Raw genomic sequence first — 72,089 nt, 5'->3', positions numbered from 1 at the left:
TATAATTTTAAGTTTTTGGATCTAAAGTGGTGGTGGTGGTGGCGGTGGTGGTGGTGGTGATGGTGGTGGTGGTGGTGGTGGTGGTGGTGGTGATGGTGATGATGATGGAGGGTGGGTGTGCGTGCGTACGTGCGTGCGTGCATGTGTGACTAAATGGCTGAATAAGTGAAAATAAGAATGTTAATTTCTTGTTACTCAATATTTTGAAATATGTGCTTTTAGAGCCAAATAGTACATATTACTTTCTCCATCTATTCCCCTCCCATACATAAATACACACACATACAGACAAAAATACATACATACATAGAAAATATTCTCATGTATATGTCGTAGGCAAGTAGTTATTTTAAGCAAATAGCATCTGACTAGAGAAATAGCATTTAAACACAAAAATAAACGGGCGTAAACTATTTGATAAGGCAGATAGCATTTGCCTAGTCGGATACTATTTTCCTAAAATAACTATTTGCCTACGACATATATATCGTATACATTTTCATCTATAGTCTCTTCATATATTACAAAAGTTAATTTGGATCATTAATAAAATAGTCATGTGATACAACACTTTAAACGTCTGTAACAAAAAACTAGTTATTTTAAAGCTTTTTTCATATAAAAACTTTTGATCAGCAAGTCAAGTACTACAACATACAAAGTTTTAGCGAATTCCAAAAACCTATGGTTTTATCCATTATTGCTGCAATTGACATATTTTCATTCATATCGATTATTACTATGATCATTTATTAATCTTATATTAATCTTATATCTTTTATTGTGATAAAATTTGGTAGTATGTTTTAGAAAACTTGATAGATTTTATAAAAATATCGATTTAATCTTTATAATTACAAAATTGTGTATACACAATAAATGTAAAATATTATACAAAAAGTCTTTTATGAAAAAATTCAATATAAAATTGCATAATTGCTTATCAATTATATAAATTGATCAAAAATTAATGTCAATTGTACCTGTTTTTTTTATGTGTTGTTAGCATGCACAAAACAATAGATGTAGTTTATTAAACTTTTATCGGTATTAATCATTTATCATTTATTTTATTTATTTTTGTTGCTAGTTGTTGTTTACATGAAGTAAAAATATAAAACAGATGAGATGCAATTGAGACATTAATTCATCAATTTTGTTATATATTGTAGTACACTTCGAGCCATTCAACTTTCATTCAGATCATTTTTTTTCTATCTCTTATAACTTCAACGATATCTCTTGTAATTTTGCTTAAAAAAAAAGTACCAATTTTCTTTAAAAAGGTATTTTACTAAAAGTGAAAACGAGCATGTATAAAAAAAGTACGTGTTCCTTATTTTGATCCGTATTACAACATACTAAAAGCTCGTTAAAATTGGAGGATAATACTTACGTACCTTTTCTTGTTAGATACGTTAAAGTTACACAAACGAAAAACTAACTATTAAAATTTACAAAATAAGATTAAATTAATTTAAGTTACATTAAAAGTTAATTTTTAAAAGCATTATTCATATTAAATTAAAAATTCGTAATTTTTTAAAATCAAATTACTCAAAACAATTATCTATAATATAAATTATCAAATAAATTTATTTTATTTGGGTAGTAATTATTAGTTAACAAGTTAAAAGTTAAATAACAAAAATTAAAAAATTAATAATTTTTTAATTTTATTAGGTAATATTTAACTTTTTAACTAATTATTACCCAACCCTAACAAAAATCAATAACCATTTTTATAAAAGTTTAATCTTAATTGCTTCAATATTTTTCTCTAAAAAAAATCTAAAAAAATTGACTTTTTTTAAAGCTAATAAAATAGGATATCCTCTTAAAATGTATTTAGACTAAATTCAAACTGGTACTGATATCAGTATTATGATTGGCTAATCGTATTACACAATATTTCACAACAAAAAAATTTATATTTTATGACAAAAAAGTAACTTGTATAATTTTTAGCGAATTTACTGTTATAAAAATACACTGTAAACATACAATCTTGTACAATATTTGCGATTTATTTTGCTTTTCTTGCTTCACATACGATTCTTTTACATTCTTTAATAAGGAAACACCTTAAAATTACCATATTATAACAGGGTTGGCATGATTTAAACCAAATGGTTTAAACCACGATTTAAACCACGGTTTAAATTACGTAGTTTTTTAAAATCAAAACCCTGGTTTTCCCATTATTTTGTTTCTTTTTTAAATTGCATTTTTAAATATATAAAACCTTCTAGAGAAGTTCTGCGCCAAAATGAATGAAATGTGTGAAGTCCTCATTTCTATAATAATAATAATTTAAAACCGCGAAAATTTAAAAATTGAAAAATATTTGCAGCTTTCACAAAAAGTCTTCAATTTCTTTTTGTTATTTGAAAAAAAAATCACCTAAACTAAGAGTAAAAAAACATCTTAATATTATATAATAAAAACTGATACACAACTTTTTATATGTAATTAAAATTACAATTTACAAATAAATTTTTATTAGTTCCTACTATATAATGGTTGAACCTATTTTATTTAGCAGTTTAAAATAATGTACAATATCGTTTCATTCCATTTTGTTTCAATGTCAAAAAGATAAAAGTTAAAAAATAAAATAAATCATTAAAAAACACACATATGCAGGGATTTCTTATAATCCAAATAAAAATGTACATATATTATATTTTTAGAATATTGTTAATTGTGTATGTAGCAAAAACATTTGTCTATGTTTTAAAATTCTTATATAAATATTAAAATAGCTTTAACATTAAATATTAAAAGTGCTAAATATTATATTATATATTGTAATTAAAAATATTAAAATTGCATTAACATATAAAACAAGTTTTAAAATAAAAAAACCCAAAAAACCAGGTTTAAACCAAAAAAACCTGTTTTTTACCCAACCCTGTTATTGCAAGATAAGAGCTTTGCACTTTAATAATGACGACTGAACATAAAAATCACTTTTACGTAACATTAAAGTCTGAGAACTCATCAAAATATAGTAGTAATAAAAATTTGTATAAAAGTCAAAGTTTTAAATTATACAAGATACAGTATTTCACATGCTCAGTTAAATTGATAGTTATTTTCGCGCCAAATCCGACGTATCCACAGAGTCCGTATTCGATATGAGGAAAGATCTCATGAAACTGTTCGCGGAAACGAGCACGCGATATACTGCGATCAGTATTGCCGATTATATCTGGCGTAGCCAGTCGATGACAAAAGACAAGGTGAAAGCAATCGGCAATACCGAGTCGTCGGCGTAGTCAATGTATAATGATACAGCACGTGAAAGAACCTGGCATCAATTACGCGCGCCTGTTGTCACATGTTCTATCAATGAAAACAATCTAGATGTAAGGTAACCGTCATCGTTGGTGACAATGACGATGACGAAAACGATTGTGGAAAGGAGACGGGCATTCGAATATCAAACGCGAAATTATATGCGAATGATGACCGGTCATTCGTGAAGCTCGCTGTCATGCCAATGGAATGCGCGATTGCGCGCAGTCAATCTGCGCCCATTGACCGATATGCCTGCCACGTGACTCAGAGCGTTTTAAATCACAAGGCGCGCGCGCACGAGAAAAGCGCCTCTCCCACCATTTGCCGCTCATACCTATCGACGACATAGTGTATGACGTCACAACCAGCTGACTGCGCTCTAGTGCCGGCTCACTGCCACGCGCACGTTGCACTGTGTTTCTGGCCACTCATTCACTTTGTATTTCGACTCTGCGTTTTGCGAATATATCTATAAGCGTTTATCGTCAGCCTCTTCTATTTCCATTATATTTTGTTTCTGGACATGTTGGACGTGATCGAAATCATTGAGTGATACATTATTTAGAATGGTAATTCTTCAGAAACAAAAGGGCAGAGGAACCGTAATCAATATAATCTCGATAAATTTATAATTTCCCCTATATATATATGTATATATATATATATATATATATATATATATATATATATGTATATATATATGACAAGATTTGTAAGTTTATTATAAATTATCGTGATCATAAAATATGATTCAATTAAAATTCCATTTTTATTTTTGTTTGTGATTTATTGCAATTAATTAAATCATATTTTCGTAATATGTACTCAATTCATTATCTTCATAAACAGTTTTTTTATTGTTAAATTAAGACATTTAATTTGAGGATGTCAAAACCATAAAATAGTGTACTTTAAAACTTGTAAAAGGATTTTTTCTATTTTAAAAATAAAAAAAAATCATTTCACAAGCTCTAATGAGGTAATGACTCATTTAAACATGTAAAACGCTGCTAAAATCGACTTTAAACTCGAAATTTAATTATTTTTGGAATTAATCAGGATGTGTTTCTTAAGATGTATATCGTAGAGCTAAATAAATGACTGACGTATTCAACGATCAAAAAACCATAAAACCATATTTAAAACCTCGGATTATGCCTCGGAAACCATTTTTATACATATATTTTAAAAAATCTAAAAAATTGATTTAAAAATTTTTCACTAGTAATCTCTAAATCTTAATAACTTTTAACAAAAATTTAGGAGTGTATTTTTGGCATGAAATGGAAGCTTTTGAGCCAAGAAATTAAGAAAAAATAAAAACTTTTTTCTTTGACAGCTAATGCACACACACAAATATATGATGAGATATTTTACCGCCCTCTATGCGGATAATTCGAAAAATACGCAAAATATGAAAAAAATGTTTCAGACAAAAGTTGTATGATTTAAATATCTATTTACTGATTTTATTAGTTTCATTATGGATTGCGTTACCAAGGTCAGAACAAGATTACTTCAAGATTTTTTAACAAAAAGCCCAATTTTTTTAAGAACATATTTTATTAGCTAAAATCGAAACGTTTTTAAAACATTATAATAAAATATTTTTTCATTAAGTTCTTTTCAAGTTACAAAACTTGAAAGTTATAATACCGCTGGCATTAGGGTTATCCAAGATTACCACGTGGTGATTTATAACTGTATAATAAAATAAAATCCAATTGTATACGCCGTTTTCATGAATTTTATTCAATTATGAAATTATTATAAACAAAGTTTACTTTATTCATACATATATCTAATTATATATTTTTATTTAAATTTAGTAAGTAATACATAAACTTCCTATCTGCTTTGTATTTCAATAAATTTTGTTTAAAATAAAAAATTTTGTAATAAAATGTATTTAAAAAGAAATTAATTAAGAAAGCAAGACAAATCACATTATATATTATTTTGAAATTATTTTAATATTGTAAATTAATAATATTCCTAACTAAAATAATATACCTAATTTAATAAACGTTCATATGCATGTAACTTAATATAACTAAATTTGTTTGTATTAGATAGATTAGATGAGTACATACAGCTTTATATGAATATTACATATCCATTCAAAATTCGCTTATCCTTTCAATTACTATGCACAATGGAGTACTCACCAGAATCAAAGTCAGCACCTCCAGCATCCAATCCGCCTGGATTCCCATATTCTATCAAGACAAACAAGGTGATTACTTAACAGAATAATAGAAATATTAATGCGCTTAAACTAGCAATAAAATTTTATTTTTCACAAAACAAATTTTATAAATAAAAATTATGCTGTGTGATAAAAATAAAGGATAAAAGTTCGCTTTTTAGACTTAATTATTCGAGACAAATAATTATTCAAGTTTACCTAGTTGAAAAATATGTTTAATAAAAAATTAATTATATTAAATAGCAATCTTTTATATTATGAAAACAGACCGTGAGGTATATCTGGGATGGTGAAATATCATGATATCTTGTATATTCAAGTTGAATTCTAGAGTAACTGTTCAAATTATTTCGTTACAATTTATTTAGACATTGTAGGATAATTACTGGTCATTAGTGTCCGCTCCGTTTTTATAAAAGCTGAATTTCAGTTTCTCATTTAGCAGACATTTTTAGCGTGTACGAAATTACTATCTCATTTAAAAAAAATAAACATTTTATTCAGAGTTCCATTTGCATTTACTATAGTTCTACAGTTTCTGATAGATTAGAACAACAGTTCTGTCAATTTAAACAAAAAAAAAATAATTTTAAAAATATGAGGTGCTAACTTCCTGTAGCAGCCCAAATTATGAAAAAAATAAATTAAATCACAAAATTTTATAGTTCTCGAAGAGTTCTATATAGTTCTTAATCAATTTTAAGAATAGTTCCGCATATTTACTATTTTTAAACAATTTTTTAATCTGACTGCTGGCACTCCATCTTTTGTAAAATGTGGTGCTGACAATTCCGATCAACATGTTGGCAATTCTCGATAGTTCCCGCATACTTCCGACCATTTCGAAAAGAATTCTATGAGTTTTTTATTTCTAAACAATTTTTAAACACAAACATTGGCACCTCATCACAAGAGTAAAGTACCATTTTATTGCGAGTTCTGGACGGCTCCTTGGCATTTTCCGGTAGTTTTGCAATAATTCTAAAGCTTTCTATAGATTTCGTAAAATGCCCCGACTTTTAAACATTTTTAAATAATTTTTAACTAGTGCATTAGCAGGTGCTAAAATTATTTTAAAATGTTTAAAAGCCGCAACTTTTGATAAAACCTATAGAAAGATTTTAGAACTATCGAAAAATGTCTAGAACTCGTCCAGAACTCGCATTAAGGTGATCCTTAAACTTTTATGTGGGGTGCCAACTTGTGGGTTCAAAAATTATTAAAAAGTGGTTAAAGCCGGAACTCGGAACTCTTGGCGAAACCTATAGAAAGCTTTAAAACTGCCAACAAATTGACCGGAACTGTCAGCACCGCATGAGAGGCAAACCGCTGAGGGCATTTGGTGTACAGATTTGAGGCATTATTGGGCATTACTTAAGAATTAGTAGACATTAGTGAGCATTGGTAGGCATTAGTGAGTATTGGTAGGCATCAATGAGCATTGGTGGGCATTAGTGGATATTACTATGTATTATTGGATGGACATTGGTAAATATTATTATGTATTATTGAGTTTTATTAGGTATTAATTAATATTATCATCATTTTTAAAGAAATTAAATACAAATTTCAGTTTATAATGATACTTTCCCTTTATTTCATCATGCCGTGCGCCAAATATCGCAATACTGACTTAACATGTCGAGTCCTAACCTAAATTGCGCTATTCACGATCATGTTTTTAACTGTCTCTTCGGTCGCTTGTTACGATTAGATTACATTCTGTCACGGATACGAGATTTACATTCAACTATTATAGAGTCCGTTTAGAGTGCAAACTCTATAATCCTTGTTGTGTGCGAACGTGTTTGTCCGTTACAAAAATTTGTGCAGGATTGCTGATGCAATCATCAGACTTTACGCATTACTAGATTTTTGATTCCGATTTTATACTTTTAATTCCACTATTATTTAAATACTGGTCGCAATATTGGTTGCTATCGCACACAAAAAGATTCGTATTTTCAGAACATTAGAACTTGCAGTGTTATATGTTAAATGCAATTAAATAGTTTCATTTTCTAACCAAAAATGTAATCTCACATATTTCTTTATAATTTTATGCAGTTATGCTTTTTTATCACATCTATTAGAATTCAATCTTCATTCAGTAGTAAATAAACTATTTTTTTTAATTTACGTTTATAAATTTTCTTCTAGTGTCACAACTTACCAATTGACATACAAAGCAATCAAAGAAGCAACTTGTTAAAATTATTTTTAACAATATATTTAAGAACATAGTGATATATTATTATAATTAGCAAACTATAGTCTAGGATTAAGGTATCATTTTTACTATTAAAATAAAATAAATGTGTATGTAAGCATATGTATATGTACATAAATTTTACTAAACTATTATTTTAAAAATGTATATTTTATAGATGACAAATACCAACAAAGATTTTGAAAAAGAACCTAAGGATTTGCAGCACTCGACTTGTTTAGAAGATTCCTTTACAAAAGCTCAAACAACTTTAAATTTAAAAATTCCTTCAACTTTAAAAAATTTATTAATTAACGGATTAAAAAATGGGACCGTTATAGCTAATATAAATAATACTGACTTAACAAAATTCAAATCATTTGCGAGAAATAAGTTATATAATATCATAGACAAAAAGGATTTGCTAGAATATTATGGCCTGTACTGGAAAAATCCTTCATTGTTTCAATTTGTGCCCGGGCATAAAAATATAATAACTTTATCTATCTAAATACTATAAGAAAAAATTATTAAATAAAAACAGTTTAGAAAGTATGTATAAAATTGAAAAAAAAAGAACTGAAAGAGGAACTAAAAAAAAAGCAGGGATTAATTCGATCAAATTTAAATTTAATTGAAGCAAGTATTTCTCAATCATTTTCTACCGTAAATAATATAATAGAAAATAATTTATTGTTACCTCTCTCTGATGAATTATTGCAAACTATACTGTTAGAAGAAAATGAAACAATAAGAAAAGCTATTATTTCTAGGACGCAAGGTAAAATAAACTAAGCTGAATAGAAAGTTTTGCGAAATTTACTTGATCAAATAATTATAACAAGTATGGAAAGAAATGAATTGAAATGTTTTATAACATGTTTTTGTGGATCGAATTATAGTATATCTAAATTTCAAAAAAAAAACTCAAATTTAAAACGTTAGATTTATGCTAATTTTCAGACATTTGTTAAAAAAGCATATTCAAAATAGAGATATAGTAACTACTAAATTTATAAGTAAAAACACTTGGATTACTAATTATATTCGGATTACTAATTAAAAATGTATCACCAAAATCTCCAAACACAAAGTTATGTCAAAATATCGAATCTGAAAATAAGTATAAATAATGCTGAAAGTATAAATAAAACTAGTCAATGTAAAGATATTACAAAAATAAATATTTTTACAAATGTAGAAAATATGGATATAATTTCAGTAAATAATTTGCTAAATGTTCAAGAACAGTATGAAATCTATTATTCTAGTCTTGATTCTATTTCAATTATTGATCTTGAAACGACTTTCAATACTATTGATCTCAATACTGCTTCTGATTCTATCTCACAATCAGTTATTAATCTTAATATTGATTCAAATAATCAAACAAAAGGAGATGATATTAGAAATATTCCTTCAAGTTCTAAAGCAGATATTCAATATGAAGAGATACCTAAATTTCAAAGTGTTAAATATCAAAGATCTGACAGGTTAAAGAAAGCCCCCCAAAAAATTAGAGCCTAATAAAACTTTAATAACAGATTATTTCGTTTTACCTGAAAAAGTTGCAAAAATTTTTAATGATAACATTAAAGTAACTAAAACTTTTTACCTAAAATAAAACAATTAGAGATAAATTCTAATATAGAAGATAATGAATTAGTTTTATATAGCTTTAAAGAAATTTTTAAATATGTCATTAATAAATTCGAAGCATCCAACGAATAAAAACTCTTATGATAAAGCTACGAAAAAATTTGCAACTTATCTTTATTATACAAGAGGAAGATTGTTATATATGAAACATTGTATGTAAATTTACCAAACATATTACCTTCAATAACTACACTAAACAGATATTCGTTTATTAATTGTAAGCATACCGAAGAAGGTGATTGATTTTATTGGTTTAGTGCAATATTTAAATGAGAGAAATGTTCCAAAAATTATTTAGATAGCCAAAGATGCTACACACATTACAAGAAAAATCGAGTATGATTCGCGTTCAAATAAAGTTCTCGGATTTGCTTTGTCTCTAAAAAACGGCTTATCTGAACAAAATGAGTACATCGCCACATCTGCAGAAGCTATACAAAATATTTTTAAGATTGCTAACAAAGCTAAATACGCATATGTAATAATGGCTCAACCTTTCTCTCGTGATGTCCTCTCACCTTTGTTTAGTGCGGATAATAAATTTGATACAAATGATGTCTTTGAACAGTGGAATTTTATAGTTTATGAAGAAAGAGACAAAAAAATATGGAATCATTATTGCAGGTTTTTCAGCTGTTGGAGATAGTCGTTTGTTAAAAGCAATGCGTCTTAATTTTTTACCAATTAAAAATGAAATATTTCCATGGAATTCAACATGGCCTTGGTTTCAAATAAATATAGATAAAGTAGAGAAATGTTACATTCAAGATACAACACATATCATTACTAAAATGCGGACAAGCTTTTTAAAAGAAGAAATAACACTTCCAATAGAAATTATTTTGCTACTGTTGACCATCTTCATTACTTAGTAAAAAATGTTTCAAAAGATAAACATCTTCTGTCATCTTGGGACTTAAAAGGAGAAGATAAAATGAATTATCTCGCAGGAGCAAAACTGTGTTCTTCATCTATAATCAATCATTTAAAGCAAGTTACCAATAGTAATGATATAATTGCATATTTAAATATAATGAGTTTTTTCAGAGGGGAAATAGGTATATAAATGCAAATCAGCATCAATTATTATATTAAATTAATTAATTAAATAAAAATCGTGATATTACTAATTCTTATTCAACATGCTGTGTTACGATCGGAAAAAATTCGGCGCACATTCTGGTTGAATTCGAAGAAGTATATAAAATCATATGAATAAATATAGGCACTAAGATCTAGCTACGACCAAAGAAGGCTTTCTTATTATCATTGTGTTGTTACACTATCAATTCAAAAACATATCTCTACATTAAATATAACGAATTTTATATTATCTTTTTTAGATGAATCAACAGTTTTAAGTATTCGAGTTTATTACATATGGTATTACATTCTTTTTTCCTACGAATATAAAAACCATGGATTAAGAAAAATAAGACTTATACAACAAAAGATTACTTTTTAACTAATAATTGTTATCTTTGTATAGAACTGAATCAGGGTTGGCAGGAAAAGTCCAGTAAGTGGACTAAATCCATGGTAAATTCCAGATTTTACCGTCCCGGACTTTATACCATAAACTGGCAAATTGGAATGAACTGGCAAGAACTAAAAAAGTGACTATTAAATAAAATATATTTATATGCAAAAGAAATATTTTTGCTGTAATCTTATAATGAATCTTATATATATATAATCTTATATATATTAATGAATTTTATATAAACCAATAAAATAAACTAATAAAATCTTTCTAAATTAATATATGTAATTAAATGCAAAATAGTATTATATGTAATAGTAAGTAATAGTATTAATTAATAGTAATAATAGTAACAGTAGAAATAATTAAATAGTAAAATTTTATGTTTACCAATGTTTACCAATCATTAACGTCTTTGCGTTCGCCATTTAACATTTTATAACAAAAAACTAATTTATTTGTTACGTCGATTCCTAATCTATTACGAATTTTGTTTTGGATGAAACTTAAATTGGAGAATACTCTCTCTATTGACGCTGAACTCGCTGGACAATTATGTAAATGCATGACAAAATTAACAAAATCTTCGGGCAAATTATATTTAAAATTAAAAAAATTATATTAAATTATATTGAAATTGTATTTAATTATATTAAATTATATTTATTATTATTTTTGCCAATTTTTTTCCAGAAAATACCATTTTCTCCCGGAAAATACCGAGTTTTTGCTACTGGCATGGACTTTATCAAAAAAATGTGGAATTTTGCCAACCCTGAACTGAATGCACATAATTTGATAAAACTAATTAATTTATTTAAAAATAATAACCAATTTTTTAAGCCCGAAATGTTTTATTCTATAAAATTTAGTAGCCAAACGTGTGAAAAGTTTTTTCGGTTAGCTCAATCAATGACTTCTACATATTTAACTATTATTAACTTTAGCATTAAAGATCTAATATATCGTGTTAATAGATTAAAGCAAATGAATACTATAACAAATAAACTTTCAGGAATATTTTTATTTCCTAGAAAAGATAAGAAAAAATGTAATACTCAAAATGTTCCTACATATGAAGATATACAGAATTTGAATATCAAAGAAATAGTTGCAAATGCACAGAAAGACGTCATTGAAGAAACTAAACAGCTAGGTATAAAAATCGAAAATGATGAAGATTGGAAATTTATAGATATTTCTTTCCAAAAAATAAAAAGTGAGTTTAAATACAATGACGATAAACATAAAATTGACAATAATTATATTATAAATAGTACAATGATATAGATACAAATATTGAAAACATTGATAACACTATTTTATTTGATAATCATAATGCTGATTTAGAATTGAAAAGTTTACAATTAAAAGATTTTTCAAAACAAGTTCCACTAGAATCAATAACAGAAAATTCATCGTTTATAAAAATTCAAATTGATGACAAAACAATGGTTATTAAGAAGTCTTCATATTGTTGGCTTTTTGACAATTGTAAAGGCAAAATTAGTGCAGATAAATTTATTAATGACAAAACATCAACAAAAAACAGTATTCAAATTGCATCTAAAAAAAAAAAAAAAATATTCTCAATTTTCCAGTTCTAAAAATAAAGAAATACAGTATCCTAATTTAGAAGACAAAAGTGAATATTTTCTTGAAAATGAGTCAAAGATATTATTAGAAAACTATTATGCTGTTTTTTATGATAATAAATGTTATATTGGTCGAGTTATTGAATACAATAAAAACAATGTAAAAATAAAATTTTTTAAATCAGAACTTGATTCTTTCGTTTGGTCATGTGATGAAGATATAACAGTTGTTAAAACAAAATTTATTTTTTATGACCCAATAGAATTAATGGGAAATGGACCTTTTACATTCAAACATATCAATTATAAGTAAAAAATACAAGTTTATGAAAAGTAAATTACAAAATGATTAACTTTTTATATATGTACAAGATATTAATGTTATATCAGTATCAGCAAACATAAAACGCTATAAGTAATTAAATTTAACATCCAGAGAAAAAATTTCTTCAAACCGAAGAAATTTCTTTAACCATATAACAATGCACAAATTTCTTTGATTGAAACGAATTCTTTTTACTTAAAGAAATTTTTCTTTAAATAAAGATTACATTAAAGCGTTTATATTTAAGTAAATCTATTAAAGATGTTATTTTATAAAGATATATTTTAATTTTATACAGTATATAAAGAAAAAATATAGATTTTGTTCATTATTATATAAAAAACATTTTTATTTTATAATAATTTATCATTTTGTAATCATAATTGTGATTGAAACATTATTTATAAAACAAATAATAAAAAAAACTAATAATAAAAAGATATGTTATATTTTTGAAACCTAATATGTTTGGTTCAATTTAATTTACTTTTTTATTTTTTTATAGCTTTATTGTTATATAATAAGAAACGAGGTATTATTATGCATTACTGGGGCAATGTAAAGCATTACTAAAGCATCAATGGATATTACTAGGACATTAGTGGGCATTGCATAAAAAATTCAACAGTAATGCCCAATAATTGGGCATTAGTAAGCATTAGTGTGCACGATTTGTTCAGCGGTTTTCCTCTCGGCACCGCATTCCACGAAGAATGGAGTGCCAGCGTTCAGATTTAAAAAAAATTGTTTAAAAGTAGTAAATATGTGGAACTATTCTTAAAATTGATCAAAAAGTATAGAATTCTTCGAGAACTATAAAATTTGATGATTTATTTTTTTCGTAATTTGGGGTGCAACAGAAAGTTGGTACCATATATTTTTAAAATTAAATTTTTTTTGTTCAAATCGACAGAACTATTGTGAGTGCAAATGGAACTCTGAATAAAATGTTTATTTTTTAAAAATAAAGTGCCAAATCCACACCGGTATATTTTACAGATGTAAACTCTCTACATAATTTTAAGAGTATGTTTATGTTGAGAAATTAACACCACAAAAACTCGGAACGGCAACTACACTAAAATTAAGTTTTTTATATGCTAATTATGTACAGTATTTTCAATTTTTGTGCTCGAGCGGTTTAGCAGAAAATCACTTTATAAAATAAACAATTTTTTATTTTATAAATAATTACAGAAAGTAGGAGTGCTGGCTAACGTTAAGCCAGCATCTACTTATTGTAATTATTTATAAAATAAAAAAATTAATACACTGAAATTAAGTGTTTTTATGTACTTTTGAAATATGCACAACGAGATTTTCGTACTCATCCCTTTCGACCGACCACCCTCGAAGACCGCCCCCCCCCATCCTTTCTGATACAAGAGTGCCAGTAAAAAAAGTAAATATCAAATTGGCCGAAAAACCACCTCCAATATGAACACGCACAAATATACTGCTGCTTTTTTGGTTAAAAGAATAAAGTGAATAAACGCAACAATTTTATTGTGCATATTTCAAAAGTATATAAAAAGCGTTTAATTCTACTGTATTAATTTTTTAACTTTATAAATAATTACAATAAATAGGTGCTGACTTAACTTTAAGCCAGTATCCCCACTTTCAATCGTGATTTTCTGTTGAACCGTTCGAGTTTTAAACCTGAAAATACAGTATATTATAATTAGCATATAAAAAGTACTTAATTTAAACATAGGTGCTGTTCCAAGTTTTTGTAATAATAACTTCACAGACATAGTATGTTACATATTTTTTAACTTTAATCTAAATTAAAACCCTTGAATGTGTGAATTTCAAATAATATACTGAACTTAATGTGTGTCGTAATGTGTGTATAAATTCTGCAAATAGTCATGTTATATGTGGTTGTGGAATATGGTTGTCCGCTATGTGCATCTCTCTTGCAATTTTACAATCTTACATGTATTATAGATGCTGTATAGTATTCATTAAAAACAAAGAAATTATTTTAAAAAGTTCAAGTTTTATTTTTTTTTTAATTTTATTTTAATAGCATATATTTTAAGAAATGTTCGTAGACTTTGATTTCTGGTGCTTAATTATGTGTAAAGTCTACGAAAGATCATTAATTTGTTTTTTATAAATAAAAATGCCTTTCATGATATTAGTTGTTAGTATTCCACGATCCTCCTGCTTCCACAAACGCATCCTTTTTTTTCCTTTTCAGTAAATTGTAAATTACGTTTATTCTATATATCTGATAAATTTCTACCTATAGTGATTCAGAGAACTCTTTAATGTATTCTGTTGTCGATAATGAGATCAAAAATAGAATTTCCTCGATTATGTTTCTCATGATCTAATATTTTGTGAGAAATTACTGCATTCTATAAGTATCAAATAATAGTTATTTATTAATGTCCACAGTTTCATTATTGTAACACTATATTCATACTTTCTATACAACGCTGTATTTAATTTATATTTTCGTTATAACGTCTTGCTTATAAACAAATTAAAAAAAAAACTCTTTTTGGATAGAACCAATATAACTTATATCAATAATAAGTATATATACATCAATTGTAATGTTTTTTCGGCACTTTTATTATTTCAGATAATAAATCCACGTTTACTTACTAATGAAAATTATTAACAGATGTTGTAATATTCGATTGCTTCTGATATTTTAGAGGGGAATATGTCGTGCTGGCTTGTGAAGTTAGAATGATATATTAATTTTCGATTTAAAATTAATTATTCAAATTTTTTTCTAAAACTTTATATAAATAGTAGTAGCTATCTTAGAACTATCAGATACTTTTAACAGATATCGTAATATTTGATATTACGGTACTTTAAAGGAAAATGTGCTGGAATGTACGTGAAGTCAGCACGCCATTTTTTATGTTTCTAGAATTAAAAATGCGGAACTTTTTTAAATTTTTATCAGGAACTATCAAAAGTGCTACTGGAACTATCAATGTTTATTTTTTTTTTTTTAATTAATAAAACGTATTAACTTCACAGACACACAGATATTTTTCTTTAAAATTTCATATTTTCTATCCTAAATCTATTAGTGTACGGTATTCCTATTAGTGTATTTCTATTAGTATATTTTCTATCCTATATCTATTAGTATTAATTAGAAATTTGGAAACTTAAAGTTATAATTCTTTGCATTGCTTTTTCCTTATTACAAAAACAGTTGAGAATATGCGTTAAATAAAACTTGATAAAACTATCAAAACTATGCCAAGGTCACAAATAATAATATACGTAAATACTCATTAGCTTTGAAGCACTAATTGTAAGTCTAATTTGATTGAATAAAGAACAAAATGAGATAGAGAAAAGACAGATAGTGTAAATGTCACATTGGTGACCTCGAAAAAGCTAGCATCTCCATCATTTAAAGAAATTGAAAATATGACATAATTAACTGCTCATTTCTAATTTATTGTCGTAATCTCGAATTTAGTGCGCTTATCCGTTCACTGGAAATGAAAATCAAAAGAAGGGATAGACTTAACATTACGTTAAAATCCCCACTTCGGATAAATACGTATAGAGTATAAACAAACAAAAAAAACAAAAAAAAACACACTAAAATTTTTGCTAATTAATTAAATACTGTAAAGAGATGTTATAGACATTGATTTTTAATTTACTCAATATCAATTACAATAATGCATAATAGCTAATGATCAAAAAACGAGTTTATAACATAAAATTAATTCTGATTTATTTGTCGAATTGAAAATAAACAAAATAATTTCTTTTGAGATTTATTGTTTACAAAACAAGTTTAAAAATAATAAAAACTGCATAAAATACAAAAGTACACTGAAAAAATGTTTTTTTCTGTGTCAGATTTACTCCATTAATTTAAGATATAAAACATTTAAGTTATAAACTAAAATATAAAGGAAATTTAAAACATTAGTGTTAAGTTTGAAATATTTTAAAAAATATGATATAACAGTCGAATCTGTATACTCATAAAAAATAGGAAATGTCTAAAAACAAATAAAATTTTTAAAGGATAAATAATCAAAAGGTTAGGTTCGCGCGATACTCATTATCAGTGCGCAAGTTTCTTGTTCAAATCAACGTTGTTTGAAATCTAAATTTTTATAACGATACCACAAGCGTACGATTAACTCAATATTAGCGTATTAGGCTATCGTTCCAAAATGTCAGATTCGAATCCCGCCAATGCGTTTTCAAAAATTTGTAAAACAATACGTAATTGTAATTAGAAATTGAATATATACGAAACAATGAAAACAGATTGAGTTATAAGAATAATAAAATTAATTATAAGCTAAAGAAAACATTTTTATTTAAATATTAGTTTAAGAAATATAATTCAAAGAATATTGTATAATGTAATATTCATTGTTACAATAAATTCTGGTAATAGTTTAATAACTCAAATTACGCTTTTAATAAAACTTCTAAATCACTATGATAATAAAATTCATCATTGGACCAATTTTAATTTTTTATTAGTACAGTGAATACTTTTATTACATTTATGTACAATTTTCGTTCAGTGAATAAATTTGAGTAATAAATTAATAACGCAAATTATCTTTTTATATAACCTAAATCATTATAATAATAAAATACATCATTAGACCAATTTTAATAAATTTTTCACTAGTTCAATGAACACTTATTGCATTCACGTACATTTGGTACAGAGTCAATACAAATATATGAAATAAATTAATTGCCGTGATGATTTCGATATTAAAATGTTTCATAAATTTATTGTTTTTGAAATAACCTGATCTCAAATTTATTGCTCATGGTTTAAGTTAATAAAGTCGATAGACATTAGCGGTGCCAAAACTGCGTACAAGAGTAAAGTATATTAAACTACGAGCAATAAATTTGGGACCGAGTTATTTTAAAAACAATAAACAGAAAACATTTTAATACCAAAATCATCACGATAATTAATTTATTTCATGTACTTTTGTATTTTACAAATTTTTCATCATTTTTAAACTTGTTTTATGAATAATAAATCTCCAAAGAAGTTATTCCGCGTATTTTTAATTCAAAAAGCATGTCAGTATTGTTATAAACTTATTTTCTGGCCGTTTGACTCTTATACGTTTCTGTTATCGATATTGGATAAATCCATTATCAATCAATACTTTCAATCTCTTTGCAGTATTTTAGTGTAATAATTAGCAAAAAAATTTTAACGTACTTACTCGTTTTTTGTTTACAATACTTTATACGTGTTTTTCCAAAGTAGGAGTACTAGTGTTAAGTCAAGAAGCTCACTTTTAATTTTAAGTTTTAACAATTTTATTATATAAGAGTAATAAATTCGAAACTAGAGCAATAAATTAGAAATAAAAGAAAATATTAATGTTGTCATATTTCTAATTTTTTTTTAATGGTGAGGGTGCTAGCTTCACAGAGATGCATCGGCTATATGAGACATGGAAAAAGAGATCAAGAGCATAAAAAAAAACGTACACATATAGTACGTAAATCGAAGAGAAGAGAGCAAAAGAAAGAGAGAGCAAAAGCTTCGAATTTTAAACACGCGAAAAAGACAAGATCGTAACAGATCTATTCGAGATATTCTTTTCATAATCCTATCATTTTGAGGTCAAAAGACATCACGTTATGCGATACGGAAAGAAACACAAAAAAAAAAAATAAAAAAAACAGAAAAGAGAGAGACACTGCGAGTATGATTTGTATGACAAGCGAATTTTTTTTCTTCGATTGATCAATCGCATTCTGTACAAATACAACTTTGCTCTGCAAAAGCTGTATTTTCGCATAATGTGTTTAATCGATCAATGAATTAAAAAACTTGCTTTACGTGTATAAAATTTATACGATTAATTCAAACAATCAATTGCATTGTTTGCATATTCTCACGTATATACGCGTCGTTGTCTACTGATAGGTAATTATAGAAATTAAATTACATTATATTTGCGCTCTTTCGTGGTTGAGATGACTCTTAATCAGAATCCAAAATTAGATCATAAAACATATAAAGTGTTTTAAAGATGACTTATAATCCGATTTTGGATTTTGTGTTATCTGGATACAATCGCAACAAAATTTTGGTTTGGCTCGTTACCGGCTCGTAAAAGAAAAACGAGCTTGCACCGCATAGAGAACCGGCATTGCGACGCAGGATAATGTTGAAAATTACAAATATCGACACATGAGAGCAATAGAGAAAATACTCGTTCACGCTCGCACGCATGTATATGTACAATTCCGTATTAAGAAATAGACTTGAGTGGACTATATGTTTAGAATGGCAATTTTTAATTTTATTTTTTTGTTTAATTAAGCATTGTAAAATATTTGAAAAATTGAAAACAGTGAAAAAAATTGTGTATCCCCCAGGAAATTAAACTCGATGTAAATAAAGGTTTTCTTAAAACGACATCTCAAAGAAATTAATTTTTAAAATTGTGAATTTTGTAAAATTTTAATGAGCACTTGCGTAATAAAAAGTTAGGGTTATAAAATAATATAATGATTTTAATAATTTTTAATGTTCTAATATCTCTTGAGAAAATTGTTACTCAAAATAATTCAGTGTATGGGTGCAAAACAGGTTAATGCGGCACTGTATACGTGTGTGCCTATGTGCGCGCATGCATGCGCGCGTCGTAAAAAGCGAAGAGGAAGGGAGAGGCTCGCGACCAAAGGAGTGAGAGAGCGGAGCATGTAGGGGACGAAAGGGGCTCTTCTCGACCGACATGCAGCCGGCCATCTTGAATCTTGGGTGCTGTTGAAAAATAGCGATTCCTTTTGCGCGGCGCTTGACAAAACCGGCGCAAAGATGCGAGAGACGATGCTCGCGGCATGCATGCTGATGCAATGAGTTTCGTTGCTGATCGCGTTTTCGCGATTGGAATACGTCGTTCTCCGGAGTTCTCGCAGACGAACGGAGCGAAAGCGCGGAGGTTTGTCATTCGTTAAACTCCAAGATGAGCGTTTGTTCGTTCTCCTTCGAGTTTAATATGCACACGAACAGGCCGTGCCACGCAAGAAGCACCAAATACACAGACAAAGATGATATAGAGAAAAAGAAAGAGAGAGAGAGAGAGAGAGAAATGTCGGTTAACAGAGCGATCTATGCTCCGTTTTCATTCATTCGACGCGACGTTGCCAGGGCACTGCGGCCGAACGACTGCCCGAGATGGCAAAGAGAACAGCAGGGCAAAAGAAAAAAAGAAAAAGCAATATGATATATGGAGAAGGTTTAGTCATAGCGCTTCGTCCGGCTGTTCTTACTTTGCGGCTGATCGTCCAGGCTCTCTCGGTCGGACATTGCGCTTTTCGTGACACGTTCCTCTTTTGGTTATATTTCCACGCGTCGTTGTCGTCTCTTGACGTCTTCCGCTTGACGATAGGTCCCCGGCGATCAAAATGAGAAAAAAGGAAATATACTATTCACGGGAAAAAATAGGAAATGCCTCGATACTCCAGTCCGTGTAGGCGCGCGCGAGACCCTTTAGATATGACGGCGATGACGATAATCCTCCCTTTTCAGACCGCCGAGATAAACTCCACACAAAAACCCAACTATCTTCTTTCACACCGTAGCCAGCACAGTGCACCGTAAATTTTGCACTTCCTACTCCGTTTTTTCCTTCCGTTCTTGTACACAATCACAGTCCGACCGCCAACCAACCGACCGACCGACCGAACGACCGACCGAACGAACGACCGACCGACCGACCGACCGTCCGTCCGTCCGTCCGTCTACGGCACCAGTCGTCAACCACCACCACCGCACACGCTCGCCTAGCTCGTCGCTCGCTCGCTCGCTCACTCTACGCCGACACACACTGCCACTCTTCCGCACGTCCGCGCTGCTTTCCGACTTGCCCTTGCTTGTCGCCCGTCTTTCGCTCTCGCTCTTCCACCTTCTCTTCAATCCCCTCTCCCTTTTCATATATGAGTGAGAGGATAAAAGAGAGAATCAAAAGAGAGATAACTGCACGCGCGTGTGTAAAGCCATGCCAGCTTTAACCAAGCATGCATATATGTGTGCATGCATGCATACACGCACGTATATATTAAGTATTATCCAGCTTTGTAAATTTGCCGAACATATAGACGTGTATAGGCTTGTTTTCTATTCCTGCACTAGACTGCACTGGAACGTTCCTTCTTGCTTTCGCTAACTTTGAAACATCTATCTATTTCATTTTAAGTGTACACTTATTTAGAGAGTTCAGGAACAGAAAACAAACGGTATATAAACTATCAAAGTCATGACATTATGTATGTACTTATATGCCTACGCGATATACTTTTCTCTTTCCCTATTTATGAATGTTTGTCTTTTTGCACTTGTGAATTCGCCACAATACTCTCAAGATAAGCAATAATATTTTTAATATTATTTTCCATCATATCGAATACACATACACACACACACACACACACACACACACACACACACACACACACACACACACACACATTTTATTTATATATATATATATATATATAATAGATTTACTTGAAATAGCAATACAGCTATTGTATGTACATACAATTTTGGTGATTTAATATTAAACCAAATTCGCACATTGATAATTGCATATTAACCTACAAAATTGATTATAAAAAATGTAATAAGTATACAAGCATATTTTCTACCGTAAGCAATATAGAAGAAACTTTTATATTTTTCGACTTGAAATTTGTTTTCTTCGATCGCATTACATTTAGATATCCACACATCCAGCGTGTTTGATTCTGTCCGTGGAGAAATTTTCCAAACTGAGAAGTTACCACTTTCTACATACTCGCAGTTTATGATTAAAGTAACGATTAAAGGGCCTCGCACATGAAATGCATAACATTACATAAGCACAACATAAAACCAATGGACCAATGAGCATCCAGCGTAAAGTCGCCATATTGACTTACATAAGATTCCCACTGGTCCAGAGGCCTTAAGGCTATAACACACACCTTCTATAACCGTAACCATCCGTTTGTTTTCTGTTCCTGAACTCCCTGAATTATTGTGCACTTAAAATGAAATAGATATATATTTGAAAGTTAGTGAAAGCAAGAAGAAACGTTCTAGTGCAGTCTAGTGCAGGAATAGAAAACAAACCTCATAAGACGTATATACCGTAAAAATTAACTAATCACAGTCGAGAATTCAGATTTTTATTTCTTAATTCTCGATTGGGATTAGATAATTCTTACGGTACGTTTTATGGTTACGGCTATGGCTCAATGCACACAGGACGCGTCAACGCGTTACGCGTGGCGAATAGCCAATCGTTCTTTTGCTTTCTTATTTCTTGTCATAAAAACGAAAAAATGATTGGCTATTCGCCACGCGTAACGCGTTGACGCGTCCTGTGTGCATTGAGCCTATGGAAGGTGTGTGTTATAGCCTAAAGGGCCTCGCACATGAAATGCATAACATAACATAAGCACAACATAAGACTAACGGAGTAATGAAAATGTTAGGTAAATCAATATGGCGACTTTATGCTGGATGCTCATTGGCCCATAGGTCTTATGTTATGCTTATGTTATGTTATGCGTTTCATGTGCGAGGCCCTTTAAAGGGTATAACACACTTTCCATAACCGTAACCATAAGACGTACCGTAAGAATTAGCCAATCACAGTCGAGAATTTAGAAATAAGAATTTGAATTCTCGACTGTAATTGGCTAATTCTTACGGTACATCTTATGGTTACGGTTATGGAAAGTGTGTGTGATAGCCTTAAAGCCTGTTCTACAATAGCATAAACACAAGACCGTAAGATTGTAAGGCGTGGTTTAAAGAGCTCGTAAGCGAATGAAAAATTTTCATTTCTTACGTTACAACCTTACGCTCTTGTGTTTACTGCTATTGTAGAACAGGCATAAGAGTCTTGCAGATAAAATGCATAACATAACATAAGCACAACAGAAGACCGATGGACCAATGAGCATCCAGCATAAAGTCGCCATATTAATTTACATAAGATTCCTATTGGTCCAGAGGCCTTACGCTACGCTTATGCTCTTTTATGCATTTCATGTGCAAGACCCTTTAAAGGGCCTCGCACATAAAATACATAACATAACATAAGCACTATGACCTAATTTACATCGTGCACTTGATACGCGTATTAAGCACTATATTCGTATCAACGTATAAGCACTAAATTCGTACTAAATTTTTAGTACTCACGATGTAAACGCTGCCGGATCAAATTGGTACGAACGTATTAAGCAAGAGTATCGTACCAAACTGATACGCGTACCAAATGATACAAATGACGATGTAAACACTGAAACGTATTTTGTAGCGGATTAGGCCTATTGAATATAACCTTAATTGACCGGTCTTATGATAAGTAATCTTATTTGGTCTCTCTGAAACGATAACATATTAAAAAATGTCGTGTAAGAAACATTTAGTACGTTCACTGTAAACGAGCCTGTATTACAGCATTGGTGCGCACCAAACTTAATACGAGTACCAAAGTATTAACGATGTAAACTAGGTCAATATAAGACCAATGGACCAATGAAAATGTTATGCAAATCAATATGGCGACTTTATGCTAGATGCTTATTGGTCCATCCGTCTTATGTTGTGCATATGATATGTTATGCATTTCATGTGCGAGGCCCTTAATAGACTTTCTACAATTGACCTTGTTTACACCGAGCACTTGATACGCGTACTAACTAGTAATTTTCTATTAAATTGTCTTGATTTCGGCAATAAATTAAAAAAATAATATATTAAGTTGGTACAATATGAATCAAATTAATTAAATATATGTATTATGTATACACGCATTGTCGACAGTAAGATAAATTAATAGAAAGTTACGAGTTAGTACGCGTATTAAGTGCTCGGTGTAAACTAGGGCATTAAGCTATTAATCGGTATCATAAGTCATAAGCCATAAGGATTGATCAATCACAGTCGAATATTCTTTTCACATTTGACTGTGATTGGTCAATTTTTATGGCTTATGACTTATGATACCGACTAAAGGGCCTCGCACATGAAATGCATAACAGAGCATAAGCGTAGCATAAGGCCTCTGGACCAATGGGAATCTTATGTAAATCAATATGGCGACTTTATACTGGATACTCATTGGTCTATCGGTCTTATGTTGTGCTTATGTTATGTTATGTATTTCATGTGCGAGGCCCTTTAATAGTTTAAAATGCCACATGAAATGCGTAACATAACATAAGCACAACATAAAACCGATGGACCAATGAGCATCCAACATAAAGTCGCAATCATGGTGGAAGTAGACATGGGCTGCGTTCCGATATACACTGCAAGTACTGAAAATCTATAGTTCACGTTACGTATACTATAGATTTTCAGTACTGGCAGTGAATTTCGGAACGCAGCCATGGTGTGCGCAGTTTGCAAGCGTCTCTCTCTAATTCTTTGCCCTCTCACTTATTTTTTGACCGTAAGTCCCCATGTGTACCAACCTTGTTTAACTCCGTAAAGTTGTTACAACTGAATGTGTTTGTTTTCGTTGCACGCACGTCATTTAGTATTCTTTCGGTCTCTTTTTATCATATACGTGCGTGAATGTCGTATGATTGCACTTATCGTATAATTATAATAAAATGTACATTAAATTCGATATAAAAAACGTATGGAAGATGTCGATAATTTTGAAAAGAAAATCTTAAGATTCATCTCCACAATGCTAAAACTCGGTGCAACTTTTCGAGCTGAGAACTGTGTGATCAATTAGCTTGTCACTTTTCCGTAAAAGCTAAACATTGATTGGTTACAAACTTTTCGATCTGAGAACTCGGACCGATTTCTAGCCATTTCTAGCATCGCGGGCTTTTATAAATAAACTTTTCCATAGTAATCAAAGAATATCGTAATATTATTACAATTTCTAAGAGCTGGTTTTAAAATCTCCTGTTTGTGACCAGTTCAGTACCAATTGTAATTGATTCCCACATAGAAATTGACCTCCAATGGATGTCCATTGCCCTTCCATAGCTCCATAGGACGTCTATCTCCATGGTGGAAGTCAGATGGACGTCCATTAGAAGTCCATGAAACCTCCATAGCTCCATGGGATTTTACTTCCATCATGGAAGTCAGATGGACATCCATTAGAAGTCCATAAAATCTCCATAGCTCTATGGGATTTTACTTCCATCATGGAAGTCAGATAGATCTCCATTAGACATCCATCCAACGTCCATAGCTTCATGGGATATTATTTCCATCATAGAAGTCAGATAGACATCCATTAGAAGTCCATTAAACCTCTATAACTTCATAGGATTTTACTTCCATCGTGGAAGTCAGATGGACGTCCATTAGAAGTCCATAAAATTTCTATAGCTTCATGAGATTTTACTTTTATCATAGAAGTCAGGTAGATTCCGTAAAGCGTATAATGCGCATGACGTTATCCTTGTTGATCACCAGAAGTTAAACAAGGATAAATTACGTACATCATGCGCTCTCTTTACGGAATTTGATTATTATCTCTTTATCAAAACAATTATGCAACTAATTGTTTATAACAATTATAACAACTATGACAATTAAAAAAGCGTCATATATATTTTTTTAGTAATTTTTCTCGGTGAATCGATTGGCGCAATCAGTTCTCCTCTACAGTCAGTTTTTGACAATTTGTTTATAACAATTAATTGCAAAATTAACTTTGGCAACGGGCTTTTTACGTCATTAATGTTTTTTCATGCTTTGACTATACTATTTCTAATTGTTGTTTTTTGACTGATTTGGCCATGGGCAGAAACAGGTTTTAATTATTTATATAATTTATATTAAAAATATCTAAGGCTAAATAAACAAAAGGTTAATAAGAGTGTTTGCGCGATACCCAAGACGCCAGTTTCTTCTTGTTCAAATCAGCTTTACTTCAAATATAACTTTTTATTAACAATCTGACAAGTGTACGTTTAGCTCAGTGTTAAGATACTAGGTTATCGTTCCAAAGATCTTAGGTTCGAATCCTGCCGGCGCCAATACGTTTCAAAAATTTATAAAATAATACGTAATTGTAATTAGTGAATTAAAATGTTATATGTGAAACAGTGAATACAGATTAAGCTATAAAAATAATAAAATTTGTTTTAAAAAAATTTTTTTACCGTCCATTAGATGTCCACTGAAGATCCGAACCTCCACGGTACACGTCCATTAATAATCTAAGTAACGTCTGCTGAGACTCCATAAAGCCTCTACTAATGATCCACGTGACGTCGGTTTGTCATCCACTAAGGCTCTATGAACCCTTTATTAATGATCCACGTAACGCCTAATGGACATCCGTTGTTAACGTCTAATGGACGTCCAATGGACGTGCGCAATGCGGAACTGTGGATGCCTAGTGGCCGTCCATTGGATGTCTATGGGACGTCTACTGGAAGGTCCAAACTTCCACGGCAGACGTCCATTAGACGTCTATTGGAGGTTTTAGTTCTATGTGGGTTATTTCTGGTCAATTTTATTTAACGACAACTACGATATGTAAGATAATAATAAAGTATATAAATGTAAGATAATATTAAAGGAAAAAAACTAATATAATGAAGGATAATAATAAACGACTTTTATTTATATAAAAAAAACTCTGATATATTTAAACCAATGGTTTCGCGCTCGTGTTATAAATCACAGATTAATTATAGGCCGTAAACAAGCAAGACGATTATTAATTTAATAAATTTATTAAAATCTAAAAAGATTGTGATTACGAAATGTTTCGGTCTTACTTGACCTTCTTCAGCCGTAACGTTAACATTAATCTACTATCTTTTTGAACATATTTTTTATTTATTTTTCTACTCGTATATAAGTACGAGTTCGTACCAAACATTAATTATAATATTTCATCGAGAATGCATTGATAGTATTCGATATTTTCTTTAACAAGTGTAATTATTTTGTGTATTACATAATTTTCTTGGGAAAAGTAGTCACCATGAAAATTTATAAATTTTTTCAACAATTTTACTAATATGAATTAATTCATCAGAGGGATACATTATTTGGTACCCTTCAGAGACATAATGATATGTATCAGGTATCAGAGAAAAGGACACAACGAACATATAGCAGAGTGTGACAAAGATGCAATCAAAACAGTTGTAGTAACCTGATATCATCAAACATTTAGTTTTTTGTAGTTGGCAGACTTGGGGACTTACAGTGGCTGTGTTCCGTTTTTACTGGCAGTACTGAAAATTTATAGTTCATGTCACCTATACTATACATTTTCAGTACTGGCAGTTAATATCGGAACACAGCCATACTCTCGATGCGAAAAAGGGGCGTGGTTTGCGAGTTTCGCGCACACCGTGTCTACTTCCACCATGGTCGCAATATTGATTTACATAAGATTCCCATTGGTCCAGAGGCCTTATGCTACGCTTATGCTCTGTTATGCATTTCATGTGCGAGGCTTTTTAGAGTTCATTTATATTTGGATTATTTTTTACGGTTACGGCTATTATAAACCAACTTTAAAACAACCTTTAAAGTTGGTTTATTAATAGCCGTAACCGTAAAAAATTGGCCAATCATAGTTGATCTATAGAAGAATAATCGACCACGATTGATTCATTTTTTACGGTAACGGCTATTATAAACTAATCCTTATACAAGCAATAACGGACCGGATCCGATAGCACACGGTGCGACAGCCCATTAACTAATCATCTTGACTTATCTAACCAACCAACGAAAAAAATTGGCATCGATCACTGTGAGTGGTAGGCCCGTATTCATAGTCGGAACTTATTCTTAAGCACAGTATATCCAGTAGCGCAACTCCCTGTCGGCACCTTTGATCTTAGCGTGTACAAAATTGAACTGCACATGCGCGAGCTAAGTAGGTAACCAATCATAGATCTGCTCTTTGGTGCTGCACTAAAATGTTGTATCTCGCTTTCACTAAACTTGAAATGTATATGTATTTCATTTCAAGTACAACGGCTGTTCCCTTGTCATCATTTCCTTTTATCATTTCCCTCTCTTTTTCAAACGTATTATTTGCAAGTTGGTTGTTATATTTAAGATATAAATTAAATAAAAACGATATAAATAAGTATTTAATCACGCAATATACTATTCAAACAATAAAAAATATGTAAATAAAGAAAATATATATAACAAAGGAAAAATATATATACAATTCAACAAATATTGATAAAAAAGAAAGTGTGTGTGTGTATATATATATATATAGTTTCTGTAAAAAAATGCGTAAAATTTAAAAAAAACGTTGAGTGCAAATAAAGAGAAAACAGTACCTTTAAAACTCAACTTGTGTAAAAACAAATATTACAAGCACTAGAACAACTTATAATTCTTTATTTTATCATTATAAACTAAGCCTAAATGTTTAATCACCAGGAATATTCATTATAATAAAGATAAAGCAATAACTTATGATTTAAATTCAGTTTTGCGAAAGCGAAATACCTCTAAGACTCAATTTGTGTAATTAAAAATATTTCAAATATTAGAACAACTTATATTTTTTCATTTTATCATTAAAAACTAGGTCTAAATATTTAATTACTGGAAATATTTATTATAATAAAGATGAAGCAATAACAGTAATGATTTTGATTCAATGTTATGAAAGCGAAACATCTTGGTGATTCTAAACTTTTAATCTAAATCATAACTGTTTTTGCTTTATCTTTATTTTCATAAATATTTCTGGTGATTAAACATTTAGACTTAGTTTATAATGATAACATAAAGAAATTTAAGTTGTTATATTGCTTGTAATATTTTTAAGTACACAAGTTGAGTCTTAGAGGTAATTCGCTTTCGCAAAACTGAATCTAAATCATAACTGTTATTGCTTTATCTTTATTACAATGAATTTTTCTGATGATTAAACATTTAGATCTAGTTTATAATGATAAAATAAAGAAATTTAAGTTGTTCTAATACTTGTAATATTTTTAATTACATAAGTTGAGTCTTAGAGCTTTAAATCAGAGAGCACATTCTTACAGTGAAAGGTGAAATTTACATGGGACAAATTAGAAAGGTAAAAATAAGTTTGTTTATACACATTTGGCTTAAATAACTTTACTTTGTAATCATATACATAATTTATAGATTTTTAACTGATTATAAAAATTTGATACGAAGTGTATTTAAGAGTGATACGTAAAATCTTTCTATAAATGTTTAGATCATACGGGGAATAATAGAAACTATCTCCTCGACAGTTAATATTAATTTCCACTCAGTCACTGAACACCACTGAGCACTGAACACTTCTCACTATCTATTTTTTTTGACACAGCTTTTCACTTTTCTATACAGCTGATGTACAGCTAAACGTCTGCTCCCGCCAATTCTAACCGAATTCTACATGGCATTTAAATGTGTGACAGAAAGAGCTATAGAAAAACAGTAAGAGAAAATGCGACAGAAAATCTGTTATGTGATTGGTTACCTACTTAGCTCGCGCATGTGCAGTTCAATTTCGTACACGCTGAAATCGGGAGAGTTGCGCTACTGTATATACTGTGTCTTAAGATCACCTTAAGTTTAATCTTAAGGTGTCCTCTAGATTCATAGTCGAAAAACAAGGCAGGATTTAAGCAAATGCTGAAGGCTTACCTTGTTCAAGATGATCTTATTTGAGAATGTCTTAATGTGATTCATAAACACATCTAAGCATGTTCTTAAGGCTACCTTGTTAGTCATTAATTCATAGTCATTTAAGACTGTCTTATTTCACGCACACATTTATAAATAAGACGATCTTCGCGAAGACGTGTCCGAGGACGTATTAAGCAAGGCTTTTGGAGGTTAAGTGGTTCGCGTGCTCCGGTCATAGGCCTAGTTTACATCGAGCACTTGATACGCGTACTAACTCGTGGGTGTTTACGATAATTAATCGGATCTCGGATTGGATTGAACAATGGTACTCAACATAAGTATAGAAAATTTCCCTAGGCTAATCGGATTGACGATCTCTGTCTCAAATGTGATCCGATTGATGACGAAAGCGTGGAGACGCAGAAGCATGCTTGAAAAGTAAGTCTCTTTATTTTTTTAAATAATCACACAAAAAATCAAAGATAAAGTTAAAAAGAATGATTTGAATTTAGATTTATTGTAATATTTTTTGTATAAACACTAAATTTCGTTTAAATTTCTATTTGTAAAAATTAATTAATCTATCCTAAAGTTTGTGGTTATATCGGAAACAAATCAAAATTAATAAAACAATTATTAATTGTTAGGTACAAATTAAAGCATATAATATTTTAAGCACATCATATAAAATTCCTGTTTATTATAAACTTAGTAAAAATAACTTTGAAATCATTCAACTACATTATACATTAATCAATATTAATTTATATGTTAAAAATCAATAATGTTTCTAAAAATGTTCTTTTTATTCTTTTCCAGATCGTAAATAAACTTCAATTCCATGAATAAATAAAAATTACTGGAAAATGTATTTATATGAAGAGGGCATTATTGAACAATATCAATTTGTGCTAACTTAAAATTTGTAAAATCTACTTTTCTTTATTAGTTGTTTATTAGAGAGTAATAATATACGCATCATATATGCATACAATTATATTAATTTTATTTATGTATATTCCGTTCTTATATTATTACTCTCTAATGAACAACTAACAAAGAATAGCAGATTTTACAAATTTTAAGTTAGCACAAATTGTTCAATAATGCCTTTTTCATGTCAATCCATTTTCCAGTAATTTTTATTTATTCTTGGAGTTGAAGTTTATTTACGATCTGGAAAAGAATAAAAAAAACGTTTTCAGAGACATTATTGATTTTTAACATAAATTAATATTGATTAATGTATAATGTAGTTAAATAATTTCAAAGTTATTTTTACTAAGTTTATAATAAACAGGAATTTTATATGATATACTTGAAATATTATATGCTTTAATATGTACCTAATAATTAATAATTTTTTATTAATTTTGATTTGTTTCCGATATAACCACAAACTTTAGAATAGATTAATTAATTTTTACAAACAGAAATTTAAACGAAATCCAGTGTTTAGACAAAAAAAATTACAATAAATCTAAATTCAAATCATTCTTTTTAACTTTATCTTTGATTTTTTGTGTTATTATTTAAAAAAATAAAGAGACTTACTTTTCAAGCATGCTTCTCGGTCTCCACGCTTTCGTCATTAATCGGATTACATTTGAGACAGCAATCGTCAATCCGATTAGCCTAGGGAAATTTTCTATACCTACGTTGAGTACCATTGTTCAATCCAATCCGAGATCCGATTAGTTATCGTAAACACCCCGTAACTTTCTATTAATTTATCTTACTGTCGACAATACGTGTATACATAATACATATATTTAATTATCTTGATTCATATTATACCAACTTAATATACTATTTTTTAAATTTATTGCCGAAATCAAAACAATTTAATAGAAAATTACTAGTTAGTACGTGTATCAAGTACTCGGTGTAAACTAGGCCAAGGTCATACTTTTAATTGATCTGAAGTAGAGTCCCTAGAAGTAGAGAGTCTGGACATCTCGGGGTTCCACGTGATTGGATACACGTGATTGTGCACCTAAAATGGCAGCACCAATACGGATCCCTATTTAATCCTCTTTAGCCAATGTGATTACAGCATACAACACGTTCAAGTGCACACAACAATAAACATACACACACATAAAGCTCACGTACATACACTGACATAATCATCACCGACATTTTAGGAACAGATGTCCAGACTCTCTACTTCTAGGGACTCTAATCTGAAGTAGAGTCCTATATAAAGAGAGAAGCGACATCGAACCCCCACTACAACCTTCAGTATCCAATTGAGTCCTCCACCGCCATTTTGGGACCGCCAACGTCATCAAACACCATTCGATTCATTCTGCAAACAGCTGTGGTCACAATATGGCTGCTCGCTTAGCCAATCAAGTATCAATCAGATTACCAATCAGAGCTTCGGACATCAATGTCGCTTCTCTCTTTATATAGGACTCTAATCTGAAGTAAAATCTGTAGTGATAATAAAAAAGTTCTGCATTCTTAAGGCTGGTTAATAATTACTTAAAGTAGGTTTATAATAGCCGTAACCGTAAGAAATTGACCAATCATAGTTAATTTATAAGAAAATAATCGACGATTAACCAATTTCTTACGGTTAAGTGTACAAAATTAAGTGTAGTATTAAATTTTAAACTATTAATATCAATAATGACACAAATCAGAAAAAACTGTTCTGCATGTGGTACATTGCATTACAACAATAAATTTATTTTTTAGAAGGACGGTGTGAACATAAGCAAATATACAGGGTAGTCAAAAAGTATCGGACCCCCCCAATATTTCCGTTCCCTTGCATTTTACAAGAAAATGTTTCAGACAAAAGTTGTAGGGTTTAAAAAGATCTATTTACTGATCTTATCAGTTTGACCTTGGATGGCGTCGCCAAGGTCAGATCGAAATTACATTAACTTTTTTAAATGGAATACCTAACTTTTTATTACATATTCTTGTAGCTTATCTCGAGACCTTTCCAAAACACTACAAGAAAGTTTATTTTCGTTGAGTACTTTCTGAGTTGTGAGGCTTGAAAGCTACAGTGTACTGTAGTGCTCTTGCCTTAACTGGCCGGACACACGCCACACTTGCCTTAACTGGCCGGACACACGCCACACTTGCCTTCACTGGCCGGACACACGCTACACTTGCCTTAACTGGCCGGACCCACACGCCACTCTTGCCTTAACTGGCTGGACCCACACTACAGTACACTGTAGCTTTCAAGCCTCACAACTCGGAAAGTACTCAACGAAAATAAACTTTCTTGTAGTGTTTTGGAAAGGTCTCGAGATAAGCTACAAGAATATGCAATAAAAAGTTAGGTGTTCCATTTAAAAAAGTTAATGTAATTTCGATCTGACCTTGGCGACGCCATCCAAGGTCAAACTGATAAGATCAGTAAATAGATCTTTTTAAACCCTACAACTTTTGTCTGAAACATTTTCTTGTAAAATGCAAGAGAACGGAAATATTGGGGGGGTCCGATACTTTTTGACTACCCTGTATATACGAGGTGTGTTCAAAAAGTATCGCGAATTTTGAATTTTCGCGGGTTACGTATATTCGAATTTCGATCTTTTTGTGGCGTTATGTTGGTACTCATGTCTCTCACTTATGCCGACAAGCTCGGCCATTTTGAATGTTCACTTAATTGTTGACAGCTGCTTTGCTTGCACGTGTTTTGGATCGTCTTCGATTTTTACCTATTCAAAAAAATGGATCAAAGAACCTGTATCAAATTTTGTGTGAAAAACGAAATTAAGTGCGCGGATGCATTCCGAATGTTGACTGTGGCATACGGAGAAGCTACCTTGGACCGAAGCAACGTTTATCGGTGGTACAAAATGTTCTCAGAAGGCCTAGAAGATGTGAACGACGAAGAGCGTGCCGGACGCCCGAGCACTTCAACCACAGACGAAAAAATTAATGAAGTGGAGAAAATGGTATTTGCCAATCGTCGAATCACCGTTAGAGAAGTTGCTGAGGACCTAAACATATCGATTGGCTCGTGCCATTCGATTTTTATCAATGATTTGGGCATGAGACTGGTCGCCGCGAAATTCGTACCAAAATTGCTCAATTGCGACCAAAAACAGCATCGCATGAACATTGCTAATGAGATGTTGGACTCTGTCCGCGACGACCCAAATTTGCTCCAGAGGGTCATAACTGGTGACGAATCGTGGGTTTATGGTTATGACGTGGAAACCAAAGCTCAATCATCTCAATGGAAGCTGCCGCACGAACCAAGACCGAAAAAAGCGCGCCAAGTTCGGTCGAATGTGAAAGTTTTGCTGACAGTTTTCTTTGATTGCAGGGGCGTGGTGCATCATGAGTTCTTGCCACAGGGTAGAACGGTCAATAAGGAATATTACCTGCAAGTTATGCGCAATTTGCGCGAAGCAATCCGCCAGAAACGCCCGGATTTGTGGAAGAACAAAAATTGGCTTTTGCACCACGATAACGCCCCTGCTCACACATCGTTGCTTGTGCGCGACTTTTTGGCCAAAAACAACACACTAATGATGCCGCAGCCACCGTATTCCCCAGATCTGGCCCCCTGTGACTTTTTCTTGTTCCCTAAACTGAAGAGGCCCATGAAAGGACGACGTTACGCTACGCTTGACGAGATAAAGACGGCATCGAAGGAGGAGCTGAACAAGATAAAAAAAAATGATTTTTTGAAGTGCTTCGAAGATTGGAAAAACCGTTGGCACAAGTGTATAATATCTCATGGGGATTACTTTGAAGGGGACAAAATAGATATTCATGAATAAATAAATAATTTTTGAAAAAACACAAAATTCGCGATACTTTTTGAACACACCTCGTATATATATATATATATATATATATATATATATATATATATATATATATTTATACAGCTCAGCTATTCAGCTAGTCGCTGAATTGTCATCATCACCTTGGTTTATCTTGAGCGCCTACTCATGCAGAAATAATATCGGCTAACTAGAAACGAATTGTGCTGGAGGCTATTTTATTGGCAATTTTATCAGGCAGTGTAAAATGTGGATCACTCGTAAAAACTGAGAGACATCACGGTAAAAGACGAATGTAAATATGCTTATCATAAGGATTTCTTTGTGCTCGAGCGAAATACTCTAGGCCATCCCTGGTATATATTTGCAATATTTAATATTAATTAATAATACTTAACAATTACCTGCCGATTCCGTTAACTCTTCAGTTCAAATGAAATTAAAATCATAGCTTAATAATATATAAAATAGTATTACAATATACAAAATTACTTAAATGCAACGTTTCTATTGGAGGAGTCCTAGGGAATATTACGAAAATAGCCAAAAGGCAAATAATGTACACCCAAGGACTTTGATTCTGTCCATGGGGAAATTTTCCAAACTGAGAAGTCACCACTTTCTACATACTCGCAGTTCATGATTAATGAAACGACTAGAGCTTATTGGTCGTTACGTTAATCATGAAGTGTAAGTATGTAGAAAGATAGCGACTTCTCAGTTTGGAAAATTTCCCCATGGACAGAATCAAAGTCCTTGGGTGTACAATCTTAAGATCATCTTCGTCAAGTCGATGTCAAATCAAATAAGAATTACTTGAGCAAAATCTTCTTCGCGAAGGTCACCTTATTTGGCGACTATGAATTCTTATGACTTAAGACGATCTTGATTGAATAAGATGGTCTTGGCCAAGACTATCTTAAGCGCTGCCTTGAGCTTGGACTATGAATACGGCCCGTAGTGTGCTATCGAGATCCGCTCGGCAAATAACCGCTAATTTATGCCAAAACTAGTAAGAAATTAGCCAATCATAATTGATTTATAGAAAAATAATCGACTATGATTGATCAATTTCTTACCCGTTCCGGCATAATTTAAGTTAGGTTATTGCCTGCATAAACCAATCTTAAGGGTTGATTTATAATAGCCGTTACTTCAAGAAATTGACCAATCACAGTTAAATATAAAGAAGATAATCAACTATGGTCAATTTCTTACGGCTTAGTTCCGATCTACAATAGATGTAATAAGCCTTGAGCCTTAAAAAATTGACCAATCATAGTTGAATATGAGGAGAATAATTGATTATGGGTCTAGTTTCCACTAATACGCTCAATTCGGTTTCACTTTGGTGCAGGTCAAGTTTAGTATTCTGTTTTCATTGGAAGTGGAGTAGAAGTAAAGACGATTGATATTTCATTAGGGCCAACTTAACTTTATAGAATATATATACAATATATATTAAAATAGAATAGAATTATTTTATATAATTTTATCTAAACCTATAAGTTTTTATTAAATTTTTATAATGAATTACATGCAGTTTCTAACCTCTTTGGACTTTTTTACAGTGCACCCAGCACCTGCAAACATGCGGCACGTTTACACGGCCCGACTTAACTCCGAAGTTACAACATCGATCTTATAAAATTGGCCAATCACGAGTACTCCTCAGAAGAATGGAAAGATTATGATTAGTTAGTATTATAAGGGCCAGTTTCACAACCTACGGTTAACTTAACTAACCGGTTAAATGTCAATCGTGATTGGTTATTTTTTGTTAATTTTACTTAACGACAAATGCGATTGGTCAATTCCGATAGAAGAATCAGCCGATTAAGTTAACTGAAGGTTGTGAAACTGGCCCTAACATCGATTTTGTAACTTTGGCGTAAGTTGGGCCATGATGTAAAAAGAAAGGTGAAACAAGTAATCAGATGCGCAGTAGACCATACTCTAGACCAATCAGAACTGGGTCCAAATTTTGAGATTTAATATGGTTACGGCTCCGGTACTGGGACGTATTTATAATTGTATTTATACGTAAATCGGAGATAATTGGTGAATGGGAGAAATTCAAAGCTACTTAAAAAAAGAACGTAAAGATAAGGTTGAGACTTTGTACATTAATAAAAATTGTGATAATTGTTATTTCAAATTTTGTAAACTTGGATTAGAAGAAATTTGGAAAGTTATAAGAATGAGCTTACGTGTATGGCTAAATTGTTGTATTTCATGTTTATAATATCAGTGTTTATTGCAACAGTGATTTGTGTTAAAGATAATAAATTTCAAGTATTTTTTATTTTTATATATATTTTTTTTAACAACATCTACATTTTAAGTACGTGTGACTACATATGATTGTTTCGTATTTAAATTGCGCGGATATCTTTGGACCCAAATTTTATTGGCTCATCACATCGAGCCACGCCTCTTACCGCGCATCGAGCCGCCGACGATGCGCGTTGTTTTACCTTGTTTTTTACATCATGAGTTAAGGACCTTGCACATGAAATGCATAACAGAGCATAAGCGTAGCATAAGACCTTTGGACTAATGAGAATCTTATGTAAATCAATATGGCGACTTTATGCTGGATGCTCATTGATTCATCGGTCTTATGTTGTGCTTATGTTATGTTATGCATTTTATGTGTGAGCCCCTTTAAGGCTTACAATCACTTAGGAATAGAGAAACGGAGCATAAAGCTCTACTTTAGACAAGAGGAGGTGTTCTCTTAGGTATGCAGGGTGATCGAAGGTGTATTCCGAAAGTTCTATCAAAAATATCTCTTTTAATAATAAAGTTGGTATCACTGTAACTAACTACGCTGTGTTCCGTAATGTAAGTTGAATTTGTGATTATCGTTGACTTGCAAAGATCAGCAGAGAGGTTAGTTTAATTTCTTGTAATTTAATTATTTATAAAATAATTTTAATGACGTATTATTTATTAAAATAATTCTAATCATGTATTATTAAAATAATATTTACTAACAATAATTTTTATTTTGAAATAAGAATTAAGCAAAAGATGGATTTTCGAAAAATCCGTGATGCTAAAAATCACAAGTTCTGATTAATTTTAAATTATTAATTGTAAGTAAATTAGATTATATCTTTGTGTGCACTAATAGTGCATGATAAAATTTATTTTGTTTAAGTAGTTGGAGAAGCTACAGTAGCTTAGCTGCCATGCTTATAAATGTTAGACTTTTATTAGATATTATTATAATATAATTTCATACTTATTTCATACAAAATCAAATAAAATTTTTAAAAAATAATATCAATATTGGCAACATCAAAAAATGTATCCTACAAACTTTGCAGTTAATTTTCAGTTTTTGGAAATTCTTGTGCTTTTTAATTCCTATTTTTAAATCAAAATTATTGTTAGTAAATAATATTTTAATCAATAATACATAATTACAATTATTTTATAAATAATTAAAATACAAGAAATTAAACTAATCTCTCTGCTGATCTTTGCAAGCCAACAATAATCACAAATTCAACTTACATTACGGAATACAGCGCAGTTAGTTACCAACTTTATGATTAAAAAGACTATTTTCAATAGAACTTTCGGAATACACCCCGAGTCACCTAGAAAGTTACTGGGGTTAAAGTTACTATAGAAATCCCATTTATTAATAAATGAATTATTACATTATTTATCGATGTAATTAGAATAATACTTATATATTAGAAACTAGCAAACGACTAGCAAACGATTCGACACTAAATTATTTAGGAAATTATGAGATAAAGGCTAAAACGGCTTTTTACTTATCCAAATTTGTCCAAATTTTTATTTTTATTTTTTGTTTAAACTAATTAATATGCAAACAAAACAAAAAAAAAAACATGCAAACACTAGCAAACGACTAGCAAACAAATGGCACCTTCAAAATTGTTATATCTGTCAGGGTGCCGTCCGGCGGATCCCGATAGCGCACATCCCGATAGAACACAAACCACTCACAATGACAGATGCCTAGAGATTTTCCGTAGGTTGGGTTAGATAAGTCAAGATGATTGGTTGGTGGGCTATCGGGATGTGCGCTATCGAAACCCTTTCGGTGCCGTCACATGAGGCGTAACTTGCGTAGCGTAATTTGCATATTCTAGTAACTTCTAAAATACGTTACGCCATTTTAAAGGCTTTCTTTCACATAAAGCGTATTTCGCGGATTTTCAAGAAATGCATATCTAATGCAACCAATTGCTGATTAGGGTTTCTCTTGTACAGTGCGTTGCATTGATGCCTGGGGTACCGATTTTAAGAACCACGTTTCTTTCTTAGTTATTTTTACGTTCATGACCAAATGCTGCTGTCAACGATCACCGCAGCATTCAGTCATAAACATAAAAATAATCAAGAAAGAAACGTGGTCCCTAAAATCGGTACCCCAGGCATCAATGCAACGCACTGTACTCTCTAACAGAAATGCTAAACAAATTTACAATTGGTTTTTGTAATTTACACGTCTTGGAAAGTACGCCTCATGTGGAACTGATACTCTGCACACTAGTATGTGTGAATAATCTATGTGCGAATCTAACCTGTGCGGGCATACATTCCTGTTACTTGTAATTTTCAAAAATTTATATATTTAAAACAAAATAAATATATGTTAGGCATTTAAAAAAAAGAAAGCATTTTATATGCAAGAAATTTTAGCAACACGGACATATCTATTAATGTACAACAATAACCTTAAAATTTTGTATCAATGTCATATCGCAAGAAGGTTGGATATGACAATGTTATTACAAAATAGTTATTATAAATAATAAATTTGATATAAAACTGTTTCTTAATTTACCCTGATTTCATTATCCATCTTTTAATTTTGTTCTGCTTATTTAAGTAATACATGTGTTATCAATACATGTATTACTACATGTACAGTCGTGTTCATTATAGTTGCGACACTTTTTCTTAGATGCGTCTCTGAATACGCAACTATAACAAGAGCTGAGAACATAATTGGTTCTTACTTGTGGATCCAACCAATTACGTTTGCCGCTCGATGAGCAAGGCTACATTCCAAAAACCATCAAAGAAAAAGTGTCGCAACTATAATGAACACGACTGTACACCCAGCGACTTTGAATCTGTCCATGGGGAAATTTTCTAAACTGAGAAGTCACTATCTTTCTATATACTTACAGTTCATGATTAACGTAACTACCAGTAACCTCTAGTAGTTTCATTAATCATGAACTGCAAGTATGTAGAAAGTGCTGACTTCTCAGTTTGGAAAATTTCCCCATGGACAGAATCAAAGTCCTTGGGTGTATGTACAGTGCATTGCATTGATGCCTGGGTACCGACTTTAAGGACTACGTTTCTTTCATAGTTATTTTTACGTTCATGACTAAATGCTGCTATCAACGATCACCGCAGCATTCAAGGGCCTCGCACATGAAATGCATAACAGAGTATAAGCGTAGCATAAGGTCTTTGGACCAATGGGAATCTTATGTAAATCAATATGGCGACGTTATGCTGGATGCTCATTGGCCCATCGGTCTTATGTTGTGCTCATGTTACGTTATGCATTTCATGTGCGAGGACCTTCAGTCATAAACAAGTCATAAACATAAAAATAATCTAGAAAGAAACGTGGTCCCTAAAATCGGTACCCCAAGCATCAATGCAACGCACTGTACAGTCGTGAGCTAAAAAGTTGCAACACATTTTCTTTAATGGTTTTTGGAATGTAGAATTGTTTATTAAACGGCGAACATAATTGGTTCTTTCCTGTGGATTTAACCAATTACGTTCGCCGATTGATGACATCAAAGAAAATGTGTTGCACCCTTTTAGCTCACGACTGCACAGTGCGTTGCATTGATGCCTGGGGTTTGATTTTAGGGGCCACGTTTCTTTCTTGGTTATTTTTACGTTCATGATCGAATGCTGCGGTGATCGTTGATGCAGCATTCGATCATGAACGTAAAAATAACCAAGAAAGAAACGTGGTCTTTAAAATTGGTACCCCAGGCATCAATGCAACGCATTGTACACCCAAGGACTTTGATTCTGTCCATGGGGAAATTTTTCAAACTGAAAAATTTCCCCATGGACAGAATCAAAGTCCTTGCATTGTACACCCATGGAATTTGATTCTGTCCATAGGGAAATTTTCCAAACTAAGAAATCGCTATCTTTCTACATATTTACAGTTTATGATTAACGTAATGACCAATAAGCTAGTCGTTACATTAATCATAAACTGTGAGTATGTAGAAAGTGGTGACTTCTCAGTTTAGAAAATTTCTCCATGGACAGAATCAAATTCCATGGGTGTACAGTTTGTGTCAGGTATGCCTGAGGTCCGATTCTAGGGTCCACGTTTTGTTCTTAATTGTTTTTACGTTTATGACTATTATAAGCGGATGCTGCGTTATGCGATCATGAATGTATTGTAGTGTTAGTAAATTATGTGTTTTGACAGCCGGCCGATGTAACCTCAGTTTTGATCGGTGAAATATCAAAAAATATTCCAAAGCTTAATTAAAAGGAAGCGGATCAAAGCCTTTGATAATTATTGTCACAAACACTCCGTTGTTGACTATCCTTATATTTATTAAAGAATACGGTAATGTCTCGCACCAAGTCTTATTATTACCTGTAATCGTCAGAAAAACAGCTCACAAAGTATATTTTCTTATTGTCAAATAATAACATTTTTTATTTTTAAAACTACAACTTATCTAATATATCAAAGGCTTCGATCCGTTTCTTTTCAATTAAGCTTTGGAATATTTTGGAGATTTCACCGATCAAAACTGAGGTTACATCGACCGGCTGTCAAAACATAATTTACTAACACTACGATACATTTATAATCATTGACGCAGCATCCGCTTATAATAGTCATGAACGTAAAAACAACTATGAACAAAACGTGGACCCTAGAATCGGACCCCAGGCATACCTGGCACAAACTGTATGTACAATCGTGTTCATTTAAAATCATAGAAAAGTGTCGCAACTATAATGAACACGACTGTACAATCGTGTTCATTATAGTTGCGACACTATTTTTTAGATGCGTTTCTGAACGCGCAACTATAACGAGAACTGAGAACATGATTGGTTCTTACTTGTGGATCCAACCAATTACGTTCGCCGCTCGATGAGCAAGGCTACATTCCAAAAACCATCGAAGAAATAGTGTCGCAACTATAATGAATACGACTGTACACCCAAGGACTTTGATTCTGTCCATGGGGAAATTTTCCAAACTAAGAAGTCACCACTTTCTACATACTCGCAGTTCATGATTAATGAAACAACTAGAGCTTATTGGTCGTTACGTTAATCATGAACTGTAAGTATGTAGAAAGATAACGACTTCTCAGTATGAAAAATTTCCCCATGGACAGAATCAAAGTCCTTGGGTGTACATACGTTGACTTTAATATGCACTAGTGCATACTGGTGCAGTCCAACCAAAGGCTTGTTTTCTATTCCTGCACTAGAGTGCACTGGAACGTTTCTTCTTGCTTTCACTAATTTTCAAATATATATCTATTTCATTTTAAGTACACACTAATTCAGGGAGTTCAGGAACAGAAAACATACGGCGAATTCGCTATAAGATTTTGCTCACATTTTCTGTTGGTACATATCTGACAATACGATCCGAGCAGCCATTCACGCAGGAATCCGTTCGGTAAATTTAGGTCATGTGATCGGCAGATGAAAGAGCAGTGGCTGCGCTAACCGGGAGGGTTCCGGTAGCGCACATCCCGATAGCCTACCAACCAATCATCTTGACTTATCTAACCTAACCTACAGAAAATCTCTAGGCATCTGCCATTGTGAGTGGTTTGTGTTCTATCAGGATGTGCGCTATCGGGACCTGCCGGCGCTCTTTGCTTCTCTAACCACTGCATAAACGAATGCACCCAAAGCCATGCAAACACTAGCAAACGACTAATGAATGGCAAATGAATGGCAAATGAATGGCATTTTGTAAATTGCTGTAGCTATTAAGCTGAATACACAATAAAAAGCACAGGCAATAGGAACTAGAGTCCTATATAAAGAGAGAAGCGACATTGATGTCTGAAGCTCTGATTGGTAATCTGATTGATACTTGATTGTTAAGCGAGCAGCCATATTGTGACCACAGCTGTTTGTAGAATGATACGAATGGTGTTTGATGACGTTAAAGCGGTCCCAAAATGGCGGTGGAGGACTCAATTGGATACTGAAGGTTGTGGTGGGGGTTCGATGTCGCTTCTCTCTTTATATAGGACTCTAATAGGAACAGGGAATAACAACAGGCAATAGATTTCAACTAATCAGAAGCCACGAGAAATATCTGCGAATCAATCAGAAATTGCAAAATCTATTGTGTGTTGTTATTCCCTGTTCTTATTGCCTATGCTTTTCATTGTGCAATAGGCTTTAAGGGCCTCGCACGTGAAATACATAACATGACATAAGCACAACATAAGACCAATGGACCAATGAACATCCAGCATAAAGTCGCCATATTGATTTATATAAGATTTCTATTGGTCCAGAGGCCTTATGCTACGCTTATGCTCGGTTATGCATTTCATGTGCGAGGCCCTTTAGTTCGACAGCCAACTTCACTCTGGCTCTCACTTTTGCCAACTTACATCAAGGCATTTTTCTCATTGGTCATTTTAACTCGCACTTTCGGGTGGGTCTCACTTTTCACTGTTACAAGAAATCACGATACTAGCTTCACCCCCGTGTACACGACATACACCGTGGCCGTAGTTCATCGACGCATAACCTGTAATATAACGTAACCTAATATATATATATATATATATATATATATACACATTGTTTTTCTTTAAATTTCTTTGAAAATTAATACGTAAGATTTCTTATAATTTATATTTTTTATATGAAGTTTAATGTTTATCTTATGTGTTATTTTTTTATAGAAGATAGAGCATCTAACATCAATTTTTAGTGAAAATGGATATTCGTCCAAACAACACTATTTATATCAATAATTTAAATGAAAAGATTAAGAAGGAAGAGTTAAAAAAATCATTGTATGCTATTTTTTCTCAATTTGGTCAAATTTTGGATATTGTGGCTTTAAAAACATTGAAGATGCGTGGACAGGCATTTGTTATTTTCAAGGAAATAGCAAGTGCTACAAATGCCTTGAGATCAATGCAAGGCTTTCCATTCTATGACAAACCAATGGTAAGAATCATATGATTTTCATATTTGTGTTGCATTTTATTTCTATATGTTATATGCCATGCTTCACATTTATATTAAAAATGTTTTACATCATGTACATGTATATATAAGATGTTCAACAAGGAAAAAATTTAAGAAGTGATTCCAAATGAAATAAAGTAAAAATTAAGTATAATTGCGATTATAATTCTTTAATTGTGAATGTTTAAATATACTTTAAGCATATTTTATGTGAATTACTAATATTTAAAATTACATAAAAAAACAAATGTAAACAAGTAAAAAGTCCTAATAATTATAGCTATAATAGATCTTAGTGACAAGTGATATTTCTTGATTGATATATGATTTTATAACAATTTTAAATTCATGAAATATTTTTATATGGATGCTTTTATTATTTAATTATATTATTTTTACATGCTTTAAGTACTTTTTACATGAATATTTAAACATTTATAATTGAGAAACAAAACTTTAATCGTAATTTTGTTATTTTTGCTTTTTTTATCTTATTTTATTATCTAGAATCATTACAAATTTTTTTCCGTCTATTGAAAACACGTGCGTACACGCACACGCATACACATATGCACAGGTACACCCCCCCCACACACACACACACACACACACACACACGCACGCGCGCGCGCGCGTACACGACGCGCGCGCGCGCGTACACATGCACGCGCACACACACATGCACACGCACACACACAACAGCATTTGTTTATTTTAAATTGATACAATTAATTTTGTGTGTGTTTGTGTGTGTTTGTGTGTGTGTGTGTGTGCGCACGCGCGCGCGTGCGTACAGGTATAACAATAATCTTAAAAATTGTTTGTTTTTGTAGAGAATACAATATGCTAAAACTGACAGTGATATAATTGCCAAAATGAAAGGTACGTTTGCAGAGCGTCCAAAGAAACCAAAACGAGTTATTCCAGTAGCAGATGAAGAAGCTAAACGTGCCAAGAAACGTGCAAAAGAGCAAGCAAAACATTCGCAACAAATTGGTTATCATGCTAGTGTCCCCCAACATCCAGGACTTGTTAATACTGCTGTTCCTGAACAACCACCTAATCAGATATTGTTCTTAACAAATTTACCGGACGAAACAAGTGAAATGATGTTATCAATGTTGTTTAATCAATTCCCAGGCTTCAAAGAAGTACGATTAGTACCTAACAGACATGATATTGCATTTGTTGAATTTGAAAATGAAGTTCAATCTGGAGCGGCAAAAGATGCTCTTCAAGGTTTCAAAATTACACCTTCACATGCAATGAAAATATCATTTGCAAAGAAATAGGTTTTGTATTGTGCAAACTATAAAAGAATCGAAATGAGATGTAAGTTAAACTGCGTTTATATAAAAATAAATGTAGTTTTTTTGTACTGACTTTGATTATCTTACTCAACTTTGCGCAATTTAAAGTATTTCACATTCAGCGTTATTCGTATGTCATTTCAATGTGATTTACTATGTTACAGTATATATATTGTGTGCGATAAGTAATATAATAAAATAATAGAACTGATAAAACAGATGATGAATAGATATTTCAGTTTAAAACTATATATAATAACAATACAACTTATATTTGAAAAAAAAGTTGTATTTTTAAATATTTTAATGTCAAAATAAATGACGCAAGAATGAATTATGTATGCTATAACATACGTGATTGTTTTTGTCCGAGTGGTTGGTCACTGAAGTAATTTTTGTACAAGAGCTAGGTAATTCAACGACAGTCCAAACAAAATTTTGTAATTCAGTGTAATTTTGGGAAATCCTATGTAATTTTTAGGAAATCCTAAGTAATCTAAGGGTAATATCAAATAATCTGTAGGTAATTCAAGGTATTCCTAAAGTAATCTCAGATAATCTGAGGTAATCTTTGATTTTTTAGTGAACGTCATTGATGAGCATGTTATATCTTTTTACAATAATATACATTTTCAATCAACTTTTGGAGTTGACGTAAAAGAATTGCTTTTTTGTAATCTAGAAAGTGTCATCGTTAGGTTTTCGCGGTACCACATCTTGTAATGCATTCTCTTGGGCTGCGGATATACGAGCGTTTAAAAATTTCGAAATTGCCAAACTACTTTAGGCAAATTTCTTTACGTTAAGAAATTTGCCTAAAGTAAATCATTTAATTCCTTAAAACGGGATTCTCCCTCCCGAAGTAAACAATGGTTTATATTTATTTCCCTGCTGATAATGGATACAAATGAAATAATGCCATTCAAATTGGTATGTGAGTTTCATATCAGGCGTCCACCTGTCATTCCAAACAAATTTTTAAAGAAGCTAAAAATAATTAAAAATACAAATATATAAAAATTGCGAAATACATTCTTATCTACAATGAAAAGATATGTGCAAAATCTTTTAAAAAATTCTTTATATTGATTATTTTTCGGATTCGTATTAGAATTGTTGAGAACTACTGTTTCAAAAAGTTGTGCCCGCCACACAGTTGTGTTCACGGAAGACTTCGTTGTTTCATTGTTTCGCCCATATGCATACGCGATGCATCTCGCTGACGAAAATCAATCACATATCGGAAATTCTTTCGAATTTGTGCTGGTTTGTGCTTGATGTAAGTTGCGACATGCTGCCCGCTCTGTGCTTGATACAGTTTTTGTGGTTTTATTATCGAAATCGATCAAAATGGAAAATTCTGAACAATCATCGAGGGAATTACCACCTAAAATTAATACAAAAAATATAGAATTAATGAATTTTGACAGTAACTTAAAAATTTTGCCAAGTTATTTGGTCGAATTGTGATGAAAGAAACAGGATATTATACGGAAAGTTCTTTTCTTTTGATTCACGAAAAAGATATTGAAGAAATAGAAACTTTTGCAAGAGAACACCTTCATTTGTTAGTGGATAAAGAAGATTATGTTAAGTATTATAAGCTTTTAAGTGGCCGCAAAAAGATAACATTCAAAAAGTTGAAAGTTATTTATATGTATATATATATATATATATATACATATATATATATATATATATATATATATATATATATATATATATATATATATATATATATATATATATATTATGGCCCTATTAATATGCAGGGCGTTAATCTTTTAACTATTTCTCAGTCTGATAGAAAACTGATTATAAAACAATTCAAAAAGATTAAAAAAATGTTTTAGTTACATCAGGACTTTAATAGTTTTTAAGTACATACACATAAAAGTTTTAAGATATCTGTTTCACAAATGTACTTTTTTATTTATACTTAACTTGATCAGTCGCAAAATTTTTAATTTAACATTAAGTTGTGATATTGTTTAACAAAGATTTGATCTTATTATTAGTGTTTTTTTTAAATATTTTTTATTTTATAAAATTAATATTTAATATATGCTAACTTCACAGAGGTTTAATATTTATATTCAATAGGATATTGTTTTGTTAGTATATTAAAAGATCTCAAACGTTATAAGTAGTCAAACTTCTTATTATGTATACATATAGTACATCTTTTGTTTGCAAAATTTTTATATTTTTGTTTCTTGTATGCAATAAATATTTGTTTTGTAAAATTGTGTTTTTTTTTAAGCAGTGAAAATCTAAAATCGATCTGAAGAAATAATACTTTAGCTATTCGTATAAGATAATTTTAGATAAGCAAAATAAATTTGGGAAAATCTTGGGTAATCTCAGAAAATATTACGAAATTTTTAGTACTCTAAGGTAACCTTGGGTATTATAAGGTAGTATTTGGTAATCTGAGGTAATATTGGACAATCTAAGGTAGTATTGGGTAATCTTAAGTAATCCAAGGTAATTTAAAGGTAATCCGTGTTAAGGGTAATTTTTGTACACCATAACCACTAGTGACCAACCTTTCGTTTTTGTCTTTTAAAGTTCCTATTTGTTATATTGTATTGAAATATATATTTTGCAACAAAAAAATAAGAAAAATTTTCAAAGATTTAAAACTGCACATTATTCAGATCGTTAAGTCTTTGCGAAAAATTATTGTAGACAACAAATTCAAAAAGAATTTTATAAGTTGAAACTTTTAGCGGTTTTTAAAAACTTCATTTTTACAGTTTTGCATCTTAAAAACATCACAATGTTTTATTTCTTAAAATTATATATGTATATTCGATATTTTGCAACTTGATCAATTTAAGAAAAATAAAAAAAACTTAAGATATTTAGAAAAAAAGTAAAGGAAAGTTGCCAATATTGGCCCCGTATAGCACATCAGCACTTTAAAAGCGCCTTGAAAACGTTATCAATTACACCCTCTTTACGTAGGTGAATATTTTGATGGATTTCAATTCACAGTGTTTCAAAAATGCTCAGATAACAAAATGCGCGCATAGTGAGTTCACGGAGGGTGCCGTGCGGATTATCGGCACGGTGTGAGCTTACCGCATCCGACAGATGCGTCATCATATGAGACTCACATTGGTCGCACGCGTGCGGTATTCATGCGTGCGAGCGATATGAGCCTCAAATGCGTTCTCCAAATGAGACTCATATTGCTGCATGCATGCATACGGCACTCAAAAATTCTAATCATTGCCCATTTTTTTCACGTACTTTTAATGCATTATAAATCAATATTTTTATTCATTTTTTTCCGATTTACAATTAAAAATTAATATTATATACAATCTTTAATAAATTAGTATTAAAAGTATTAGAAACATAAAAAGTACTTGAAAAAAATGTGCAGTGATTGGAAGTTCATATAGCATTTTATAAATTTGTTAATATATGGGAGAGTCTTGTTTTATCACGTTGCAATTGACCACTGCATCCATTCACAGCAAACGGTGTCTAGAATTTTTTTACTATTCAAGCACTGCAGTGAATAGCTGGTGGTCAATCGCAACGTAGTTAAAAAAAAATTAACATGTACACAATTAAGACTTTGATATTATTTTCAAGTAAATTTTACTTTAATGAAATTCTAATTCAAAATTTAGTTACAAAGATATTTGAAGTTAAAAATACATACATTTTTGTAGAATTAAGTCTATAATAATTAGAGATTGTATATTCTAAAATTTTAATTTAAATGTAAATGATAGTTTTTTCAATTAGCAATATCTGCAAATATCTAACATATTTTATATATGTTCATAAAACTAACCGTCCATACACCTCTTCGAGAGAACTTATAAAATAAAATATGTGAGGTCTGCCAACAATAAAGTATGAAATGCTTGCTCTCGTATTGTTTCCAATGTTTGGCAATATTATTCCACAATTTCCTAGAAACAAAGAAAAGAATAATATATAAAAATTAAAACATTTACAAAATATGAAAACCGAGTTTGATAATTTTACAAGTATTCTACAAATATTATTTCGTTATAGTCAACGTTGCAAATACACTGTACTACGAAATTAAATTCTATCTTCATGCTTGAATCATGTAAATAATAAGTCAATATAAAATTAAAAAAAGAATTAAATTGAAATTGTTTTATCGGTTTTATTACAATTGCTCTTGTAATATTATAGAAAATATAAATACTTTTAATTATTTACCTTTATACTCTACGACTTTGGTAGTAGCCGTTGAACCAGAAATTCTAATTTTCCAATGTTTGGCAATATTATTCCACAATTTCCTACAAACAAAGAAAAGAATAATATATAAAAATTAAAACATTTACAAAGTATGAAAACCGAGTTTGATAATTTTATAAGTATTCTACAAGTATCATTTCGTTATAATCAACGTTGCAAATACACTGTACTATGAAATTAAATTCTATCTTCATACTTAAATCATATGAATAATAAGTCAATATAAAATTAAAAAAGAATTAACAAATTGAAATTGTTTTATTAGTTTTATTACAATTGCTCTTGTAATATTATAGAAAATATAAATACTTTTAATTATTTACCTTTATACTTTACGACCTTGGTAATAGCCTTTGAACCAGAAGTTCTAATTTACCAATGTTTGGCAATATTATTCCACAAATTCCTAGAAACAAAGAAAAGAATAATATATAAAAATTAAAACATTTACAAAATATGAAAATCAAGTGATAATTCTTTGATAAATCTACAAGTATTTTACACTTTATCATTTAATCGTTATAGAAAATTTATTTGCTCTTACAAAAATTTAATAAAGTTTATTAATAACAATAATAATCATAATAATAAGTACAAATTTTGTAATAATAAAAAATTAGAACTTATAAACTATTTTGAGAAGAAAGCGTTTAAATTATTAAAATAGAAATGCAAATTAAAAAAGTTAGGCTATGTAAAATATATTATACTTACATTAAGTAATAAATATACTACACATAAAAGCAAATTCAAGACCCAGACTTTAATTAATTACCTGAGGTTTTTTTTATCCACGGAGATCCGATATTATGCAAAATAGTCCAATTCAATGTAAAAATATTACATATAAGAACACGGCACTTGCAAAGTATTACACCATTACCACTGACCATGACCACTACACTCAACTGACTCAACTACACTGCACTGTTACGATGACGAGTCATGATGACCATTACGGCATGGAGAACCATGTATGTACCATCGAAATGCATGCGCATAAGCTCTTTGCTGCGATTTGTTGGCTAAAATCCCGTGACTTCATTGACAATTTTAAATTAATGAATGCAAATAAAAATCAGAAAATATCAGAAAAAAATCAAAATATCAAAATCAAAGGTAACATATGTTACATTTAATCATACAATGATTGTTTTCTCACTCCTAAAATGTAATAAAAATATAGTTTTACTAATAGTTTTTCTTCTCATAAGTTTGATTTTCTCTTTGTATAATATTTTTTTATATTTTATCATACACAGTATATTTAATACATTCTCAGATAGTCTCATATACAATATATTTTAAATTTTTTCAGATTTTTTATTTGCTTATAAAAAAATGTCACTTAAAAAAAATTAAAAAAAGAATCAATTTTTCTACAATTTTTTCTCTATTTTTCTGATTTTCTCTTTTTACATATTATATTTAAATCGTGTTTTTCCATACACAGCATTTTTATGTTTTATCCCATACAACACAGAGAGATTCCAGGAACATTGCAGAATGATTTCATTGAAACATTGTAATATTGCATTTTGATTGCGAAACATTGCTGCAACATTGTTGGAAGATTGCAGCAACATTAAGATGTTCGCTTTTTGAAATATTGCATTGAAACATCCCAAAATATTCACATAAATATTATTAATATTTATTTACACATAATTCCAATGAACAAACCAATATTTGTGTAACATTAAAAAAAAACATTTTTTGCAAAAAAAAGTTTCGCAAATCTTTTTCGGAAATTTCCAAGCGGTCACCCATCCAAGTCGCGATTCTGGTGAACGTTGCTTGACTTCCGTGATTGCTGCGAATTGATCCCTCATGATGACCCGTAAACACTTGATGCTGATATGTGTGTATAACTGGTAGATCAGATCAATATACGTTATTGAAAAAATGAAATATGTATAATTAAAGCTCAGTATTTATATAAACAAATATAAAATTATAGCTTTTTTTACTAATTTCGCAAATACAGAATAGCATTTGGAATAACTTTTCTGTTATTTGTTTAAATAAGAATGTAATTAGAAAATATATATCAATATAATACAATAATTAAATTAAATATGAAAAAGTTTTTATTAAAAATACAATTAAAAAATATTGTTTGTTTATTGGGCTGTAGATCGAGGTTTCTTTATATATGAACCTATTTTGTCTATTGATATAAATATTAAAAAATCATGATATTGCAATGTTTCCGGAATATTACTGGCATATGCCATATGACGTTGCAGGCATGTTGTTAATATATGTTTCTGCAATGTCTCCGTAATATTACATTGCAATCTACAACATTGCAACATTGCTGCAATGTTGCTGCAATTTTCTGTGCTGTATGAGATACAATTTATTTCCTCACATTTTTATTTTTGCTTACAAAGAAAGATTAGATTTTTTCATCCAGTTCTGTGATTTTACGGTTCTTGAGATTTGCAAATCTTAAAAATTCCATAAAATTACGGTAAGTTATAGATGAAGATTTAAAAAAATATAATTTGGAAAATTAAAATGAGAAAACCAGAAAACACGGTATAAAATTGTTTTTTTTATACTTATTTTTCAAACTATTTTTAATTTTCATCTATAATTTATCGTAATTTTATAAGATTTTAAATCTGCAAACTTTGTAATAAAATTACAATTAAATAAAAAAAATTACAGTTTTTTTATAAACAAATAAAAAAATTCGAGGATTGTGAAATAAATTTTATGAGATATTCTAAGAAAGTATAATACTAAATGCTGTTGTTGCATCCGGGCGTGGGTCGGACGTTTTTGGGAAGGATTTGATTATGTGTTTTATTTATTAATTTATTTTGTGACTTTAAATAGTTAGTAATGGGCTGCTGTCACCAGTCTGATGTTTAATCCCAGACAATTTCAATGTGTTATTTATTTTGTATTTTCGGATTATTATAATTATTATATTTTATTGGTTAATTTGGAAGCATGACTAGGAGCGGTGGCGTGGGATAAGGTTTAAATGATTTTTAAGAGCATAGTTAGATAGAAAAATAGTTTATGAATTTATTTATATGAAGAGCTATAAAAACGCAATAAATAAACTGGTATGATTGGTAAAATAGATATATTGACATGAACGAAGATAACAATTAAATTTGTAATATTATAATCATTATGGTTTTACAATTCCTAGCTCGCGGTTTTCTTCAATCTTTGCGCCGCTATAGGTTTCCTTGTGTAAATAGATGGAACAACGGGTCGCGTGGAAATTCTGTTCGGTATATAATCGTTTATCGGTTTTGCTGCTCTTTTCCGAAATTTGGCGATCTCCTTCCTTATTTCTCGTTTGGGAGGACGAAAGGGAACTGTGAGACCCAGAAACTCAAGGACCGAAAATTCCGCCGGGGAAGATGGGACGTCAGGGAGGTCCGCCCAGTATGTAGATGAATCAAAAATTTTAATTTCGTTCAATTCTTTTCGTAGAGCGCGTAGAAATCGTCTACGTCCTCCGGTTTTACCACGATGGGTCTTCCTGCCCATGTTGCTTTGTAAAGGATTGCCATTTCTGTTGATTAATAAAATTTTTGATTAAGAAAGAGATACAAATAAATTCTTACCAGTTTTCCGAATATTAACCCAGATAGCCAAATGATTGCAAATTGTCGGCAACTTGCCACAAATATCGCTCATAAGTTGTCAGCAAAGCAACAGAAGGGGGTATCTTCTTTTCAGTATGTTTTTGTCAGTAACAATTTTCAAAATATAATAATGGCAAGTTTCCAACAATCTATTGGCAATAGACCTTAAACTCAGTTTTCAGCAACTTGCTGGCAACTGGCGCACAACACGTCAGGAATCCTTAAAATCTAAACAATGGGTAGGAAACAAGTGTTGCTGTTCGGTTGCCCTCAGATTGCAGACAATGCAAGAAACTTGTAGAAAATCCGTCGGCAATCTGGTGACAACGATTTTCAGCAATTTGTGAACAACTGACGTGCAACATATTGTGTTTTTAAATTGCCATCATGTTATAAACAACAGGTAAAAAGATTTTTAATCCTTTTCATATCCCTTCTATAAATACTATATACCCTAGTAGCAATTTTCTGCAAGACTGCTGTAAATCTTGCAGTAAATTCTTAAAGATTCTGCCAGTCAAATTCTTGCAAGAAATTTGTATATATATCTGCTGCATGATTTTGTAAAATTCTTTCATCAGAATATTTTAGTATAATCTTAAAATGGATTAAAAACGGATTAACTTTGAATTAAACATCTTGAATTAAACATTTATGTACAAGATTAAATAACAATACAAATTGTTATTTACATGTAAAAATATAAAATTTTATGTGGAACAGCGTTCCACATACACGTCATGTTTAAAAAAAAATAAGAGCGAGTATTCGTCTCGAGGTTACAACACAGAGTTCATAAAAATCTCTCTGGAGTATGAGCTGAGAAGTTGGCCGCGGTGGCGCCTAGATATAACGCCTGTGGCCGCACTTGACTCACGAGAAGATCTTCCGTGGCGTGGCCACCTAGCGGTGGCAGCAGATTTTTCTGCTGCTGATTAACCAGAATCTGTACAATGTCTGTACAAGATCTGCGCACTATTTCTGTTGTAAGAAACTTACAGAAATCTGCAGATCATATTTGTGCAATATTTGCACAAGATCTGCGCGCTACTTCTGTTAAAATAATCTTATGTCATTCTGCTGAAAAACTTTGCTAGACTGCTTACAGACTGTAGTTGCGGGAAGAATCTGCTTCAAGATAGCTCAATATCTATACCAAGTTTTTGCAAGCAGTTCATATACAAGTACAGTGCACGAATATTGAAGCAGTCTGCTAGCAATCTGCCAGCATGGCTCTTTTGGGAATAATCTTCTGCACATCTGACTCAATTCTACTGCAATTAACTGCACGCAGATTCTGTCCTGCAGAAAATACCAGAAAATGCTACTAGGATAGATCTTGTTACAAAATCTGTATCATATCAAGATTTATGTTCAACAGATAAAGCAGATCGGTGAGCGCTTAGTGAGTTAAGAGCAAAACTATGTTCCAAAACTCATAAAAAAAAAGTGTTGCAACCTTTTAGCTCATGACTGTACATACGCACACCGACGGAATCGGTATCCCTCCGCGCGCGACACGCGGCTTCTACACATATACGCGAAGCGCCCACATACATACGTACTAGTCTTCCCCTTCCATGCTACTAGTGTGGCTGCTAAAAGTCGAAAATGCATTGCTGACACTGGGCCATTTTGAATTTTCACTAGTTTTATGAAACACACAACGACAAATGATGTACATTCATAATAAGAGTAAAAAAGTAGATTAGGCGATGTATGCGCAAGTATGCTTCGCCTCAGTTGGTCGCTTAGGTACTGGCGTTTACGTGCACTTCTCTCACTCAATAATAATATACACATCATTGTCAACTAAATGCTGAAAACTTTTCAGCAATTATTATTATAGTAGAGTTGCTATTCGGTTGCCGACATGTTGCTCACAACTTATGAATAAAAGTAATACTTGCATGTTTCTGTTAACTTTATATTACCATTCGGTTACCGACACGTTGCTCACAACTCATGAATGATAATCGTTGTTCACATATTGCTGTCAGATTGCTATAAACATTGGTTGCAACAATTGTTCTACCGTTGTTTGACAATAAAACTCAGCATATTAATATTGAATTAACAAAAACATTTTTGTTTCATTAAATTATAGGCAACATAATGGCAATTGACAAGCAACTTAATTTCTGCAATTATTTGATTTAGATTGAGTATTCACGTTTGGCTATCTGGGAAGTTAATTAGAGAGAGAGAGAGAGAGGAGCGTGAGCGTAGGAATGTGGCGCGTGGAACATCGGAGTGAACTTGAAAGTTACAATTTTCAAATTATTAAATGTTTAAATCTTGAATTATAAGATTGAATTTAATTCTGATTTAAAATTAAACATTTTTGTTTAAATTTTAAATCTTGAGTACTCGAGTGTCGAAGAATAAATCAGGATGCCAGTGGGATTTTTAAAGAAAGGAGAATGAATGAATGAATAAGCATTTATTTTGTCCTAGGGCAAGCCCTCTAAGGACTCTCTGAAGTACATACAGTAGAGCGTAAAGAATAACAAAATCACTTACAAACTAAGGTCTAACTAAGTTCCAGGAGAGTAGTAGGCAACAATAGAGAAAGAAAGAAGAAGAAAATAAACTATAATAAACAAAACAAAAGAAATAAAAATGACATTATAGTAGTAGAAGATATTAGCGGTGAGTAACGTTGATGGACGCTATGTGTGAGCCGAGGGGGGAAGCATCGCAGCAGGGCCACGGCTATTCAGGTAGCCGAAGAGCAAGCGCTTGAAGGCGCTAGTTGAGGCGGCCTCCCTGACGGCAGAAGGGAGATTATTCCATAGGGAGCACGCAGTCGAATGAAAGGAACGTTGGTAGGTGGAGGTGCGGCAGAAAGGGACTGCGAGATCGAGGGAAGAGGAGGCGGAGGAGCGCAGGTGGGAGAGAGGACGGTGCTGAGGACGGAAGTTTTCGGAGAGATAGGGAGGAGACGAGTTGAGGATGATAGAAAATAGAAGGCAACATATGAGGTACTCCCGCCTGTCGTCAGAGCTAAGCCACCCCAACCTCTCGTAAAACCCCGAAATGTGCTCATCCCTGCGAAGGTTGAAAATAAACCGCACGCATGAGTTCATTAGGCGTCTTAGCCTTAATTTTTGTTGTCCCGTCAGGTCAGTGAAGAGGGCCGCACAGTAGTCAAAGACGGGGAAGATGAGAGCCGTGACGAGCTGAGTACGAAGGCGCAAGGAGAGGCAGTTGGAGAAGGCCTTTAGCCGCCAAAGGATTCCGTTGACGCGGCTCGAAGTGCCACGTACATGCTCCGACTAACTGAGAGAGCTGGATAGGCAGATGCCAAGGTTTGTGACCTTGTCGGTTAATTCTATTAATGTACCGTTGAGGTGTAGTTGGATGATAGAGGAGGGAATGCTGTTGATGAATTTAGAGGACCCCAGGAGCATGGATTTAGTTTTGCGAGCGTTAAGGATGAGGGAGTTGTTCTGAGCCCAGGACTCGATTGCGGCAATGTCCGCTCTGACCTTGGCAAAAGCGGCGTCTATGTCAGCAGATGGAAAGTGAATATAGATTTGCAGGTCATCTGCGTACAGGATGTGGCTGCAATGCCTTAGGACGGGGCTGAGGTCGTTGATGAAAAGTGAAAAAAGCAGGGGGCCGAGAACCGAGCCCTGGGGGACCCCAGCAACAACAGGCATCCAAGACGAGAAGGAGCCGTCCGGGCCACGCACACGCTGGTGACGCCCCGTGAGGTAGGATCGCACCCATTGGCAGGCGGAGGGAGACAAGCGGAAAGAACGCAGCTTACGAAGAAGAAGATCGTGGGAGACCGTATCAAAGGCCTTGGTAAAGTCAAACAGGACGAGCAAGGTGACCATCCTTTTATCGATGGCCAGTCTCACATCGTCTAGCAACTTCAGGAGAGCCGTCTGTGTACTGTGTCCCCTTCGGAAGCCAGTTTGGAGAGGATCGAGGAGGTTGTAGGTCAGTAGGTGAGAGGAGAGTTGCTCGAAGGCAACACGCTCGAGGATTTTAGACAAAAAGCAAAGCAAGGATATAGGGCGGAAGTGGGAAGGTTCGGTGGGACCCTTGGATTTAGGAAGTGGGATAACATGAGAGAGTTTCCAGGAGGAGGAAAAGGAATAAGTGGTGAAAGACCTGTTGAGAATATCGAGGATGAGAGGAAAAATAAACGGAAGACACATTAAGATGAAGCGACGGTTGATGTCGTCGGGTCCAGGGGAGTTGGAGGTGCTGCGGCGTAGAGCGCGCAGCAAAGCATCGGGTGTAATGTGAAGGAAATAAAAGGTGGAAGGATCGGCTAGGAGCGAGGAGGAGACAGAAGGGCAAGGGAGAGGAGGGAGAGAGTGGAGTGGATCAGGAGGAGAGATATGAAGAGAGCCGGGCGGAAGGATAGGAGGATCGGGCGAGGCGAGGCTAGTTGAGGAGAAGAAGGTGTTCAGGATTTCTGGGGAGAAATTTAGATGTGGACACGGGGTCCCAGCGTTAGCGAGGCCCAGAGAGCGCAGGTCAGACCACAGTCGAGCGGCGCTAGAGGTCGAGCCAAGCCTTTTGGTAAGATAGGTGTTTTTGGCGGACTTTATAGCGGACTTGGCTTGGTTGCGCAACATGCGAAAAGTCTCCCCCCTCGAGGGAGAGGGGAGGCGGAGGAAAGCTCTCCTGGCTGCGTCCCGCCTGCGCAAGAGAACTCGGATGCTGTCGTTTATCCAAGGAGCGGGGGGTCTCCTCGCTATGAACGATTTTAACGGAAAGAGTTCATCGCGAGCGAAGGTTAGAAGTTGACTAAAAGCGAGGACCATGTCATCGACATGGGAGAAATTACGAATGCGTAGCCAGTCGAGAGATGACAGGAGACTGTGGAGAGTCTGTGAGTCGGTCCTGGAATAGTCGCGGATAGTAACAAGGCGGGGAGGAAGGCGATGGATGAGAAGGTTGAGTGAAACCTTGATGAGGTCGTGGTTGGACAGAAAGGGAACAGGAAGCTGATGATGAGACGTTACGAGGGAGAGACTACTAACAAGGCAATGGTCGATTCTAGTATGTGGTGTAGTGGTATGGTGAGTGTTGCCGAAGGGAACGAAGAAAAGATGATTGGTGATGCAAAAATCCGAGAGAGACTCAGTGTCGTGAGTGGGACGGTTGATGTCGATGTTAAAGTCTCCAATGACGATAGCATTGCGGAAAGAGGGAAGGAATTTTTCAAAGTCGGCTTGAAAGATAGAGAGATGACCGATTTTGGGAGGTCGATAGACGACGGCAAGAAGAAAAGGACGGGAAGCCCTTGAGGAAATGCAAAGCAGCATGTATTCGGGCTGGCTGTTGTAGGGACCAGGGGACGCTGCAAGGACAGAAGCGCCGATGTCGTCGCGCACGTAAACGCTAATCCCCCCTCCCCCCTCTCCACGCGATCGCGTCCAATGATGCGATAGCCGGGAAGGAAGACGAAGTTATCGGGAACGTGAGGCTTAAGCCAAGTCTCCGACATAGCGACAATGTCGAAAGTCTTCCGGTGGAAAAAGTTCGCGAATTCAGAGAAATGAGGGAGGAGCGACTGGCAGTTTACGTGGCAGAGGCGCAGGCACTCCGAAGGCAGACGGGCGACCCGGTCAGACCGTCAGTCCTTTCTGGACCGCAGGACCCCAGCCGAGGGAGCCGCGTCCGAGTTGATGTTGGGAGGGGCACCCCGTGGGAGGGGACCGAGTGGAGGTGAAGAAGGCGCAAACACGAGCATGACACCAGGTCGCGCGCAACTCGAGAAAACACACCTTTCAGGGTAAAAAGGAAAAATGGAAGGTAGTGGTACAAGCAAATTACGCTGTGACCAATCTGAGGAAGGGAGAGCGAGGAAGGAGAGAAGGAGTGTAGGTGTAGGTTAGGCCGAGGCCGCATTCAAGTATAAGCTCGGTGTGATTCAACTGCCATGTCCTACAAAGGAGGTTGTGAAGAAGGGGGACATCCCGATGCTATTCCTCGGCTGCCTCGTTTTTGCAAGAATAACCCTCCCGTTGTTGGGATCCCTCTGCCAGTCTTATCGTTGGCTGGCCGCCTGTCAAGCGCACACTCTGACTGTCTAGAGCGATCTGTTCAAAAAATGCTCCGCGCGCGCTTCTTTTATATGCTCCGGACGCGCGAGGGTGGTTATGGGTTCGAAAATAGCGCTGCAACGCGCCTTTGCGGCTATCGCCGGCTCCCACGCTTGTCGGCGCCTGCGCGGGGGCGAGCCGCAGAGGAAAGGGGGGAGGGGACTGCGTTCCGCCGGCGACCGTGCGCCATCGAATGTTCGAGAACGTTGTATAGAGTCCCTAGAAGTAGAGAGTCTGGACATCTCGGGGTTCCACGTGATTGGATGCACGTGATTATGCACCTAAAATGGCAGCACCAATACGGATCCCTGTTTAATCCTCTTTAGCCAATGCGATAACAGCATACAACACGTTCAAGTGCACACAACGATAAACATACACACACATAAAGCTCACGTACATAACTGACATATTCATCACCGACATTTTAGGGGCAGATGTCCAGACTCTACTTCTAGGGACTCTACGTTGTACGGCCGCGCGCGCTCATGGGCGCATTCTTTAAATTTTAATATTTTAAAATCGATACATCCATGCCGAATGAATCCGATATATTAGTTAATTATGCGATTATTAATATAGAGGGAAATTTTCCAAAATCATAAACGAATCCATAAGTTAACGCGACTGTTTTAGAAATGTTTTGATTTAAAAATGTTATTGGATAGCGTGAGAAAAGAAAAAAAAAATTTTGAACGCCAGACGTAACACCCCCATCGGCGATGTAGAGCAAAATCAGAGGTTTCGAGATTTTGCTCGTCTCAAGCTTGCGCTTTAATTGAAAATAAAACTGTAATTTTGAAATCGGAAACCATATAGCAACAAGGAAAGAAAATATGGTTATAGTTCAGATGGCATAATCAAAAAGCAGATAGCTAGAGTAAAGAAACATGAGCAGAAGTAGATACCTAATACTTAGAAAACTAAAAAGTACAAATAGATAAATGGCGAAAAATATAAGTTTACATAAATATATTTTGCAGAGGATAACATAAAGCTGGTGAATATGAGTAGCAGCAAGTATCAGATACAATTAACTAATAAGATTAATGCAAATACGAGTCGCAGAAGTGAGTCTAACGCAAAAATGAATTAATAAAGATAAATATAAGTGAGAGTAAATGCTTATTCAGAGAAAATTATTATCGTTAGTAAGTGCAAGAGAATATTAGTTGAGCGCAAGAAAAATTTCAGTAAAATAAGATAGTATGCAGTTATAATTACTTATCTAATACTTGGAGTTTTGCATCAAATTGTATAATACGCATGTCGTGATAACTAATTACAGTTTTTATAGATTTATATAAAATGGGACTAAAATATTGAAATGTGTATACGACAGTATATGGTTTTGTATATATATATTTTTTTTTATTTATAAATACGTTGAAAGACGTGAAATAATAAGGCTGTTGAGTTGAGACAATTGAAGCTGTAGAGTTGTATGTATATCTATGCATATATCTGTGGGATTTATCCCTATATCTGTGGGATTTATCCCTACTTAAATATACATGTGATCTTTAATAGTGTGGCAGGTTTTGCAAATCGACAGCGATAATTATTGCGATGGGATTTTTAATTAATTAATAATAATTATAACCATAGAGGTTTAAAATAATTACATAGTTATTACTTGTTAGAATTTACTATAAGAAAGGAGGCGCAATAGTTATCGGTGTGATTTCAGAGCTAAATTATAAATTATAATCATAGCGGTGAGGTGCTCTTTCGCATAATTATTAATTGTTATGAGTATTGAGGCAATAGAGAAAAAGATTTCTTAAAATTTATCATGATTAATTATGAAAAGTAGAACTATTATTATTTTTGATTGTATTTTAAACGTTGATTTAAGTATTAATTTAATTTTTAAGAGATTATATATTAGTATTATTATTTTTTTTCTCAATATTCGCAATTATTTTACAAAATTAAATTTTATTATTTTATATGGGGTGAGCTGTAGTTCTTACAAGACTGCACATGAAACTTTGTTGTTGTTCCTTAGCGGGGAGATGATTTTCCTCCTTTAAGGCAGTCGTCAATTCTTCGATCTAGTTGGTCCAATGACTCGGAAGCTGTTGTTATTTCTTCGTACAAAGAGGGGTTGAGTTGCCTAGCTCTGATAGTGATTTGCTGAGCTTTTGGTCTACCACATTGTATGTAATTACAAGTTCGGCTATATTGATGAGCCGAACTAAATGGTTGGCTTAGATTTTCAACTTTGATATTAGAAGTTGATGATGTTTTTGACGATTTTGAGTGTGAGCCTTTTGACTTAATGCATTGCCATATAATGAGGCAAGCTATTGCTCCAATGATTAGAGGAAGCCCCTTTAGAATGAGGGCTATGATCCTCCAAAGAGAATAGTATTGCTGCGCAAAATTATCGCCCGTAGCAGTACCTGAAGCAATTGCAGGGGTGGATCTTCCCCATTGATACTTACTAGTATCCAGCATTAGTGGTGTGGCTATACCATCCGGACGAGGTTGGTACTGCGCCCAGACATTTTTGAGCTTGAATGTAGCAGTTGTTTTTGGACCTTACGCAATCTCAGTACCAGTTGCAGAGATAGTGCGAGTTTTAGGTATCAGGTACTACTGTGTTCAAAAAGTAAAGTGAATTTTTAATTTAAACTTCCCGCGCTAATCGATTCGAGCAAACTGTTTTATTTTTATGTTAGTACTACTGTTAGTGACATCTGTGCCGAATTTCATGTGAATGCCATCATTAGTCATATAGTTACGCTTGTGTTTTCTAAATGACTAAAAGTGATTTTGGCGATTTTTACAATGTCTGATTTTGCTGAGCAAAGAAGTGGGTGGTTATGGGTTTGAAAATGGGCGCGCCCTCGCGGCTATCGCCGGCTCCCACGTTTGTCGGCGCCTGCGCGGTGGCGAGCCGCAGAGAAAAGAGTGGAGGGGGAACTGCGTTCCCCCGGCGGCCGTTATCCGCCGCGCGACCGCGCGCCGCCGAATGTTTGAGAACGCTGTACGGCCGCGCGCACTTGCGGGCGCATTCTTTAAATTTTAATATTTTAAAATTGACACATTCATGCCGAATGAATCCGATATAGTAGTTAATTATGCGATTATTAATATCAAAGGGAATTTTCCAAAATCATAAATGAATCCATAGGTTAACGCGACTGTTTTAGGAATGTTTTAATTTAGAAATATTATCGGATGGCGTGAGAAAAGAAAAAAAAAATAATTTTGAACGCCAGACGTAACAGCTGTGTATAATAAAATATGAAAAAATACGATATATTTAAAAGAAAAAAATCTAAAAGTGAGGGAGGAAAACTTATATATATGTTTTTCATTCATTTTTATAAGCAAATGATCATTCAATGAGTAAATATGGTATATTATTTAAGAAATTACAAGATATTTTTAAATAAATTATAAGACATTTTTTGAAAAATAATTGAAAAAATTTTTTTATCAGAGTTACGCGTGCTCCATCACATCATGAGGGCAGCGTGATACGTTCTTGTGCGCACGGCGGGATTATCATGTTACCCTCACGTTGTGAAATGTTCTCATCACGGCGTGATTGCACTATGCGAGCTTTTACGCGTATACGCGTGCGCCCATCACATTGTGAGGGCACTGTGATGCACTTTTGCACGCACAACGTGCGATTATCACGTCGTAAGAATAACGTGAACTCACGAATTGTTATCTAGGTGATTTTTAAGATTAGAAAATTGCTTAAAAACATTTAAAATACCTGCTTCAATTACCACGATATAGGATATTTATTAAATTATACGACGAAATCTTGCATAAAAATTATAATCAACACTTATGTAGGTTTGTTTACAAAAATAGAAGGAGAAAATAGATGTAGAATTAACTTTTTCTAAAATATTAATAATTGTTCAATTAATTTTGGAATAGTATTTCGATAAAATTGTAATGGCAAATTATTTTAATGATACATTTACAAAATTGAATTTGGAAAGCAATTGTTCAATATTTAAGAAACATGTTTTAAGTTATGTATGAAACATCTAGAAATATAATTAATTTAAATAAATGTTTACAAAAATGTATAATTATTCTTAAATTATAATGTAGAAATATCGCTATATGAAATATTACAAATTTGGTAACATTTTAAATAAGGAATCAAACGATTTTAGAGAAATTACAAAATATGTAAGATTTCAAATTCCAAATTTTCTAATTTTTGACAAATGTTATTTAGAGATTTTATTTGGACAAAAGTACTGTGTTTTAACGTATTATTTTAGCATTATTATTATTCAAAATCTTTGTCAATTTACGGTGCTATTATAATATTCACTATGTAACACATCGTTCAATAAGTCCCGAGACTAACCCAGAGATAACGCTAGTAGTACCAAGCTGGCCACGTTTCCCTAGAATGCGAACCTTCACATGAAACGTGTACAAATTTCACGTCGATCGGACCACAAACAGCTGAGTTATTGAGGTTAGAGCAAAGTCACTTTGTAATTTGTTTGAAAAATGGAAAAAAGTGAGTTTCGCGTGTTGATAAAGCATTGTTTTTTAATGGGTAAAAACACCGTAGAAGCCCAGCAATGGCTTGAGAAATGTTATCCGGACTCCTTTCCATCTAAATCAACGATTTGTCGTTGGTATGCTGAGTTTAAACGTGGTCGTACGGACACAAACGATGCGGAACGTTCGGGTAGGCCATTGGAAGCCGTTGTACCGGAAAATGTGAGTGAAGTGTTAAAAATCGTAATGAACAATCGCAAAGTGAAGGTCCGTGACATTGCAGAAATGACACAGATATCATCTGGAAGCGTATTTACAATCCTTCATAAAAAATTGAGCCTGAAAAAGGTTTTTTCCAAGTGGGTGCCGCGATTGCTTTCAATGGAACAAAAACAGCAACGAATCGACGATTCAGAGAGCTGTTTATCGCTATTTACTCGCAATAAAAAGGATTTCCTGCGTCGATACGTAACCATGGATGAAACATGGATTCATCATTTCACTCCGGAGTCGCATCGGCAATCATCTGAGTGGCGCGCGGCTGGCGAAAGTCGCCCAAAGCGTCCAAAAACGCAGCAGTCTGCTGGCAAAGTCATGGCGTCTGTTTTTTGGGATACACATGGCGTGATTTTCATTGATTACCTGGAAAAAGGTAAATCGATCAACAGTGATTATTATATTGACTTGTTGGTACGTTTGAAGGAGGAGATCGCAGCAAAACGACCGCACATGAAGAAGAAAAAAATCCTTTTTCATCAAGACAATGCACCATGCCACAAGTCCATGAAAACAATGGTAAAATTCAACGAGTTGGGCTTTGATTTGCTTCCCCACCCTCCGTATTCGCCAGATTTAGCCCCCAGCGACTACTGGCTCTTTGCTGATCTCAAAAAAATGCTCCAGGGAAAAAAATTTGGCTCGAATGAGGAGGTCATTGCCGAAACTGAAGCCTATTTTGAAGCAAAGGATAAATCCTTCTATAAACATGGTATAGAAAAGTTGGAGAGGCGTTGGAAAGATTGTATCACTCTAAAAGGAGATTATATTGATGAATAAAAATGATTTTTGAAAAAAAATGTTGTTTTCGTTGTTAGTCTCGGGACTTATTGAACGATGTGTTATAATATTTGCATAATATACCTATAGGAGTTTGTGCGTAAAAAGCTCTTTGAAAGTGCACGTAGCACAGCAGCACGTGCAAAGCGCTTGGAAAGCACTGTAAATTGCACTTTTTGGCATACTAGAACAAAACAAGCGCGCTACAGAGCTTTTAATATTATGTATATATACAGGGTATTCGGGAATTAGGGAATTTACCGCTTTGACAACATAGAGAAGATGAAAAAGGACAAAAAAGTCTTATATTAAGTGCGCAACTAAGTTCTCGCTGTTTGTCAATAGATGGCTCCAGCAATAAGTGTTGGTCGATTTAAACATATCCAAAACGTCATAAACCAAGCTTAGACATATGGTAAACAAACCGCGTTGACACGTTAGTGATTTTGTTTTGGCGTCATATACTTTTGATTGTGTGAAAATGTCTGATTCTATGCCAAATAATCGTCATTTGCGGAAAGTGTCGATTTTTTTATTTTATTTGAAGAAAACGGCGGCTGAAGCGCATCGAGAGCTCCAAAAAGTTTACGGAGATGCTGCTCTAAGTGAAACAACGTGTCGTGATTGGTTCCGTCGCTTCAAAGATGGTGATTTTGATGTTGACGACCGTCCGCGTGAAGAAAGGCCAAAAACTTTCGAAGACGCTGAATTGGAGGCATTGCTCGATGAGGATCCGTGCCAAACACAAGAACGGCTTGCTTCAGCATTAGGAGTTACCCGCCAAGCCATTTCCAAGCGATTGCATGCGTTGGGAATTATTCAAAAGCAAGGAACTTGGGTTCCTTATGATTTGAAGCCAAGGGACGTTGAGCGTCGTTTTTTCATCTGTGAACAACTGCTCCAGCGGCAAAAAAAGAAGTGTTTTCTTCATCACATCGTGACGGGTGATGAAAAATGGATTCATTACAGCAACTCAAAGAAAAGAAAGTCATGGGGACTGCCCGGTCATGCTTCTACGTCATCGGCTCGGCCGAATATCCATGCTGCAAAAGTTATACTGTGTATTTGGTGGGACCAGGTCGGTATTATTTATTATGATCTGTTGAAACTGAACAAAATCATCACTGGGGCACGGTATCGATTTTAATTGATGCGACTGAGCCGAGCACTACGCGAAAAACGGCCACAATACGAGCAGAGGCACGACAAAGTGATTCTACTGCATGACAACGCTCGGCCTCATGTTGCCAAACCCGTTAAAACTTACGTGGAAACGCTCAAATGGGAAGTCCTACCCCACCCGCTATATTCCCTAGATATTGCGCCATCCGATTGTAACGATGCACCCCCGTACCGTTCCTCCTGGGGCCACGAACCGCCCCCCTGTCCGGCCGAACACCCGCCGGACAGGCCAACAGGCGCTATGCGCCGATAAACGCTTCAGACACGCGCGCGCGAATGGTCCAGCGAACGCGCCGTTAATCGTAGGAACTCCGCGCGCACGTGCATTAAGCCGTTCCTGGCATTGGAGCAACGAAGAGGCGTACGCGTAAGCAAGAGCGTGATACCAGACCGATTTCGGAGCAGCGAGGATGCTGTATTCCGAGAAGAACCGAACTCCACCCGAGCATCCCCGACACTCCGAGATCAGGGTATAAAAGACGGACGATCTCATAGAGAGATCGACTCTTTCCCGGTCCAGCCTCCAAGCCAGACCAAGGAAATCCGTGTGGTAGAGGGAGCTCTGCCACCGTCGAGAGATCTCGACGATTCCGCCGAAATCCGTCTTCACCCCAGAGTCCGCGGTGACGACTGCTACCCCGGGGGTAAAGTGATCTTTGCCTCCATCGAGAGATCTCGAGGTGGCCGGCACCGGCGCACGAGAGGGGATTCCCTACGAAGGGAATTCCAAAAAGCACCTGTCGCGATACCGGATTCCGGGAACACCGGCGCGCCGTTCGAACCGCGTCCTCGTCCGCACTCACCGCGGGCTTCGAAACCACGGGGAAGTAAACACCGCGGAGACTCCGCGAGCGCGAGAAAGACCACGCTACCGCACCGTTCTCTTGCACCGGCCGTGAGCCGAGAAGAAAGAGACCGAGCACTTTAAATACTCCCTTGTACAATACCGCGTTCCACTAGGCTTAAGTCATACCATCGTTTATGTAAATACCGCGACTATTTGTATTTTCATTTCCTATAATAAAATTGTATCTATTCTTACGTACGCCCGATCTCAGAGTTAATTTACCGGCAACCTCCCTTCGAGCTCTGGCTTCTCTGAGCTCGTCCGTGCTCGGAAAAACACAGGTTGTTACACGATTATTACTTGTTCCGTTCGATGGCACATGTTCTGGCTGATCAGCAGTTCCGTTCATATGAAGACATTAAAAAATAGCTTGATTCGTAGGTAGCCTTAAAAGACGAATACTTTTATCGTAACGGTATTCGAGCTCTGTCAGAAAGATGGGCAAAAGTTGTAGCTAGCAATGGGCTAGCAATACTTTTAATGACTCATTTGTAACCATTTTTTCACAATAAAGTTGCATTTTCATAAAAAAAAACCAGCGAGAACTTAGTTGCGCACCTAATACCATTTTGCGATATTTGCTATAATTATCGAATTATAAAATAAAACCTCTGAGCTAATGTGCAGTGACGCCGCGCCTAGCTCGTAGGCAAAAGCGTGCGGCGGGATCCCAGGCAGAAACGCAAGATCAAATAAACATCTATTAGATCTTAGAGGCATCTACGTCTAAAACAACATCTAGAAATATTAAATTTAGACTAAAATAACGCCTAGAAATATGAAATTTAGAAAGCATAAAATTTTGTATTATTGTGTTATTAGACATAAAAGAATTGATATTCACACAATATAGAACAGTAGGCTGATTATAGTCGGGTTTCGAGAATCACTACTGATAAAAATCGATGTGAATTTACAAAGAAAATGTACTTATTTTTTGGTAAATTTTATTGATTTTTGTAGCTTTTTTACTTAAAATTTGTATATTTCTTGGTCACGACGAAGAAGTTTAAGGACTTGCAGCTTATCTGACTTTGTCTCAATTTGCCACAACGGGACATGACAAATTGTTGTAGATGTGGAACAGTTTAAATCATACTGTGGTGTAGAGCAAAGACATCGGAATATATAACGTTTATCTCTCTAGTAGCAAAATGCTTTCGTTAGCTTACAAAAAAAGTGTAAGATTGTAAGATATAATACGCCGCGGGCCTGATAGTTTATTAATACATACAAGGCATTGCAGTTCTATCCTGTTGTTCAGTTGCTAGGCACCCGATCGTCAGAGAGTCGGTCTCTTCGTTTTAAAAGGATTAACACGTACATTTAATCTTTACGTTTAAATTCCCAAAAATGTATTTTAAATAAAGTAATTAAAGAGCCTCACAATTTTCAGAAGTGGGATACTACCAATTTAAAATTTAAATCGGTGTGTTAAAAGTGCCGGTCTCGCGATCAACTTATGATTCTTATGTGACACGGACGGCATCTAACACTTTACGGAAATTAAAAAAAAAAGTGACGAGATAAACATGAAATAGTACTTGTGTTAGAGAAGGCTTTCCTACAACAAAATGAGTACATTTACGGTAGCAGAACTTAAGGAGAAGTTAAAGAACAGAGATTTTCCGATGGCAGGATCAAAAAATGAATTGGTGAGACGGTTGTTAGATGTGGGAGTCCCGCCGAAAGAACTTTTGGATGTGCATCCTTTGGACGGAACGTCTGACGGGTCCGGATCGCATTTTGAGGCGACATGTGGTGAGGAAGGTACGCATAATTTGCGGGAGGTCAATCTATTACGTAAAGAACGGCTCAACGTAAAATCTGGCTCAACGCGAAGCCGAACTGCTGAGAAGAGAAATAGAATTATTACGTATGACGCCAAGAACAGAAACTGAGAACGCATCTGTGAGAGCTACTCCGAAAAAGTAGCAAGAACTTGAAGATATGGTTGGCGAATTCGATGGAAATAATTTGGATTTTGATCGTTGGGAAAAACAGATAAAGAAGCTGCTCACTTCCTATAATTTAGACGATCACAAGGCAAAAGCGCTAGTATGCAGCAGGCTCACCGGTAAGGCGTTGAAATGGTACCATTCAAGAGTCGATTGCGTAGAATTCAGAAGATCTCTTAAGTGAGTTGAAGAAAATGTACGGACGGCGTTTAGACCAACTGGCCTTACGACACGAAGTTGAAGCAAGGACGTGGAAATCAGGAGACACTTTCGTAGACTATCTACATGACAAAGTGACGCTTGCGAATCATGTGCCAGTTGCTGACTCCGAAATTATTAGTTATTTCATTGAAGGAATTCCGAGTCAAGAACTACGCAGGCCAAGGTGCAATGTTACAAGTCGATTGACGCTATGCTGACTGCTTTCGAAAATGTTACGGTGCCTAAGGAAATTTTACAAAAACAATTTCCTCAACGGCGAGGGGACACGACTACCGAGAAGATTAAGCCACGAGATAAGGAACAATATAAGTCTAAAGAAGCAGAGCCGTGAAGGTGCTACAATTGCAACGAAGTCGGTCACATTGCAACGGAATGGAAGAAGGCGAAGAGGGAACGAGGTTCATGTTACAAGTGCGGAAAATTCGGACATAGAGCAAATTAGTGCAGTTCAACAACTGAAAGCATCAACTGGGTGTCTCAGGAGCTTCGAGAGGATGACGACTTTCAGCGTAAGGTGGAACTTCGCGTGAAAAACGAAGATAGTAATTTAAGTATGAATTTTTACGCGTTGATTGACTCGGGAAGTTCCATTTCTTTTATTAAAAATAGTTACGTACCGTGTAAATTTGTAGTAATGGATACAAGTTTCGATCGATTCTGCGGATTTTATGAAATTAGCCAAATTAACATTAAGCGATAAAGAAAAAATTGAAGAAATTTTAAAAATACAGTTAGTTAATAATGACACTAGTGTGGTTTCGCAGGACATGAACCTTAATGAAGATCTTGCTCCCGAAATTAAAATGTGAGTAAGAAATTTATTCGAAAAAAATTATGTTAATGTAGTAAGACCTGAGAAACCGGCGATAGAAAACATAATGGAAATAACGTTACTGGAAAATAAACCGTTTTCTTGTTCACCGCGCAGATTATCGTTTAGTGAAAAAGCTGAGGTAAAAAAAATCATAGATGAATTAATAGTGAAAGAAATCATTAGAGAAAACACATTGGAATACGCATCACCGATTGTTTTAGTTAAAAAGAAAAACGAGGCAACGAGAATGTGCGTTGATTTCAGAATGATAAATAAAATCACGGCACGAGATAATTTTCTCCTTCCTCTGATCGAAGATTAATTAAATTTATTAGCAGGAAAAATATATTTTACTACTTTGGATCTAAAAGATGGATTTGTCCACATTAAAATGCATGAAAACTCAATAAAATATACGTCCTTCGTAACACCTTTAGGACAATATGAATATATACGAATGCCTTTCGGGTTAAAAGGTGCTCCGCTTAAATTCCAACGTTATGTTACGAATATTTTTAAAGAACTGATTGACGCGGGAGAAATTTCAGTATATTTAGATAATTTTCTGATAGCGACAAAAATTATTGAACAGCATTTCATCGTATTAGAAAAAGTTTTCAAATTAATGATCACAAATCTTTTAGAATTACGTTTGGATAAATGCCGTTTTTTCCAAACGAAATTAGAATATTTGGGCCATACAGTAACAGGGGAGGGTATTCGACCGACGAATCGAGGACTCGAAGCAATAATTAAGTTCTCTAGTCCACGAAACATCCATGATGTCCAAAGCTTTATAGGTTTATGTTCTTACTTTAGGAAATTTGTTGAGAATTTTTCGATTATTTGCAAATCATTGTATGATCCAGCTAAAAGAACGTGGAATTTAAGTTCACCGAGGTGGAAAGACAAACTTATGAAACGCTAAAAGAACGTTTAATAAATGCACCAATTTTAAGTATATATTCTTCCTGCGATGAAACTGAACTGCATTGCGACGCGAGCGCGGCTGGTTTTGGTGCAATCTTGTATTAGAGGAAGAATGATCGAAAACTTCACCCTATTTTCTATTTCTCAAAACAAGCGACGGAAACTGAATTTTGTTATCACAGTTTTGAGTTAGAAACACTTGCGATAATTTATGAATTTTGTCGTTTTCGGATATATGGGGACGAAATTTAAAATAATTAGAGATTGTCGGGTTTTAAGTCTCACATTAAATAAAAAGGAAACCAATCCACGGATTGCACGATGGGTTCTCGAGATGCAAAATTATGATTACACTTTAGAGCACAGATCTGGTACGCGTATGCAATGTATGTAGATGCGTTAAGTAGACAAATATGGTATATGTAATTGAAGACAATAGTTTCGATAGAAATTTAGCTTTATGTCAAAGCGATGATCCTACAATGCGAAGATTCAGGCAGAATTAAAGCGTAGTGAAAGTAAAACTTTTAAAATGAAGAATGGGTTAATTTTTAGGAAACACCAAGGACAAATTTTATTTTATGTACTCACTGCATTGGAAACGAGCGTGATATACAAATACCACAATGAGATGAGTCATGTAGGAACAGATAAAACTATACGTAACATTAGAAATAGCTACTGGTTCCCCGAGATGAAGTCGAAGGTTGAAAAATATATTAAAAGTTGTCTGAAATGTATTGCTTTTACTCCGATTACAGGAAAAACAGAGAGACAATTAGATAATATCCCGAAAGGAGATAAACCATTCTTAACAATACATATTGATCATTTGGCTCCTGTATCCAGATCAAGCTCGAATAAAATGCATTATGTTTTTATTATAATCGATGCTTTCACAAAGTACGTGAAATTGTATGCTATTAAAACCATTAATACAACTGAAGTTATTAAATGTCTCAGATCTTATTTTGAGCATTATAGTAGACCATTACGTATCATCTCGGATCGGGGTTGTTTCACGTCCAAAGAATTTGAAGAATATTTAAAAGAACAAAATATACAACATATTAAAATCGCCACCGCTTTGCCTCAAGCTAATAGTCAAGTTAAAAGAATCAATCGCACAATTTTACTAATGATCGCTAAGCTTACGGATGAACGTAAAACTCAATGGCATAACGTATTTAAAGAAATAGAATTTGCATGTAATAACACCGTATCTAAAGCCACCAACAAATGTCTGAGTAAACTACTTTTTGGTGTGAATCAACGAGGCGAAGTGATCGACGAATTACAGGATGCGTTAGAAAGTGAGAGACTTTTTGATTCAACTCGGGATTTAAATAATTTACGCGAACAAGCCGACAAACAAATTCAAAAGAATCAAAATGTTAATAAGCGCGTTTATGATCGAAGACATAAAACAGCCAGAGTGTATCAAGTGGGTGATACAGTAATGATAAGAAACATAAAAAATACGCCCGGAACCCAGCCAGAAATGATTAGTCGAATCGACGTCGATTCGACGTCAATGCGTCGATAAACGGTCGATGGTCAAAAACTAGTCGATATTTTTATCATTTTCTACTTTGTCATAAAAATTGTTTATTGAGTAATTGCGAATATTTTTGTAAAATTTCTATTAACTTTTATTCAATTTTACGTAGATCAACATAAATTGGAAGGCGAAGTATATATTTTACTTTTTTATTACATTGTTTTTATGCACTAAAATTCGAGATATCGGAATGCGATATGTGTTCTTTTGCGTACACAATTAAATCAACATATAACCTGTATATAATCTTGATCTGCAGAATTGTGTAGAGATGCATACATCATTTGCATGATTTAACAACTTTTTAATAGCAATAAATGGATCTTAAAAATTGTTACATTTGTT

At 33.4% G+C, this 72,089-nt stretch overlaps 2 protein-coding genes and 2 long non-coding RNA genes across 7 annotated transcripts in view; 1 reads left to right on the top strand and 3 right to left on the bottom strand.

Moving 5' to 3' along the window:
- The window catches only part of LOC105198064 (transcriptional activator protein Pur-beta), a 121,281-nt gene extending 100,586 nt beyond the window's left edge, over positions 1-20,695 (bottom strand). The window contains exons 1-2 of one of the 2 annotated variants that reach the window (XM_011164708.3): positions 20,065-20,695; positions 5,472-5,522 (exon numbers count right to left, since the gene is read on the bottom strand). In XM_011164708.3, coding sequence (XP_011163010.1) covers positions 5,472-5,522; positions 20,065-20,101 — 88 coding nt within the window. In that variant the 5' untranslated portion in view covers positions 20,102-20,695. The remainder of the gene's footprint in view (positions 1-5,471; positions 5,523-20,064) is intronic. The other variant, XM_011164709.3, reaches the window with a different exon arrangement.
- Positions 13,617-20,058, bottom strand: LOC120357633. The gene is made up of 2 exons (XR_005574645.1): positions 18,735-20,058; positions 13,617-15,478 (listed from the first exon to the last, which is right to left on the bottom strand). It is a non-coding gene; the product is annotated as an uncharacterized LOC120357633 (long non-coding RNA).
- A 22,152-nt stretch (positions 20,696-42,847) lies between the features above and the next one.
- LOC105194458 (U1 small nuclear ribonucleoprotein A) lies at positions 42,848-44,948 on the top strand. Of its 3 annotated transcripts, none has more exons than XM_039448033.1 (3): positions 42,848-42,975; positions 43,131-43,401; positions 44,256-44,948. In XM_039448033.1, the coding sequence occupies exons 2-3, from the start codon at positions 43,165-43,167 to the stop codon at positions 44,712-44,714; spliced, it is 696 nt and encodes a 231-aa protein (XP_039303967.1). In that variant the 5' UTR covers positions 42,848-42,975; positions 43,131-43,164; the 3' UTR covers positions 44,715-44,948. The 3 variants fall into 3 exon arrangements, with proteins under 3 accessions (XP_039303967.1, XP_039303968.1, XP_025986167.1); XM_039448034.1 differs by having other exon boundaries at positions 42,889-42,985; XM_026130382.2 differs by having other exon boundaries at positions 42,919-43,060.
- A 676-nt stretch (positions 44,949-45,624) lies between these two features.
- On the bottom strand, positions 45,625-49,964 carry LOC113004286. Its single transcript, XR_005574504.1, has 5 exons — positions 49,765-49,964; positions 49,313-49,395; positions 48,948-49,030; positions 48,547-48,667; positions 45,625-46,119 (listed from the first exon to the last, which is right to left on the bottom strand). It is a non-coding gene; the product is annotated as an uncharacterized LOC113004286 (long non-coding RNA).
- Between the last annotated feature and the right edge of the window lie 22,125 nt (positions 49,965-72,089).

This window comes from Solenopsis invicta, chromosome 4 (genome assembly GCF_016802725.1).
Source record: "Solenopsis invicta isolate M01_SB chromosome 4, UNIL_Sinv_3.0, whole genome shotgun sequence".
In the NCBI taxonomy this organism is placed as follows: Eukaryota; Metazoa; Arthropoda; class Insecta; order Hymenoptera; family Formicidae; genus Solenopsis; species Solenopsis invicta.
Note: the sequence above shows the minus strand (reverse complement) of the source record. Positions and strands in the feature narration are given on the sequence as shown.

Excerpts from the sequence above, each read along its gene's own strand:
- LOC105194458 (XM_039448033.1), top strand. The coding sequence starts at position 43,165 with ATGGATATTCGTCCAAACAACACTATTTATATCAATAATTTAAATGAA. Across the intron at positions 43,402-44,255 it reads CATTCTATGACAAACCAATG|AGAATACAATATGCTAAAAC; the intron begins GTAAGAATCATA and ends TTGTTTTTGTAG.